The 70,759-nt window shown below is 43.2% G+C and overlaps 4 protein-coding genes across 6 annotated transcripts; 2 read left to right on the top strand and 2 right to left on the bottom strand.

The window, feature by feature from the left end:
* Nucleotides 1–28,889: 28,889 nt before the first annotated feature.
* LOC105899960 (trinucleotide repeat containing adaptor 6A) lies at nucleotides 28,890–50,167 on the top strand. Its single transcript, XM_031566249.2, has 21 exons — nucleotides 28,890–29,301; nucleotides 31,307–31,354; nucleotides 33,185–36,055; nucleotides 36,871–37,089; nucleotides 37,339–37,514; nucleotides 37,670–37,747; nucleotides 38,324–38,372; nucleotides 38,483–38,610; nucleotides 39,095–39,217; nucleotides 39,586–39,720; nucleotides 39,974–40,099; nucleotides 40,277–40,366; nucleotides 40,526–40,973; nucleotides 41,410–41,535; nucleotides 41,843–42,004; nucleotides 42,456–42,596; nucleotides 42,874–42,981; nucleotides 43,191–43,403; nucleotides 44,403–44,470; nucleotides 44,821–44,960; nucleotides 45,352–50,167. The coding sequence occupies exons 2-21, from the start codon at nucleotides 31,309–31,311 to the stop codon at nucleotides 45,734–45,736; spliced, it is 5,832 nt and encodes a 1,943-aa protein (XP_031422109.1). The 5' UTR covers nucleotides 28,890–29,301; nucleotides 31,307–31,308; the 3' UTR covers nucleotides 45,737–50,167.
* A 1,534-nt stretch (nucleotides 50,168–51,701) lies between these two features.
* On the bottom strand, nucleotides 51,702–53,501 carry ndufab1b (NADH:ubiquinone oxidoreductase subunit AB1b). Its single transcript, XM_012827252.3, has 5 exons — nucleotides 53,288–53,501; nucleotides 52,662–52,772; nucleotides 52,238–52,325; nucleotides 52,012–52,104; nucleotides 51,702–51,899 (listed from the first exon to the last, which is right to left on the bottom strand). The coding sequence occupies exons 1-4, from the start codon at nucleotides 53,456–53,458 to the stop codon at nucleotides 52,013–52,015; spliced, it is 462 nt and encodes a 153-aa protein (XP_012682706.1). The 5' UTR covers nucleotides 53,459–53,501; the 3' UTR covers nucleotides 51,702–51,899; nucleotide 52,012.
* Nucleotides 53,502–53,692: 191 nt separating this feature from the next.
* On the top strand, nucleotides 53,693–56,787 carry rpusd1 (RNA pseudouridine synthase domain containing 1). 3 transcript variants are annotated; one of them, XM_031566212.2, is made up of 6 exons: nucleotides 53,693–53,810; nucleotides 54,138–54,337; nucleotides 54,622–54,745; nucleotides 54,848–54,950; nucleotides 55,071–55,172; nucleotides 55,360–56,787. In XM_031566212.2, the coding sequence occupies exons 1-6, from the start codon at nucleotides 53,787–53,789 to the stop codon at nucleotides 55,740–55,742; spliced, it is 936 nt and encodes a 311-aa protein (XP_031422072.1). In that variant the 5' UTR covers nucleotides 53,693–53,786; the 3' UTR covers nucleotides 55,743–56,787. The 3 variants fall into 3 exon arrangements, with proteins under 3 accessions (XP_031422072.1, XP_031422081.1, XP_031422064.1); XM_031566221.2 differs by having other exon boundaries at nucleotides 53,705–53,806; XM_031566204.2 differs by having other exon boundaries at nucleotides 53,723–54,337.
* Nucleotides 56,786–59,614, bottom strand: dctn5 (dynactin 5). The gene is made up of 6 exons (XM_031566231.2): nucleotides 59,431–59,614; nucleotides 58,953–59,021; nucleotides 58,683–58,801; nucleotides 58,402–58,513; nucleotides 58,199–58,301; nucleotides 56,786–57,598 (listed from the first exon to the last, which is right to left on the bottom strand). Exons 1-6 carry the CDS (start codon nucleotides 59,476–59,478, stop codon nucleotides 57,501–57,503), a joined length of 549 nt encoding a protein of 182 aa, XP_031422091.1. The 5' UTR covers nucleotides 59,479–59,614; the 3' UTR covers nucleotides 56,786–57,500.
* Between the last annotated feature and the right edge of the window lie 11,145 nt (nucleotides 59,615–70,759).

The raw sequence follows: 70,759 nt of genomic DNA, 5'->3' as shown, positions 1-70,759 counted from the left end.
TTTCTGTTCCCTGGGTAAGGTTTGTTTATGTACTTGTCTGTGTGTTTCTATGTACTTTATAAAACCCTGTCCTCTTTCAACTCCTCCCCGTTTCCTGGCCAAGTAAATATTTAAACCAAACTGAAGGAAGATCGATTTGAGTGAAAGTTATTAGCATATTTACTTGAGGTCAGCACTAAAGTTTAGTTAAGGCTCTGCATTATAGATTCACATACTGTATGCTGTAAACTGGCTAAAAGGAATGATAACAAATAGCAAAGACAAATTCTCAATGTTTAATATCAATCTGTTTAATATCTCATTGATATCCCTCACATCCTTAGAGGCCTAATATATCACTGAGGTTCGGTCTACATTCTGTACTGTCCAGTGAAGCACAGTGTCAGCATCAGTCACGCCACGCCAGGACAATACCAGTGAAAGGATATGAGCTTGACCTCTGTGGACGAGCACTAATGCCTGACCATTTGGCCAGACCCATGGTTTATGATATTGTCTCAAATCAACGGCGAGAGAAAGCTTGGGCTCGAGACCCGCTGACCTTGGTAACCTGGCAGCCTTCCTTTCAATGGAATGGTACAAAGGCCGAATGTCAGAGGTCATCTCATTAGGGTGGGATCACGTGCAGCATCAGACAGTGAGAGGTCACAACACACAAGACAGATTTAACGAAGCCCCTCGTATTCCAGGCTGTTAACCGACAGCTAACAGTGTTGCCACAACACACATAAACACATTTATCATGGCAGTTTGCTGGTGAAATTAATTTCAGAGGTCCAGGGTTATTCTTGACCATCTTTGAAATTCTGGGTTTCCTCCTCCTGCGTTTTCGATTAAAACAGGTCCGTAAATTTGACACAGACTGATATTTGCTTGACTGGGATCCATGGCCAAAAATGAAGATGAAGCCAGTTGGCCTCAGGTGTTTGATTAACCCCCAGGTCATCCTGGTGGTAACATGGCTAGTCTGTGTCAACGGTTGGTTTGGTTTTAAAAACAATAACACAGGCTTGCCTTGTGGAGCTGCATATGTTTGTCAGACCAACAGAAAATTGCACTGGTGTATTTCACTGATTCAACCACACCATTTCTGTTTGAATAACTAGCGAGTTTGAATAACTTTATGTGCATGCAACCAGTGCAATGATCTTGTCTCTGTTTTTTTTTAGCCAAACTGTGACTGTAGTAGCATGGGTTGAGAAACGCAAGCTGTATTGCAAGGGTGTTGTGAAGGTTATTTCCCTTTCAGATGTCAACATTTGTGACGTTTGTGTCGATACTACAATTTTTTCACGTCTGAGGAAAATATCCGCTGCTGGTAATTGAGTTCAGGAAGTATAACAGGAAAGTTATACTTGTTAGGGTCGCTGTTGGGAGGTCAACCTATGAGCGTGCAGGCATCCATAGCTGTTCCTCAGGGAAATAAATGAAGCCCAAAGGCAAGCAGTTTTCTCAAGGTTGTCATCTCTCTGAAGTGCTAAACGTCATTGCACTGATACAAGCTAGAATCTGGCCAGTACTCTAGTTATAGACAAATTTAGGTTGAATTTGAATTGAAGTTTAATTTCGATTTAAGCTTACATAAAAGCAGAATGTTATGTGGTCAAGCATATGAAAAGGTTAGAATTTGGACACTCACAGCACTCTCTGTTTCTAATTATGGAGAAATGTTTGTTTCATCACGGTTCCTTGGTACTTTCATCAGCACTGCTTTTCGTGGGAAATGGCTTGTGCTGTTGGGTACATATTGATGCATGTCAGGCTTTGTTCTGCTCATGGTTCCTTTGTGTCCTGGAATCACTGCTCTCATCTGGTGCCACTTTGCTTCCAGAAAATGTCCATATTGAATGTGCCTGCACACTCTTCATAGACAGACAGGGCGTGATTTAAATTGAGTGAGTGTATGCTTCCATGTGTGCGTTTGTGTGTGTGTGTGTGTGTGTGTGTGTGTGTGTGTGTGCCTTGGGCTGGGCAGGGGTAAATTAAAATCCAGCACAGACAGCTCGAGCCCGTGGCTGCAGCTGCACTCAGCTATTCTAACCGGGTTACCATAATGAAATGGAATGAACTTGCAAGCGCCTCTAAAGAAACGGGAAAAACACCAGAACGCAGCCTCGGCCGTAGGCTGGCACCAGGGCAGGGCTTATTTTAATTGCCTGTAATGATGCCGAATAATTTCTCTTTCCTCAGTTCATCCCCTTCTCCTCCATGGGCCACTGTACTCGTCGGGGTCTCTGGCCAGAAGATGCAGAGCAGATAGTGCAGCAAGGAAAGAGTGCTGAATCATCCTCTGGAGAGAGAGAGAGAGAGAGAGAGAGAGAGCGAGGATTACGTTGACTGAGGGATGTCCTGAATGAACACAGTCAGCAGTATGATTAGGTTGGGATGCCAGCTCACTTGCTGTGAGTGGAGCACCCTCCACACCTCTCATTTACGACAGTAATGTATTAGGGGGTCAGAAGACAGGCGTGACATGTAAGACGTCTCAACTCCAATTTGTGACTGTGTCATCTATAAGTCATCTACATCTCATTGCAAGTTTCAGTTTCTCTGTTTCATTCTCTGTGTCATCATCCTGCCGTCAGCTTGAGTTCCACAGAGATTCTGTGAATATATTTTTGAATGGGTAATTATAGTCAGCGTTCAGAGGTAGTTACATTTCCACAAGAGAGCTCTTCATTTTTCAATTATTCTTTTAAAATTGCCCCTGCAAGGTATGTTACTGAGGACTAAATTGCCAACGACAAGAAGAGGCTTGTGCTGAGACAGTTAGGATTGCTGCAGAATCACTAATGATTTCTCAATTCCGAGTTTCAATTAAAGTTTTTGTTCCAAAACTCGGTATTTGATTGACATTGTAATACTTTGTGTTTAGAGTAAACTTGTATATCTGATACTGTGCAAAGGCCATTGAAATATAATTCTGTTCCTTCGGTTCAGCTGTGGTGCTATTGTTGAATTAATTATCACAGGGGAGAGTATGGCAGTTAAGTGTCTATGCCACGGCCCTGAAGGGCCTTTTTTTTTTATATCAATGGACTGTTATCATGGAGTTCTGGTCATCAAACACCACCCCGGTCCATACATTACCATCTCAAAGAGAGAAAGGGGCTTGTGACATCCCATTGTGATGGAAATGACTGTAGTTTTACGGCTTCTTTCTTTTCAAAGTGTTCCCCTTCTCCCCTCAGATTCGCAGCGAGCTGTAAAATAGACCAGTCAGCTCATCTGTACTTGCATTGGAAACCTGAATGTTATGTTATAAAGAGTGGTTCATTCTCCTTCTTTTCCCCTTCAAAAGAATAGCTTGACTTTGTGTTTTGGTTTGTTTATTTTGGTTGCTTGGAGACAGTCACAGAAATATGTTGAATTTTCTAAAAAGCACAATGTCTTTGTTGTCTTTCCAGAGAGTAGAAAGCAAAAAAAAAGGAACATCTTTCTTGTTTGTGGCGGCGTGTTTTATAATTTGTGGCATGTATGCCAGATTAACCCGGGCATTTTCCTCACAGTGTCAGTGCAACTCCGCAAGACAGATGGGCTGTGATTGCATTTGAAAGCTTTCTACGCATAACTCCTCCCAGCCCTATCTAAAATTGCTCCTGGTGCTACGTGGAAAAAAGCTATTGTTCTGGTCCTTCCTGGCAACCAGCCTCAAAATGTCACTTAAGTGTTTTATGGTTCGTCATGGCACACTGCCGTGCATGGAAACTGTTCCTGCTTTTTTAAAACAGACAGGCAGTTGACCCGACCAGCCAGTGTGTGCTAATGATGTGTTGAGCCCTTACTGAACAGAGCAGGGCAAAGGAAAAAAAAAAAAGTGTCACTCAACAGGAGCTGGGACTGATAAGACTTCTTCTTAAATTAGGTTCCTTCCCGTGGACAAGTAGGCAAATGGCTGCCAAATGGCCTTTCTGGGGGCAGTGACAAGCGGAGAGGCGCGATGAAGGCAATCTCCCAAATGGTTGGTGGCACCTGACTGAGATGAGAGTCAGCAGGAGAGTGAGCTTGGCAGGCTCGGCTACAGCCCCTCTGATCCGGTCTGCGCTCGGTGTCTTGTCTTGACTTGTCCTCAGAGAGAGCTATGGTCATTTGGCCAAGTTTGATCTCTGGAGGGATTTTTGAACGTTGAATTGTTGCTGCACTTATTGATGCTCTATGACAATGCCTTAGATACGTCTGTCACCATAAAGTCGTCTGTACTCTGATCATTTTGTGTCAATGACACAGTTCAACACAGTTTTATTCAAATTTCAGTGAAAGACTGACAAGCAGTGTTATTTAGAAGAAGGGATCTTGGAGGACAGTACTGTTGTCATCATGAAAAAAAAATTCCCGATGTAATTAAAAATGGCACACTGTTTTGATGAAATGTGGGGGGAAAAATCTCACTGACAGTGGAATGATGAAGCCCTCAGCTCTTATATGTGCAAATAGGCATAATAGATAAAACACATCTGAAAGCGCTTTGAAGCCCAGTCCCTAATTAACCCCCCTCCCCTGCTGGTTCCCCCCCGTACTTTGTCTTATTCAGTCATACACTCCATTGGGGGGGGGGGGGGGGGGGCTCTTATCGAGGGCACCATCTAACTGCACACATAATTAGCCTCAGTATTGTCCTCCCTATTGTCCAGAGTGCGCGTGTGTGCCAGGCTGATGAATGATCTTCTCCCCATAGACAGTGTGGATTAGGGGAAAATATGTGCCAAATTAAAAGCCTGCTGTGCAGTTCCGTATTGTTTTTCCGTGCTTGGCTTTTGACTCTGCCAACCTCAAAAAACTGCAGAATCATACATGACCCGGGCAACAAAGATTTCCTCTTTTTTTTTTTGGAGAATTGTGTTTCATCCTCTATCTATCTTTCTGTCTAGACTGACCTGACAGGCTCTCCAGGGATGGCCGCCCAGGGGGATTCCAAACATTTCCCTCAATTAACTTTGTTTAGAGCGCAGCTAGCTAAATCCAGATAACACATTCAGGCAGGCAGGAAGGCTGGTGGGCTGTGTGGAGCTTGTGCAGCGGTGCACGTTGAAGACGCTGCTTGTGGATGTGGCTGCGTATTTGTTATTAGGGCTTGCAAATGGTGCATATCCATCACAGGCTGCTTGGCTTCACACTACACAGCCTGGGTGTCTGTATCTGTCTCTGTCTCTGTTTCGGCTAGCAACCCTGTGCAACCAAGCAAACACACACACACAGTTTGCACCGAGCGGCAAGCACATGGTCCTGACAGCAGCTAGTGGTGCGGAGTGACAGATCAAGCCACTCCACACACAATTTGAAAACAAAGAGAGGACAGGAGGAAGAGAAAAGGAGGAGAGGAGAGGAGGAAGAGAAAAGGAGGAGAAGAGAGGAGGTAGACAAAAAGAGGAGAGGGATGAAGGAAGCGTCTCATTAGAAGAGGAAGTGCGGCTGACTGGGCCTGCAAATAAGGCTGTTGTCAATATCACTGCTTATTACACCCAACAGGCACTAAATAACATAATGAATTACTCCTATTTGCTGTTAAGTATGACACATCCACAGCATTGTCTTCTGGAGGCTGTGATGAGCCCCTACTTAGCCTTGTTTGAGGTGGATGGGGAAGGGGGTGGGAGGTCGGAGTTTCAGATAATTATTATGTAATGTATGTCACCATTCATGCAGTCACAGTTGATTCCTATTCAATCTCATCCATTCATAATTAGTCAGCCGTGGTACTTCCATGGATGTAATTGAAACGGCAGATTAAGAAACCAAGCACAGAGACCCCTTTAAGATGACACCAACCAGCACACGACACACAGATTGACATTTTAACACACACACACACAGACACTTACCCATACAAATACATTTCAATCAGATTTAAAAACGGAACCACACCTGATGGCACAGCCACACACACACACACACACAGCCTAAGAGCTCATTAGCGCTACTATGGTGAATGAGTAGTGCATGTTTCATCTGCAGAATAGCAAGAACAGTTGTTTGTGACGAGGGAGGACATTTTGTGTCTGAGTCGCTCTCTGGGCTGTGTGGAAACCACAGCTCCGCCACTGAAGACAAAGCCATGTCTCATATTTACTAAAAACAGAGTTAGCCATACACCAGGCTTTTGTTCATTGCCGATGTAGTAGTCAAAATGTTTTGTCTATGATAATTTGCTGTTGTCACCATCAATATTTCTAATGGTATATGCAAAACATTGTGTAGCGCTACAGCAGCTTGGCTTTGTTGTTTCATCAACCAAATGAATTACCTTAAGATGTTCCATCATTCTGGTGAAACCTCCACCTCAACATGAAGTGTGTTTTTCATAAACTAAGAAAGAAAAAATATATATTTCAGTGATGTTCTCATCGAAGTGCAAACAAGACTCCATACTTCAAGACTTCAAATGTGGAGGTGAGATTAAGCACAGATCATGCTGATGTGACACAAGTAGGATTCTGTGTACTTTTTGTGAGAGAGCAGCGTTAATCACAGCAGCTCAGCAGGTGACCTCTTCCTGGTCACCTGCACTCTCCCTCTCTCTCTCTCTCTCTCTCACTCTCCCTCCCTCCCTCCCTCTCTCTTTCTCCCCCTCTCTCTCTCCTCCTCTTCTCACTCTCTCCTTGTCCAAATTGACCTCAACACCGCAGTACTTTGCAGCATATCACAGGCCATGACAGGTAGGCAGGTCAGATGTCAGAAGCGTTGCTCTAAGCGTATTCGGTGGCGCAGACTAGCGCCATATCCAGTATTCTTCAGAGTTGATTTCATTGTTGGCTTGAACACAGCTTTTCTTTCTTTTTTCAGAGAGAGAGAGAGGGAAACAATTGTGCCTCCTCAAAGTGTACAGGAAGGGAAGCGGAGATCTTTATCCACCGGTTGTTGAGTCTTCAACGGGTAAGTCCAGTTGAATGTCACCACGAGCAATTTATCACCTTTTTTGGGCTCTGTATTGTCTGTCTGCATTCTAACCATAGCGCACATAAGTTGTCCAGCTGAAGGCCACAGGTATGTTGCTGGTGGCAAGAATGCTGTTGCACAACAGATGGGTGTTGTTGGTCGGCATGGAACAGATGTTGGCTTGACGAGTGTCACGTCCTCTCTTTGTTTTTGCTTCACAGTTGGTTTAGTAATGTTGCATTATTAAAACCCCTGGCTGTGGCTGAAAACGAGCTTCGGTGCGGCTTGCGGTGTGCGGCTGACGACAAGGTTTGGGGATTGAAATGCTATCCACCAATGTCTCCACATGAATAAGTTATTCCCCTTGTACTGTTGTGTCCCTGGTCCGCTGCTGCAGGCCTTCTAATTGCCTCCCACATGGTCGGGAAAGAAATACACACATACAGACACTCATAGGGTATTGACAACAGAGAGGCACATATACACACATTTTTTTCTGCACACCATAGTGGACATTACAGTGAAAAACCCACGACCTGGACATATATAGTCGATAACTAGCATGATTATTTAATTGAGTGGTGCTTTGAGAAACTCCCTTGTTTGTGGGTAACATTTAAATACGCAAATAGTGAAAAGACACAGTGATCTGAGGTTACAAACCCAATGTGAACAGTTACTCTTATATGATATCTACTAAACAAGACCAGTAAACATTGAAACATGCTTGAGTCATTGCTTGCTCTTGTCATCCTAACTAACCCACAGCTTCCATTAACCAATCTGTTTGCACCACACAGTGTTGCACAGTGCTCATTTGGGTTGGGACACAGTATTCCCAGGTCAGCCTATTCCAATGTGAACGCATTGTGCCTTTGAGTGTAACGAAGGGGGTTGATCATGCTGTAATTAGTAAACATCTGCTGTGACTCAGGCCCATTGTGTGTCTGTCGACCTAAGATTAATCCACATGCTTTCCTCTGTCATTAGCTAGACCAAGCTGTGACCACAGGACAAATACAGTAACAAGGAAAGCGACAGCTCAGAGCAGGTTTAATGGAACCATTAGTGGTCAGAGTTTCCCACAGGTCTGGAATAGACCTTTCACAGATTTAACTCTCCTCTCCATTTACCCACATGAGAATAAAGCACTTTTTAGTGTGTCTAAAGATGGCACTGTTTAGAACTGTGCTGCTTGGTTACTAGCACTGCCTCTACTGCACTGGGGCCTGCTGCTGCTGCCTCTACTGCACTGGGGCCTGCTGCTGCTGCCTCTACTGCACTGGGGCCTGCTGCTGCCGCCTCTACTGCACTGGGGCCTGCTGCTGCTGCATCTCCCTCAGCACTCTCACTACTTGTGCAAGCAGCTGTTTCTACCACACCAGGGCCTGCTGCTGCTGCCTCTACCACACCGGGGCCTGCTGCTGCTGCCTCTCCCTCAGCACTCTCACTACTTGTGCCAGCAGCTCCACTGGTGGGCTGGAGTTCAGAGCTTGAACCAAGTGTGGTCTCTGCATTTAATCTCACTGTTGACTGCATCTGTAATTTCACGTCAAATTAACTGCAAAGTAAACACTGAGGCGTATGCGTTTATTTATTGCCATTTCACGCTAAATGCTAATGTTGGCTAAAGTTAAATGCTAAAGTTACCTGTGGTGCTGTGCATCTCTCTTCCTCATCCTCACGTCATATTCTCTTCAAATATTTTTGAATACTCATCTGCTGAGTAAATGCATGAAAAATTGTCTTACCTTAGCTGAAGTCTATGTCTTTCCAACTGCCCGAAGAGAAAACGAATTATAATCTTTCTTATATTTAGCCAGGACAACTCTGCATGATGAAGTTACTTGTACGGAATACATTCTTGAGTCTTGTAGCTGCCAACACTGCATAGTTGCTGCTTTCTTTCATTGAATTTGAATCTACTACCAAAGTCAGAGAACTATTACAGAGTAAGGAATTAGGAGAATAGGAGTCGCTTTATCTAATCTGTGTTTGTAATATCCATAGTGTCTGTGTCTTCGAACATAATACCAGGACAGATACGTTAAACTAACCCAAGAGACTAATACAGGACTTCATCGGCATAGCACACAGACAAAATGATAACAGTTATATACGCCAACACTGAACACAAAAGGGGAGCACAACCCGAATTATATAACCCGAGGCCTATACATCTACTCTTATGGATTTTCTTAAACTTGGATGGGGAAATATTGATTTGGAATATGAAAAAATGGCTTAAGGCATATACGTTAAATGCATGTGCATGAACTGAAAAACACACTACAGTAAAGAAAGAACATCAACCAGATGCTTGTTTCCTGTGAAGTCTCGCACAACACCCCTTTTTTTCAGGGCATTTTCAGGACATATGAAGGGATTGACACGTCTGTTGAGGTGAACAATAACAACTTGTGAACGACATTCTCTCATCCAAAGCATGCTGGGAAACCCCAGCACGCTACAGTACTTTGTCAATCATATGCCTGGGCAGCCTGCCCAAGTAAAGTCTATGTGTGGGAGACACTGGTGGTTTATGGGGCTTGGAGTCAATCGTAGATTTAGAGTACAATAATAATGCCAAACATCTCTTGGGAATTGTCACACGGAGGATAACAAGTTTTGCTAAGGAATAGCAAAAAATAGGAATGTAAATGTGTATTCATTTGTTTGGTCTTTTTTCTTCCTTTTCAGTGTATTGGCACACATAACATGACATATTTCATTTGTACTTCATCCTTATATCTATGCTGTAATTGTATGAGTCTCAAATGAGAAGTTAGAAGTGAGTTTTCAATCTCAGTGTTTTTTAAACTTGCAGCCAACAGTGCAGCAAGTTCCATACATACCTGAATTGAATCAGTCGTCCGATGGAATGAGTATTTAAATGGCTATTCAGCTGGTGATAAGAAACCGGTCTGAGAACCTGTGAAGCTGTCATGCCAATTTACTCTACGGTGCCCATCACTTCTCACCCACCGCCCCCCCCCCCCCCCCCCCCCACACACACACACACACACCACCACAGACACGTACAGTCCTGCCTCTGCTTCGTTTACCCCTCACACTTCTCAAATGTGAAGAGTGGATTGAGTTTTTCTGGCCAGATATGATCCATTGCATCTTGGGCCTGTTCTGCCGTTGCCCCGGTAACAGCCATCACATTGGCTAGCCCGACCACACACACGTGTTCCGCCGTAATGAGAACTTGGCAAAATGCCAGGCCAAAATCTACCCCCACTACCCCCACCCTCCTGGTGTGTTTCCTCACCATTAGCCTCTCAAGATCCCCCTCTGCATTTGTCCCTTGTTTGGACCCCACCACCCACCTAATGTGCCTGTTACATTTCTCCCTTTTCTGGACCCCACCACCCACCTAATGTGCCTGTTACATTTTTCCATTCGACGTCCTGTAATACATCTCAGTCTTTGTTCTCTGGTGCCAGTGGACTTTTGGTATTTCATTGCACCAAATCATTTAATATAATAAGAATTGTTTTCTCAGAGACTGTCTTGTACACGTTTTGCACATAACTGGACAGTTTAAAATTAAGTGAATCATGAACTCACCAAACTAAGCGATGTATGTTTTGGGAGTCTCCCCTATTTAATTATTCAAAGTGCCTATTGGTACGTAATTCAGTGGCGATAAGATTGGCACTAATGGTACGGAATTCCCTGGCAATAAGATTGGCACTAATGGTACGGAATTTCGTGGCAATAAGATTGGCACTAATGGTACGGAATTCCGCGGCAATAAGATTGGCACTATTGTTACAGATCCATGTCAACAGCCTTAATAGTCCACACTCCCTGATGTTCAAGTGTATTGGGGGTCCAGTGGTCCAGAGGTTAGCATTGCTGCTCTCCAAACAGTTGACCTAGGTTTGATTTAATCAATTTATGAGGTCACAAAGTTACTGACCAAACATACAGTGTCCACTGACATCATGGATGCGCCGAGAGGGGGGCTAGTGGACCGTGTGGGTCGTGAGGTGCGCTCCGTAGGGAATGCGAAGACCAGAGGTGCCGACGCTGAGCAGTGTCCTATTGCCTATGATTTAGCACAACGGGGGAGGCAACTGTTCTTTTGAACCTTTCCACTGACAAACATCCTTGTTCCCTAATGTTACAGAATGGGAATAAACCATACGGAAAGAAACCTACGGAACATTTGTCTGTGGCAACAGTAGCAATCTTTTATACCTTTTCAAACTATTGGTTTGGAATTCCATGGCCATAGCAGGTGTCATTACGGTTGGCTATTCCTCCTTTGTCTCTCCCCTCCATAGTCCACAAAGCCAATTGGAGCTTTAGCCTCATCAAATTTAGTGAACAACATCACGACACCTAGCTAGTATATCAGTTACCCAGTTTGTTGGTGTTGTGGTTTATATAGTATGTTAGTGCTGTGGCAGCAATGAATACATGGAATAGATGGCTGGCAGTGCTGACGTTGACAATCCTTCCTGTTTACTCCAGGCCTCTTTGTCCTGGTCCCCTCAGCTTTTGCCAAGTCTCCATTAGAGCACAGGGAGCTATTTATGCACTTCAAAGGTAAGGCAGGCTCCTCCAAGCTAGTCAGATGATTTGAATAAGATGAATGTTGTTAACGACAGGCCACGTTGTCCCACAGTGGAATCCCAGTAATGTTAAGACTTATTCAGCTGGCAGAGATGATGGGGGAGGGGGTTCCTGTTCCACTGATCAACTCAAAGACCGGCTACTGACTACTTCATTTTTGTATTTTTTTTTACCCTTTGCATCAAACTGCCTTAGAATAGGGTTTTGTACTAAGCGGACGGAAAATGCAGGTATCTTTCAAGGCCTTTGTCGTAGTCTAGAGGCCACCTGACACCAAATTCATGCACCTGGAAGGAAAGAGTCACACACAGTGTAATGCTTTGCTCCGTTAATAAAAGATTTATAGGAGCAACTGCCCAAACACATTATTAAGTATTCATTTATTTTTGAGGTAGTGCAGTCTCCCACAAGGTAGGATGAACCTCTCTAATCAATGGATTGTAGTGAGGATAGCAAATAGGTGAGTAGAAGAAGACAAAACGATTTGGCATGCACGCTCCTATCATTGTTAAGCAATGCAGCTTTATGTCATCCCTTCTTACTCTTTGACAAACATAGACACGCACACACACACACACACAGATACACACATACAGTCATTCACACACACAGACGAACACTCATTCACACACACAGACACACAGACAGATACTTAAAGCTCTCTCATTCTCATTTGCATCATGTGCCCTCCCTCCTCCAGAATTCGGAATGATCGGGTCCGTATGGATTGACCTGCTCATTCCCATCTCCAGCAGCTTGATTGCAGAGACTCTGAGATTTATGCCTATTTTCTGAATAATTGCATATGTATGGAGCCCATGCGCCTTTAATGACTCTAGGGCTGGATGCTGGGAGAAGAGTCGGTCCTGTATCTGTCTCTAGTTCAAGTTTCTACGGAAGGTGCCGGAAGGCACTTGGTTGGTTCATTAGAGCTGGGGGTAAGGGCAGCGGTGGAGGAGCCATTATTAGATTCCCCAAAGAGCCCCACAGATTCGTACTCTCTTCCCTCAGCTCGTCTTCAAATCTCTCTCTCTTGCTCTCTCTCTCTCTCTTACATACCACTCCAAGCAACCACATCACAAACCCTGTGAGTGCCAGACATCCCAAGGTGAAGTGTATGTGGGTGTACAGCGTTGGGGAGTAACTTCTTATATGAAACAGAGCTATGTAGTGTAATCCGTTACAGTTACTGAGAAAAAACATGTAATTAAATTACTGTTCTTGATCAAAGGGGTTACATCCGAATATATTATTTTTGGTAAAAAGCTTTAAAGCTTATTGGGAGAAGATAACATTCATTCTGTTGCGTAGCATCTTTTCGCCCTCTAGACGAGCTCATTCGATTCATTTGGCAGTTCATATGCATTCAAATTTGGAGCGTTGTTTTTTATTGGTTCTCCTGAAAAAAGTTTTCATCTCCCCTCTGAGTTTTACCTCAAAGATTGACCCAAGTAGTGCTGTTGACCACTTTATGTCTCAAAAATACCTAAAGTTGTGCTTGCATTCTGTACACTGAACACTGAACTGCTAATGGGACTCAGATGTCAATCATGTCATGTGTTGGGACAGGAAATACATGGAGGAAAAAGAGCTATGACTTTAGAGGTCAAAGTTTCAATTTACTTTAGTCCTGGGACCACTCCCCTCACACTCCTCCCACTCCTCACACTATTACTGAGTTTCACACTTACACTTGAACTCCTCAAACTCTCCTGTGTGCCTCTCACACAATGACATTCATGCATCCAAAGACACACACACACACACACACATGCCCTTTCATAGAAGAAAGCAATGCCGAGAGCTACCGTGTCTATCCATATAAGTATGGTGCTACACTAAAACTATCACTGAGAATATCATGGAATTGGAATTCATCAAGCGCCGCTGGTGATTCCATCAAACGTTGCACTGTGAATTTCACCGTGGGCCTGGTCTCATTTTCTTCTATAAGCCCCTGCAGTAATGTTTGAGAGCCAGGCCCCATGGAGAACCAACAGCACCCCAGGTACTCAGACTCTGAAATTTACACATACACGTGAATTTAGTCATTTCACTCCAGTTTCAGCCGGGGAGGCCCCGGGGTGCCGTGGGGTGAGAAAGCTTCCTGATGTGAGTGAAGATGCATTCTTTGTGTGGACGGTGAGAGAGGGACGAGGTTGTGAATTATTGAGCCGGAGGAGGGGTTTGCACATGCAAATAAGACTCATCTGCCAAAAAAAAAAGTTTCAGAATGAAAGCGGAGACCATACACAGGGTGCCTGTGTAAAATATGAATTGCATATTTGAATGACAAGAAGATGTTTATAAGGGTGGCCTTGTGACCGTTGATTTGCATAGATGACTGTGGTTGTGGAGTAAGTGAAGACAATTAAGGAACTACTCTGTCGTCTATCTGACATAGCAATGACAACGTAATATAGTTGTTTTACCATATTCATTGAATTGCAGTATTAGTACCCTTTTGAAGTTTAAAATGTAGTGCTACTGTAGGTCTGTGAAATGACTGTAATTTTGCTAACTGCTTAGCAATTTGAGGCTAACCTCAACCTACCTACATCATTTAAATTTCAAGGACACAGCCATAGAAATATAAATCATATGTTTGCATTTGAAGGCCTTGAACAAAGGAACATAAGCGTGGATACATTTGCAAAGCTCTCTATCTGAATAATTACACAAACAAATTACACACATTGGTAAGGTTGTGAAGGACAGCTGAAGGACACCTCTGCATTGTTTGCAGCTCAGAGCCATTAAGTAGAGGCTATGAAGAAAGGTGACTGTTACTCATCCAGTCCATTTAAATCACACAAAGCAAACAAAAATCGTATGCAAAATAATGGGGTAGACGGTGGATGCTGATTGAAAATTCCTTCGAGTGAAGTCGCTGTGCCACATGACGAACATGATTGAGTCTCTCTTTTCCTCCCCTATCCTGATTCTCAAGGGGTTAACAGTTGATGGAGTAGCGGTGTGTGTATTAACATCTGTAAATGACAGAGCCCGGGCCTGTGCGAGAATGATAAATCCCTCGGCGGAGAGCTGCCTTGATAAATAAATGTCTCGGAGGTGCGCATGCTCTGCGGCAATGTACGCCGACCTGTGAAGATGCTCGGACAGGTAATTGGTTGGATGCAGAGTGTAATTCAGCCCCAACAAATCCATTTCACAGCTGGCACCCCATCTGAGGAAGTGGATAGGGGGAAGGGTGAGAGACAGATTGAGATGGAATATAATGATGGTGGGTGGATGGGTGTGTATGTGTGTGTGGGCAGGGGGAAAGGGGGGGCAGGTGGTGCTGTGGGAGAATTGGGCTTGCTGAGAGAAGAAAATGAAAAATGGTGTATTGGGTGAGGGAGAATGGGTTGTGGAGGGGGATGATGTATATTAAGGATTTGGAAAGCTACAGAAATAAGAATGTAGAGGCAATGATGAAAAGGGTAAATACAAATGAAAAGATGAATGTGGGTTAGTGAGATAGAGATATGAAGCATTGTGTTTTCAGAGGCATGTGGAATATATAATCACAGACATGGGGTCCACATCTCCCCTTTGGATGTCAAGTGGCTGAGGGGTCAAGTTGGTTGTCTCACCAATAACAATGACAAAATACCCAGTTTTGCTCACTCTGTTACTTGTTTGAAGGTTCTTTAAAAATCTTTAAAATGTATAAAAGGTTCTTTCCACGATTTCACCATAATTTAGAATTAAAAACCCATCATACCAGCCTCTGTGGGTATATTTTAGGTGAGACAGGCGTGCTTGGAGGCAAGTCTCGTAAAGCTGCCCCAGCCACATATTTGTTATGCAAAGCTGCTCCCCTCCTCTTGCCTTGTCTGCCCAAGCACAATGGGGCAGCCCATTTTCCCAGGGTCCTTAGTCCCTGCAGCCTGGGGGGAGAACAGGCCACTGGCTTGACCATGCTGACCTCTGTCCCACTGCTGCTAATGCATACACACACACACACACACACACACACACACACAGACAGAGAGAGAGAGAGAGAGAGAGAGAGAGATATGCACAGATGCAGCTGCCCCTGCTGAGCCAGTCTCTTCACCAATCATCAATATTCATGCTTCATACAAAATTCATTCACATCACCAAGGTCCACAGCAGAGCTACCACAATCTAATGGGGTGTCCAGTGTCACGTTTTCATTTTGTAGTAACTGAAAGTTCTACCCCATCTTCAACATTTGTTCAGAGAACCTAACCTGCATGTATGACATTTGCTTTTATTTTCCAAAATGGAAAATATAATGAAAAAAGCAGCACAAATTAAATTATTTTATTGTGTACATTGTTTATTGGTGGCCTTTTTTCAAAATGGCAATGGCTTGCCCCTGCACAAGCCTGGCAGCATAACTATTGTACATTCAGGTTTTATGTGTTTCCGCACACACAGTTGTTGGGTGAACAATAACAACTCCACCCCATACCTCTTGCAGCCCAATATGATTGACTCTACTGTGCAAGTTGCATCTCGTTCTTAATAGCCCTGTGTCTTTGGTTGAAATGATATAACAGCAGAGGGCCTCTACATCTTAAATATGTCAGTAATGTATCTCTCCACTGTTCAGGACTTGTATGCACCCAACATAGGAATGTGACTCTTCTAGAACTCTGCATGGACATGCTCAGCTATCTGCTTTGGCTTCTCTTGACTACACTGGACACTAAAACTGTCAGGGCAGTGAAATTCTGCTTGGAAAACAATGTGAGTTACAGCTTCATGAATCTAGGCAGACAGGATGAAATGCAAAATGATTATGTTATGTGAAAGAAGTTAGCACAAAGCCATCGAGAGAAACCTTCTGGTCAAACTAGGTTTCAAACCTACACATATTCAACAATCTAATAATGACCAAATAAATAATGAATAAAAGTGTAATAGACTCAGTTAACCAAAAAGAATGTATCAGATGAAAATGTAACTGGAGTTAATGAAGTCTTTGTGGTACAATCAGGTCAGTGGTCACCGCTGTCAAATGTGTCTGGCAACAGAGGCTGAATGACTGTCTTCAAAAGAGCACCCTAGTTGACAGTGTTGAGCCATTTTCAACTGTGCTGTCGCTTTGTCTGCAGAGTGAAAACGTAGGCAAATTCCAGACCAGTAGCTGGACTGTATTTACATTGTTTCACATTTGTTTGGTTTTTCTCCTCCTGTGGTTGGTTAGTGAGTTTTTTGGTTCAGTTTTTTTTTGTCTTTGGCTTCTATTTAAAGAATAGTTTCTTCAACAATGACATTTGAGCAGTAAACAAACAGGTCATTTGACCTATTCAACAATGTAGAATCAATGGAACATGTACATGTGTATAGCCTGCCCTCAACCTCAAAACTGTCTGCACCTTACTCCTGAGATAAATATTTTCATAAACTAAATATTCAGCACAATAAGGTAATCTGCATTTTTGTTTCCTACATATGTCTGTTGTGTCAAAGTAAGGGGAAAGGCCATATGAAACAAAAACAGTGTTGCTGTGAGACGGTGGTTGACTCAAGCAGCTATAGACCTGACCTAAATTGGAGACAAATTATCCATCATGACCTAGATAACATTACATAGATAACATTTTGATGTTTGAGAGAAGATAGAGATGATATTCTTGCTATTATCATTAATTTTACTGTTGGCAGGGCTATATAATAACATCTTATAGGCCCACAAACAAATACCTAATCTTGGTCTGTGCTTCATTAAATTCAGCAGAAACACCAAAATTGAGTTCCATAACTGGTAGTTTTGTACGGACCCCATGCATGAAATATTAATACGGGCCTATTTCAGAAAAGGGAAAATATTTCTTAGGCTATTGGTATCAGGCTTATTAAAATTAAAGCTCATTCGCACTTCAAAGCAAATGTTACTGAAAGGACATGGGGTTCATCTCTGGAGCATGCCACTCTGAAGATTCAATAATGCAGCATAACAATGTAACCTGGACTATGGTTACAGAAAGATTATGTTGACCACTTTATGGCAATGTTACTTTGTGTCCATGTGCCTTCCAGATGTCATGAAAGACTGGATCAATGCTGCTTACCCACAATTTGTTTTGATATCTGAAGTATTGTAGGACTTTAAATATTCCGCGTCAATTCTCGGAGGCAACCATTTTGAAACAGGCGGAGGAAGTGGTCTTTGAGCTGATCTCATGGTCTTCCTGCGTTATTCTGTAGCTTACTCGGTACAGGGAGGAGGGATATGCTAGCGATTGAAGAAAATGGCGACCGTGCAGGACAAATGTCTCCCCTCCTAGATTCAGCTGCGTTGAATTTCCTCAGCCTTACAACCTGTTTTCATTAATTCTCTGATGCACTTTAATTTTCAAGAGGTACGTTAATATACAGGAATATTTTTGTTTTACCTGGTGTCGTTGATTTCAGGCAACTGCTATCAAAAATAACTTGCCGATGATCTTGAGCTTGGTGTAGTTTGCCCAGTGGTCTCAACGGTAGGCTAGCAACTGTGCTGTCGAAAGTTACCTTTTAGCGAAGTGTTCTCGGAGAAAATGTTCTTTATAAATGCAAGGCAACCTAGTTGGAAGTGTTAAAACAGCTATTTTAAGAATGTCCAATATAAATGTTTTGACTACACAGAATAGGTTACTTGTCGAATGTGTGTCGAAGTGAAATTTTTGACTTGTTTCAGTAGGTCCATACCTAGCAATAGCTAGCTGTTTACATTGCTCACTCCCGAGGGGTAACGTTGATGTTTTCCTAATGCAATTTATGAAATGGTTGGGTCATTACTGTTGTTCAGTACTATTCACGTGTGCACATTTTAAATTAACATTATTTTGCTGTGTAACTTTCTTACTAGGTTACTTCGATTTTCGGTTGACCTAAACGAGTTGCTCGATAGCTTAGCTTTAATAGCTTTTAGCGTTTTCCCTTGAGTGGGGGTTGGTTTGCAGTTGTTGTAGCAAACGCACTTCATACTCATTAACGTTAGCACTTGCTACCGTAATACTGAAATCGGTAGCAAGCAAACTTAATTAAACATTAAGAAGCTTGTTTATGAATCGTGTTTTGCAGTAAGGTTTAAGTCCAGCACATTGGTAAGGTTAAATTGCAACTGGGAAACAAGTGGGATCCTAGCTAATGTTGCCTATGAAAGGCTACCATACGGAATGTTCGAGGGAACCAAGCAGTTTATGGGTGCAGTCTAACGTTAGACACCGCCAATACCTTTTTAATGCTTCTCCAACCCTACTTATTTTAGCTTACGTTGACCAGTTATGCATGTCTGCATGCGGCAGTTCACAATAGCGAGCTAGCCGTAGCCCTTGAGGTAATTGATATCACTCGCTATGTTGTACATTTGCATGCTTAATGTCACTTTAATAACTTTTCTAAAATGTACGGCATGTTTCTCTGTCTCCTGCACGACGCTGGTTTGATTGCAGTTGCAGACATTTGCTTAAGCAAGCTGTGTCGCACCTATTTCGGTTCGCACAGAATAGAAGAATGCATGAAATGTACCTTTGAAAACAGCGAAGGTCAACTGTTTAGCTCTGAGCTCATAAGTTGGCTGACTTTTTAATGTAGCTAACGGATGCATTAATTGACTGGCGTCCCCAGTTATTAGCCATTTTATGAGTTATTCCTGAATTATTCCATACATTCGATGGTAGCGAGTACTTTTAATACAGCTATTCTATAGTTAATGTCGGGATATGACTCCTAGTTTGTCCAGTGTAGCTCGCGGGCTGACTAGCTAGCGAAATACGCAGCGCCGGTGTTGCGCAGTACGGCCCATTCACACGTACGCGTTTCAGGCTTCAACGGAGACGCTTCTCATTTACTTTGAATGCGGTGACGTCATGCGTTGCCGAACTGAATAGTGTGCAAGTGACACTGGTCATTTTGTATGCTGTGGATTAGCATTTTTGCAAGTTCCGGTTGTTAAAAAAATCACTGAGAGAATGAATGGGGTTTTGGAAAATCGACAAAATAACGACTGTGGTAGTTAAGTAACTGCTTGCTACTCCACATTCGATTGTTTAATACAATGTGTGTGTGAATCCTCTCCGTATAGACTTTAAACCCATTATATGCAAATATTGCTGAGAGCTCCCTCAAGCAACTGGGGAAAAATAAACAAGTATAGCAGATCAAACTGGTTTTATATATAAATGTAATTTGAAGGGCTTTTTTTGCTTGAAGAGAAATTGATACTGTACAATCTACCTTTCTATTGCAACCAAAAATATGTCCAAGGTGATTTGCAAGGCATCTGTTAGCACTTTATCTTGCAATAGCAAGCCAACTACCCGCATAGTAGTTAAACAGCGACCTTAAACGACACCCCTTTCCTCTATGGTAGACATAGGGTGCTAAAGTAATCATTATTGTGTGAAATCTAATGTTTTTAGCTAGCTACAGGCATTTTGTTAGCGCTTCAGCCCTTGGTTGTATATTGTGGCGCTGATTGTTTTCAGTTCAGGCTAGCAAGCATCAACACGTTACAAAAATGTTTCTGATCATTAACATTAACTGGGTCATGTATGGCAGTCAAATTATTTTCCCTAAGGAATTAAGCATGTTTATGTACAAACAATTACGTGTTAATAACATTCCTCAGCCAGCTAAAATGTCCACATTCACAAAATCGTTTTGTTCGGATAAGCTAACCATAGTTAGTCGAAGAAGGCAATTTTGCCACTAGAATTTGTTGTTTGATTTAAATACATACTGTTGCCTCAGACATGTAACTGACGCATGATATCCTAAATTCAGTAGAGTGATTACGGTTAACTGAGGTGGTTGGTACATGTCAGGTAGCCAACTCCAAGCTTTGTTCATCCAACAAAGTCACTGCTTTGAGTTAAAAATACAAGTAGTGCTGCAGTGGATTGAGACAATCTAATATAGCAACATTTTGCATGAGTTTAACTGTAAGTAAAGCTCTTCGCTCATATGCCTGACTGTTTGTCTTGTTCTTATGCTTTGTCAATGTCAGTTTTGTTTTTAATAACGATTTCTTTGTTTTTAGTGAATTGGATGCTTTTGCCACCAAAGACACTGAAGAGAAACATTACAGGTCAGTACCTTTCACATAAAGCAGAGCAATATGATGATAATGATTGCTAATCTCGAGCAGATGCTATGTGGTCAGTGTTGTCTTTTCAAAAGTGTGTGCCCTTCTAGTTTATTCTTTTTTCTGCCTGTGCTGGACTCCAATCACTAGTCTAAAGCTGTGTCAAAGCAGCAGCAGCAGCTGCTGGTGTAAGCACATGTAGTTCCGTTTGAATTAAAGGGGGTGCAAACTGCTGAGTAAGCGTAACCATTTTAAAATGCAGAATGTAAACGGTGTTTGTATAGCTCATTGTACCTATACAGTATAGAGGTCAGAGAGGTAACAAAAGCCTTGCCTCACCCCCACATTTGTACTTTGAAATTGAGTTCAAAAACCTTTTTCTCATTCACTTAGGAGAGAAATCAGTATATAGGCCCCTGTCTCTTATTGTTCTTCATTATTTTTCTCTTAAATGAGTGAATTAACTGGAGAGGCCAGGATCAATATAATTGTGTAAAATATCTAAGTGAGGAACACAATTATTTGAAATGCATTGAAAATGGAAACAAACCTCAAAATAGACTGTTGTGGATCTTTTAATTAGTCCTTTCAAAATTGACACTTTAATGCACACCCATTTTTGTGATTCATTTGAAATATAACAATATATGCCTTTCAAGCTGCCATTTTGATGGCCTTGATGGTTTTATTTGAAATCTGTGGTTCACAGGAGTTTAAGTTAGAGATGCTATTAAACAATAGTATTTTAATTTAAATAGGCTATACTTCCTTTGTGTTGATTCTTCATAAATTCTGTGATTTAACATTTAAATGTCCATTATTACAAGCTTCAGTCCTTAGAAGAAAAAATAGATCAATCGCATTTAATCACAGGAAATTGTGAGATTAATCAGTGCATTATTTTTCAATTGATTTTAGTTTTAATGTGGAGTCAAACAATTCCTATAATATTTAATTTTAAGTCTCCTGCTGTTGAATTTCTGAATCTGTTCTCCTTAAAATGCTTATGAAGTACACTATGACTAAGACAAGAGATACTATTCTCTTATCGGAGATATGAACATTGCCCTTGTTGACGATGTGTTCCGCCCACACATAGAAAAAAAAAGAAACATTCCATAAACATCACAGAAGCATTATTGGTTCATGTGTTTAAACATAAGATAAAAGGAAGATAGGATGACAGCCATTCAAGGTCTGCTACTATGCAATGGATGTGCTCACCATCCACCAGCAAGGCTTGTTAACACGTGACATGGGTCCTAACATATCCAGTGCCCTTTCTTGACTTGCATAGTCGCTTTGTGTGGTGTGGTTCAGATAGGAATTCCTTTCATCTCATAAAACATACAAAAACGAACGCATCCTCACATTGATTGCTTGTCTAAGAGTGACTTGTGGGTCTGCATCCACCTCCCTTAAAGAAGTTGATTTGGCTAAACCTAAACATTGAGCTTGTCCAACGTCAATGCCAGAACGAAACAACTGATTAGGATTTTGGTGATCAATTTTTACTAAGCTCAGACTCCCCAGCTTTGCTTATTTATAGCGAATTCATAAAGACGCTGTCAACTCGGCAATGTTAAAATTCACTCTGCATTCTGGTATTAAGAAATATTGTTAAAGCTATGTCTTCCACTTTAATCAGAATCACATTTATTGGCCAAGTAAGTTTGCACAAACAAGGAATTTGACTCCTGGTTCAGTGGCTCTCGGTGTACTTACACAAAATATACAATACAACATAATACAACACAAGTCTTAAGAAATCAAAAAAGTATATACAGAGAAACAGACACTACATTCTGATAATCCCACTATTGTTACCAAAAAATACATCAGAGGCGAATTTCGAGGTGTCTGCCAGCCAGCTATCTTGCGTTGCCTTGTGTTAGCAAGCTAACCACCCACAAAGTAGACCGCTTACTAGTGAAGTTAAACAGTGGCCAGCAACCCATAGCGGCATGATTGGTTGTTGACCTGTCAATTTTACTCTAACATCCGGCATAAGGCATTATCAACACCCCAACAATTATGAATTCTCAAATTCCCTGAAAACCCAAAAGTCAACCAGTTGCATTCCTGTAAATAGCTAGTGAGCTCCACACTCATGCGACTACACTACTCCAGTAAAAAAAAAAAAAATCACTCAGAAGGCTATGCATCTGCTGCTCATTCAGAACTTTGTCTCTTTCCGAGAGCTCCAGTTTCCCTTTGTGATTGAGGTAGAAAACGGCGAAGACTAAAATAAAAGTTTAAACTGTTAAGTCATTAAAGTTTTGGAGGAACACGCAAACTCTGCAACCCATTCTGAATGATGATCCCCGCCAGGTCAGAAACACCATAATAGGAAATACGTTTGGTGTTCTTTTGATAATTCTTGATCAGAACATTCATGGGTCTGAAGTGTCAGTTACATTGGAGAGTTTCTAAAAGATCACTCTAAGGTGACATGGGGTCTTGCTCTTTTTGATTTTGACTAATGATCCTCTCAGCTGTGATTGTTCCTCGTTCATAAACAGATGCCCCTCTCTTTGTGTGTGTGTGTGAGAGATAGAGAGAGAGCGAGAGATATATAGAGAGAGAGAGAGAGAGGCTCCTGTTGTGGAGCTGGCCATCTGGTTAAACACTTATGGGACAAAGAGGCTTGGCTGGGGGAGGGGGAGTGGGGTGGTTTGAGGCTCCAAGGAAAGTACATTCTCTGCCCTCAGTTTCTGGAGGTGACGTGTGTGTGTGTGTGTGTGTGTGTGTGTGTGTGTGTGTGTGTGTGTGTGTGTGCGTGCGCGCGCGCGCGTGTGCTTTATAAGAGAAGAGCAAATGCTGCATTGCAGAACAGAAGACTTCAAGGACTTGCAAAAACATTGTCTAAAATTGAAAAAAGAGAAAATCTATAATCTTGACCTTGATTACCAGATGTCAACGCAGTGGGCCAAGTCTGTGTTTAGTCTGGGGAGCCTGAAATACCATAGTATAATTATCTGGAATTTATGTGATTGGATATTTCTTGTTACTACTTCACTCCCAGAATTAATAAACTTGATGTCAAAACAAAAGGGTATTTCAGTGGGAAGTTAGTTCCATGGTTTCTGGAACCATGTGTAGGATTTGTTGTCTTGGAGAGTTGCACCAGTGCAGTGTGATCAGGCAAGCTCATGCGAAGGAGACCATGGTTCATGTCTAAAACTTTTATCATGTGAATGGTTGACCTAACACACACAGAGAGCTACAGCTCCAGTAACATTTGTAGCATTTTTGATTTATGTTTTATCTTTGAAATGAGAGCTGTTGTCAAGTTGTTTCCCCGGCACAACTTGCGGACGAGAGAACACTTGGCTCTGGTGGCATGATTGGCTTAATTCCATTCACCACTGTGTGATGCCCTCTTCTGTGGTTTTATGTGTTTAGTAAAGTGGGCAAGATCCTTGGCAAAAATCAGCTTTGGGAAATACATGCGAAAAAGCTGAGTGCTACTTGCATTGGACATGGCCTCTAGTGCAAAAGCAGTCTGTTGGTTTTGTGTGAAGCAGTAGCCTTGAATGAATTGTCATGCTGATTTGGTAGCAGTATTGGTACAGTATTGTAGCAGTATTGACCAATTGTGCAAATGGTTTTAGATATGAGTAGAAAATATCCCCTTCGTCAGGCTTATTGAATTATTTCTAATTAGTGATCATTTTAATGCATTTGTAGTGGGACCACTTGGATAGGTGGCACTGGGAGAACTAATGGATAAGGGTCTGACCCACAGAATCAGTTAGCTGTTTATAGAGTAGCAATTTACCAGTTAAATCCCTTAAGGAGATTAGGTGGAGCTTTCTCCTGTTTTTCTAATTGCATTAGTGCATCATTTGTTTGGTTGTGCTAAAAGGAACCAACCGAAGGTGAAGGGGCTCTAGGTTGCCTTTGTAAAAATCGTGTGAGGAAAAATGGGGCCTGTTTGGATAAATAGATAAACAAGTGTCTTATTAACCGTGTGACCTTTCCCCTTTCCAGGGAAATCACACAGTTACAAGGACAGGAAAAGCAGTCAATGGAAGAGCGTCTACAGTGGAGCGACGAGCAGTGAGAAGAGACTGACGTGAAGGTAGGTTTGTTTACACGGTCACTACTCAGTCATTTGCATGTTGTCTTTTAAAGCTACCTTTTATTTCTGAACTGGAATGTTCCATGAACACATTAATCAGTCTTTTGCATGTTTCCGAAGTTTAGATGTTCCTGTGCAATTAAGGCAACGTTATGTGCTTTTTATTTTGTCTAGTTCACAATTCCGCTTGTCTGTTATTGCTCCATTGGATTATACTCCTGTTCTGATTTTGTTCGTGGCTTTCAAATGGACTAAACTCAGGGATGTATAGAAGCTCAGGTAGCGTCTGGTGAGCAATCAGTATTAATAGTGGTGGTGGTTGCATTTTTATATTTTTTTCCGCTGGCGGGGGCCGAAATGCTGATAGCGTTCCCTTTATCTCTGACCTTGTCTTCACTGTGCCTTCGGTGGCTTAGGCCCAGAGCCAGTGGTGTGACTGACGCGCAAACTGAGCAGTCGGTCAAAGCCAGTTGTAGTGACATGCCAGCAATAGGATTACAGGCACAAGGAAACTTATGTTATTTTTCCATCTGTGTGACGTTTATAAAAACAAAACCATACTGTCATTGTTGGAGACGGTCGGCATAGAAACCGAAAACCTAGTTACTAAGTCATCTCAATGACTTTTCTTTTTTTGAGACATTGAGAGTCAAAACTCTCTTTTTTTTTTCATATTTCTGCATGTATCTTGTAGCTCTCATAGTCTATATTCCATACCTGTGCATTGGTGGCAAATGGGTAAGCTATGAATTGTTTTGTTGGGGAGGGAACTCTAAAACGGTAGAATCAGGTTTCGAGTCTTAGTGACACCTTCTTGGCCCCTGCCACCCCCTCCCCTTGTGACTGTGCTTATCTCCAGTCACAGACGTCTCGGTGGCCTCCTCGTGATGTTAAATTAATTAATCAGGGTGGAAATACTGTTTCCAAATGGATCTAATCATCGGGTTTCACGTAGAAATCGTGCATCTGCCGCTCCTGTGCAAACATACGTCATGAGTCCCAACGCTTGCTTGAGCACAAGCTGTTATGCTGAAAGCATTGGTACTTTGCTAAGATATTTTTCCTGAGAAACTTTTGAAAAGACTTGTTGGACATATGTTTTAAAACCCTGGTTATAAGACACCTGGTGGATCCGCTCTCGAGTGTCTGCATAGTTTCGGGCTTTTGTCATGTCGTACGGATCTGACCACACAGACATTGTTTTGAATACCAACCATCAGTCTTTAGCCGTAAGACTGCCAAAAGCAAGTGTTCAAATGCGAGTCATGTGGAAAAGTTTCTCTACTTTTCTTTTTATCTATTTTCTATTATTATTATTGACTGGGTGTCAGACTTGTGCAGTGTCTGTGCGGATGGAATGGAAAGCTTTACTCGGATGATTTGTGGAGTCGGTGATGATCAGTGAAAGCTTGGGTTTGTTGACTAAATCCTGTGGCCGTTGCTTAGCGATGACTGCTCGCTCTGAGCCCTCATAGCATAGAGGGAAGTAGAAGACCTGTGATGATGGCTCACTCCCTTTGACAGGGACGTCTAAACATAAAGCCCTTCTGTAGTGGACAGACTTCTTGAGTTCATTGTAAGAGACCTTTCCTGATGTCTAGCCCCTTAAAGTTAAATAGAACGACCAGTGGGTGGGGAACACGAAGAATAACAGTCGAATTTTAAGGCTTTTATCCAAAAAAAACTAGATTGTCACCTTTTTTTCAAACCACTTATTACAACAGACCAGATTACAGCAAGCTGAGATAAATGAGACATTTTGGAAAGCTGGTGAACTGCAACGTTAGTGGGAAATATTTGACTGTGATGTCTGCGGTGAGACAGTGTCAAGAGTTGCACTGACATGGCCGCTCAACTTCCTGGCAGTTATCCTTTTTGCCTCGGCTCACTGCACGATGCCTCTGAAAACAGGAAGTGGCAATCAAGAAATACGCGAAACATCGTCATAGCAGCAGCAGCCCCCACAGCACACCTTCATTCTCCCCGGAAAAGGGTGCTGGTCTTGGGGTTTAGCAGCAGTCACAGCCAACAGTTGCCTTCGATTTCTCAGTTTTCTGAAACTTCTCTATGCTACATACAGATTGGCTTGAGACTCCACCCCCAGTACCTTTCTCCACCTAAACCCAAGTAGCCTCCACCTCCCCAGAGGCTTTCTGAAACGCTGCTCTTTCGCTCGTTCTCGCGGTCTCACTCTGTCAGCTCCCACCCCCCACCGCCCCCACCTCAGTACATGTAGCAGGAGGAGCTGGCAGCTCTCACTCGCTACTGCAACCGTAAAATGACACCGAGCCCTCTGCACTTTTTTTTCTTTCCATTGAAATGTAGTGAGAAGGAAGGAACAAAGCTTGGATACAGAGCGTTCGTCTCTGTGGGTCTTAGGTAAACTGGCTGCAGGAGAAGGAGACAGGAAGTGCTCCCCACAGCCTTCTGACTCAAAGGTAGAAGTTGCATTTCAGTGCTCATTTCTAGGTTTGCATGTTGGGACTTTGCATGGCCTCTTTAGGGTAGAGCCCGGGCTGCACGTAACTCGATTAGATTTCCGTAGCCTGCTTGACTGCGGTTTTAGAACCTTTGCTTGTTCAACTTCGGTGGAAAAGCAGTTTGAACTTTTTTCAAACTGACCTGTGTTTGATGGGAGGGCTGTTGATGTGTGCTATGTAAATGACCTGCTATTTTGGCTAATGTTTATAAATAGATTCCCCGGTGCCGAAAGCCAACGAGAGAGCGGAATAGTTCTTGTAAAAGGTCAGGACCGTCTTTTGCTGAGGAATTTGTAGCACTCCGTGGCCTTTCCTGCTTTCTCTCTTGCTTTCTCTCCTCCCTCCCGCCCTTTCTTTTTTTGTTTTAATATGCCACTGAATTGCTGCACAGTGAGATCACTGTTAAGAGGAACCCCCCCCCACCCCCCACCCCTTTCGCAAATCAAAACAAGATCTGCTGGGAAACACTGAGGAACACGCACAGTAAATTCATTGGTGGCCCCTGATTGGGGGGGGGGGGAAGCAGCAAGTGAGATGGATCACCTTCTTTGAGTTGGCCTCAGTCTGGTTAACTGGCTGTGCAGTTTGCACACTCCCTCACATATGTAACATTAGACCCCAGTATACCCCCCCCCCCTCCAGTTAAAATACTGGAAGGAAATGATGTCTGACTCATATGCCGTCCGCTCCCTTGTCGTACATACCAGTGAGAACATTCTGATCTCAATATACAAGATGGTTCCCTGAGGTCGAACTGGTGGAGAAGAATGAGACGTGAAAAGCTTGACATGTCTTTCTTTTGTTGCCTGATGGAAAAACTGACCTAGAGCTAAATGCACCTCGTATTGCTTTGCTTTTGGAAACATGTCAGTCAAGCAGGTTCTTTTTGTTTTGTGGAACAAAATTGCTTGTAAATGGGCGTGCATAAGGTTGGATCAAGCTGATGAACTTCAGCAACTTGTCTAAACTCAAGGTCTTCTGATATCCATTTCAATTAATTTTTCTTCTAAATTGCTCAAAGTAGTTCACCCCTACTTAAGAGCGTGTTGTCCGGGCCTGTGCCTGACGGTCTCTCCTTTTCTGTGTGTGGCTCTCTCTCTCCCTCCCTCCCTCCCTCCCTCCTAAGAGGTTTTGTTGCTATGAAAAGCTCTCGGTCAAAGCCTGTTGTGTAACCAGATACAAGGGTTTTCTTGCTTCTAAGTCCACAGGCACGTCAAGCTAAGAGTACATTTTGCAACTGTATACCCATTGTGTCCGATTAGAAAATGCTGTTGTGGTGCACAATTTAATTGTCAGAGTATGAAGGGGGGGGGGGGGCATAATCACAGTTATGTGTAAAATAACATTTCCAGAATTGTTTTATTTATTTTTTTATTTATATACTTTTTGAGAACACTTCAGAGCATTGTGAAATGATTTCTGTGTAGATCTTGCCAGAGTTAAAAATGACTGGGATGAAATGTTCCTATTCCATACACACATATGAACGCATGCATCAATCATAATGGCTAATTCATTACAGGAAAGTGAGTGTTTTCTGCACATGTATTTTTTCATGATTAATATTACAATATTTACTTCTAGATTTGAGTAATGCTAATATTTTGTTATCGACATGAAAGCAGAGCAGGATTTGTAGCAGCTGCAAATAGTGGTCTCAAGTTACACTGATGACCTTGTTGGACATTTTGAAAAGAATATTACCGTTCATCTGATGCTGACTCAAGGTTGCTAACAAAACAACTTGTTTTTTTTTTTGTTTCTGTGTTCCTCTGTCATCCCACAGTGCCAGAACATATCAAGTCCAGTTTAACAGCCAGCCTCAAAGTCTGCCAACGCCCTTTCCCCTTCCTCGCCTCCCCGTCCCACTCCTACGAAGCGGCGGCGGCAGCAGCAGCAGCAGCACCCCTGCACCCAGCGCCATCAGCAATGCCAACAGGGCCTGAGTGCTCAGTCTCAGCCCGCCCCACACCCTGCCTCGCTCATCGTTACGTCTTTGGCAAGTTTGGCCAGGCCTCGGTCAGCAGCAGCAGCAGCAGCAGCAATAGCCTCCGCCACCGCTGTTGAAGCACCAAGGGGGGAAGGGGGGCAGCCTCGTCGCGTTCCTCATCACCTCGCTGCCACCCTGGGAACTCAAGTGCAGCTCACCTCCATCCGCCCAGGGGTAGTGCTCACTAGTGAGGGGGCACCACTGAATCACCACGCTGCCAACAGCCACCTCTCAGGTAACTATATACACACACACACACACACACACACACGCGCCAACTATCCTTCACTGCCAAAGGGAGGAATAAGTGACACTTGACAACACGCTTGAAATGCAAAAGGGATTTTGTCCCCTTAAAGCTCGATGTTCGCTTTTCACGATGACTTCGTTCAGACCCTTTCTTTAGTGTAACTGGTAGGCATGGTGCCGGTCTCTTTGTAAGGTTAATACAGTAGGACTGAAAATGTAGTTGCATGTTGTGGAACTCTAGCATATACACAGGTTTTAGCCAGATGACTAAATACAGTTGCCAGAGTGATATCGGTCAGAACAGCTGTGTTTTATGTGATTTTTGTATATATTTATTATGTTACATTTAACTAACTTGAAAACAAGGTGCATGTCATCAATACTTTAAAACTGTTATCAGCCTGTGGGGCTTAGTTTGGTGGTGGAAACTTGGCAAAAACGGCCTTTTCTGCCTGGTTGGGTTGTTTTAAACTGGTGATTTTAAATGAAAGGTTTGCCTTTTCTGCCTGGTTGGGTTGTTTTAAACTGGTCATTTAAATGAAAAGTTTTGCCGCGGTGTGCATTTTGGATAGAGGAGTGGCAACATGTTCTTCTCTGACAGGAAAAATGTGCATGTGCCAATGACAAACCAGCACTGTCCAATTCTGATTTATCTATCTGGCAAATTAATTTCACCTTTATTGGAAGAGTGGCACATTATGCTGAAGCCAACATATTTCTCTTTTGGCAAGGAAGCAAGAGCGAACTTGGGTTGTGTGGATTAATGCATTCAATCTATATCGGATATCCTTGAGGTTAACATGTCCTGGCAGGCTTTCAAAAAGAGCAAAATGTTAGTTTTTAAACCCCTTTAAAGACTCAAACATCTGGGAAGAGGCAGTCAAATTTCAGGATTCAGTTCAATTGCCCCGTCAGCAGTAAACAAATGTCTTCCAATAATGACTTTTCCTGTTATGTCTCTTCATATATTGTAGAATTAGACTACAGCAGAAGAAAAAAGGCTTTGTCACCACAAAAGGTCTCTCTTTTTGGCATGGCCGAAACAGAATGCAGAAAAAGATTTCTATTTAGGTTGGTCCAAGTTTTCAAATATATCAACATAGACAAAGCTGACAATCTCCCCATTCAGTTAGGCTAATGGTCACCGCTGTTCTTGAGTCTATAGAGTCTTTACAAGCCTGGGCACTGAGCCTGAGGTGTCTGTATTCATGTGTAGATATACGGTCACCAGTAGCATCGCGTTATGCAAATGAATACATGTGTATGTCGACTCACTACCGATGACCGGAGTTCTAAATGCAGCAATAGTGGTCAGATGCTGCGTCAAATATGTCAATTGCTATAGTTACCTGCTGACGCTTCGGACCTTTTTGTTTGCATCGCCACACTATTTTGACTCTCAAACTATGGCCCTCTGTCTTAAAAGGTGATTTATGTTTTCACACCCATAGACTGTGGGAGTCTTTTTGGTAATGGCGCAACAACTCATTATGTGGTTTGCCTTGAGCCTATATGAATAGGATTTTGTGTTTTTTGGCTAGTGGTGAAACCACCAAATGATGGGTTAAGATAAGTAGACTTTTATACACAGACAATTAGACTTTTCAGACAAGAAAAAACTTGGAACTTCTCATTGGCCTCAATAATTGTGTGTGTGCTTAGTTGTGCAAAATGAGCAGTTTTTGATCAGAAATACAACTAGATGAAGTTGACTGGGTGACCTGATGTTTCAGTATGTGTGAAGATTTTTTTGTCATGCAAAAGTGCTTATAAAATACCAATTGCCCTGCAGACTGGTTGTGATGATGACACATTTAGTTTTTCTTGTCTTTTGTTATTTCAGTTCATGTCATTTATATTTTTGTAGGTCTGAGCTCCATACCTTCTATAGAGAGGAGAGACCAACTGTCTCTGTCTTGCAGTCAGGTCACCCCAGTCCAGATCCGGCCCTTCGTAAGGTCTCTCATGGTGTTACTCTTCTGTTTTCGTAGGCATGGCTCCCATTCGGGACTCGGTCAGCCACTCCCCTAACCAAACAGGTGACTCAATCTTCTCCTCACCTGCTCACTGGCTCCTTTGGTGTGCCCCTTGTGCATTGTGGGATTTGTAGTTTCCTGGGCTTTGTTGCGTGTACAATGTATGCCAGGTGATGGGTGGGGTACTCACCTTGCCTGTGCCTCATAGAATGTTGGTGTGTCTCCATCAAACAGCTCTGGTGTGTCCATTCACTAACATGTGCTGACACGCTTGAAATACTTCTGGATGTTTCCCTGTCGCAATCTTCTGTGCTTGATTGTTAGCACCTTGTGCAACCTTTCTTGTGTGATCTAAGGAGTCATTTGATACTTTTTCAGTTAATTAGAAATTTGATGTTAACTTTATATGAAATGAAGGGTTTTCCATGTGCTTGAAGCTTGTATCATTTATAAAGTATTTATTTTGGTAGCACCGAAAGCAACCCTCAGTCTAAGTATCATTGTTTTCCCTGGTAGTGTTTAAGTGAATATTTTTAATTCCGCTCCACTGTCCCTCCCTGTTATGTTTTGTGCCCTGCAAAGTGAGGGCAGAGGGGGAACCAGCTGCAGCTGACTGCGCAGTAGTTGCAAAGATCACGAATGCTGGATAAAAACGTGGCATTTTAAATACGTCTGCTCCGTTTCGGTGCAGTAGAGCAATGCACGTATCTCATTACATCCCCTGTTAAAATGTGCAGGGTACTTTTTTTATTTTTTTTAAACAATTTACTTATTGGCCTTTTGAAATATAAAATGTGTTGCGTCGTCCTTCAAACTTTTGAATTCAGCAGCTTGATCGAAGTTGCAGTTTTGTTGCGTTGCGTTAGCTCTCAGCAACTGTGAGCTGAGTTTCATCTAATTAAATTCTCCAGATTTCAGGAGTAAAAATAAAAAAAAATAAAGAACTCTTTCAGGAAGGTCTGCGCTCCTTTGTGTCATGGCACGTCTGATTCAGACAGTGCTCAGACTTGGCAAGAGGACTGCTCTCTGGGGAGCTTGGCAGCCATCTTGGAGTGTGATTCGAAAGAGCAAGAGCAGACTAGCAGAAATAAGGGGGGGAAAAAATGTCCCCCCTCGAACAAGAGCATGAGATGGTTTGCAAGAAAAATAGAGAAGTTGGCTCTACTGTGAAGGGACTCTTGCGCTAGGACGGGTGTGGGAGGTGAGTGCCGGGGTGTGTAACCTTGGCATTGAAGTTTGGTGGGAAACCCGATGGTCAAAACAAAAGAGCAAACAACCTCCCCCCCCTTTCCCCCTGCTTCTCTTTCGGCATAGCTTTCTAGCCTTGCTCCAGTCGCTTCCCTTTTCCTAGCTTTTGGCATGCAGCAGGATCATGCTGCTGCTACAAAATGGTGGCAGCTGCGCCTGTGTTTGAGCCAGGCTAGGGAGAGACGGTGCTCGGCAGGGACGCAGGCAGAGTTCGGTGGTCAGCCGAGCTGTTAATGTGCACTAATCCGCAAACAAATAGGAGCCCCCTAAACAAAACAAAGGAATGTGCGTAACGCTCGACCAGGGCTGTATTTTGGTGATTCCATACCCATGTCATTTCATTGGTCAGACTTTGTGTGTGTGTGTCTCATCAGAAATAGTTTGTTTTGTGCATTTCCATGTAGTCAGTCGCACAATGATTGATTGAATTGTATGTGGTGTTAGTATGATTATGTGATCTGTGCCTCGCCGGGAGCACATCAACAGCCTACTTTAGTTATTTTGTTGACGTTATATTTTTTATGTTGAGTGCAGAATCCATTTCTCTTCAGTTTGTTTACGTCTTGAGGTTTCATTGGTATATGTGATGGAAGAGATGTTGACATTTATTTTCTTGTTTCCTCATTTCCCCCCTCCTATCTGCAGGTTTGGATCACACCGGTCTGGATTCTCAGTATGAAAATTCTCCCTGGAGTTCTGGCAGCGACTCAAACAGCAATTGGGGCAAAGTCATTGTAGACAGTTGTGACAAGGGACCGTGGCCCTCCATCACTGGCAGTGACCCAGAGTTAGCCTCAGAATGTATGGATGCTGACTCTGCCTCAAGCTCGGGGTCAGAAAAAAACCTTAGTATAATGGCTTCTGGGAACACTGGCGGCGACAGCAACGGCAATAGACAAGGCAGCAACGGTCAGAGCTCCCCATTTATGGTTGCAAATGGCAGCAATAATGTTGGAAATGGGAGTGTCAAGGGGCCTTGGGGCGTTTCCAATGGTCCGATGCTAAGCACATGCCAAGGCTCAGGAGAGAACCCTGGTGGCAAAATGGCTGAAAGCGGCCATGGCAAATTAAATGCATGGGGTACCCAAGGTCCCTCAACCAATGGAGGTATAAATCCAAGCACTTTGAACCCAAATGCCAACCATGGTGCCTGGCCTGTTCTGCAGAACACTGGGCCTAACTCCCTTGGGAATGGTGGCACCAACACTCAACGAAGCACCGTAGGTCAAATGCCCAGCCTTCAGAGTAGTATTAACTCTAAGATGGCCTGGGGAACCCTGCAGGACAGCATGGCCGAGTCCGACGTCAGCGGTACAAACAAGCTTCCAAGTGGGCAGCCTCAAAACCTTAACACTGAAATGAATGGACCAAATAACACTACTAACACGTTGACCTCTAGTTTACCAAACTCTACAGGTTCAGTGCAGATGAGCGAGCAGTCCGCAGGGCACAGAGCCTGGCCTGTGAGCTCAGGGGGCTCCCCTCAGCTACCCATCCCCTCTCCGCTCTCCAACGGCACTTCCATTTCTCAGCAGCAGCAGCATGGCAACAGCAGTGAGGGAACGAATGGCGGGTCGTACGGTACAGCATGGGGAGCTCCGACCGGCACTACTTACTCTGGAGACAAATGCCCCACACCCAAAGGCCCAGCCGCGGGCGACACTGTGAACGCAACTCTAATGCAGTCAGGGCCCAATGGCTCGGCCTCTGCTAACACCAATGCTCCTTTCAAGAATAATATCGGTGGTGGCGGCAGCAGCAGCAATGGGGTAGCCAGCCACGGAGGAGGCTGGGATTCGGCCCCCACGGCCCCGCAAGATCGCTCCCCCTGGCCTACAGGCAACGGCAACGGCATGGGCCCCGCCAGCATCCCCCGGCCCTGGGGCAGCGTTTCCTCGTCCTCATCCTCTTCCTCCTCCTCCTCTTCTTCAAACACTGGCACTAAGGTCTCCAACGGGGAGTGGAACCCACTACCCGGCAACAATCAGCATTCCAATGACGGCACAAACGGGAGCAGGAAGGGAACAAATGGCTGGAAGTCCCTGGAGGTTGACGCCCTGGGGCTGGGGGGCAGTGGCGGCAGCAGTGGCCAGGCCTCTCAGGGCAGCACATGGAACAAGTCCACAGGTAGCGAGGGCAGCGGGGATAGCTCCAGTGGCCGTGGCGAGAGAGATGGACAGTCGCGAAGTGGCGCGGGCCGCAGCAGGAGGGGTACCCCGCCAGGGCCCACCGCGCCGGGAGTGTCCCGGGCGGACGTGGACCCCCGCGTCATTTCCAACACTGGCTGGGGGCAGACGCCAGTCCGCCAGAACACAACTTGGGATGTCTCCAGCATCGAGAAGAAGCCGGCCACTGACACATCCGGCTGGGGCACCGCTCCCGCACAGCCGGCCAGCACCGGTGGTGGATGGGGAGATGGACCGGGCGGAGGCAACAACAACAACAACACCACCAACACCAACACCAGCGATGGATCCTCGATGTCAGGGTGGGGCGACCCAAAGCCCTCTTCTGGATGGGGCGATGCCAAAGGCCCAACTGCACAGGCCGGAGGCTCCGGAGGCTGGGAGGATGGCATGAACAAGCGCAATAGCCCGTGGGGTGGCAGCAAGGACAAGCCCTCTTCCTCATCAACCTGGAGCAGCGCCCCTAAGACCAAACAGGGCTGGGGTGCCCCCTCTGGTGGAGAAGGCTGGGGTGGTGAATCATCACGTGGCGAATCATCGCGTGGAAACCATTGGAGTGAACCCCAGAAATCCACCTCTGGAGGCTGGGACAGGGAGAGGGACAGGGAGAGGGACAGGGAGAGGGACAACGACAGTGACCGCTCTGGCTCGACCTGGAATGACCCGGGCCGCTGCAACACCAGCAACACCTGGGGTGGAAGCGGAGAAGCCAACACCCCCCAACAGAATGGCCCGGCCAGCGGCTGGGGAGAACCCCAGAAACCCAGCCATCAAAACCAGGGCTGGGGAGAACCCCAGAAACCCAGCCACAGCGCCCCGGGCTGGGGCGAGCCAGTCAAACCCAACAACCCCTCAGAATGGGGTAAGCCACAGGATGCCAACAGCGGCTCTTTCAGGGGCGCCCCCAATCCCCAGCCTGGTGGCCCAGGTTCAAACAAGGCCCCTGGTTGGCAGGGAGGCCCAATTCCTCAAAAGGAGGAGGATTCCACTGGCTGGGAGGAGCCGTCCCCCGAGTCCATCAGGCGCAGGATGGAGATTGACGACGGCACCTCAGCGTGGGGAGACCCCAAGAAATATAAGTGTGGCAACGTGAACATGTGGAATAAGAACAGCGGAGCAGATCAGGCCATGGAGGGACCCCCGCCACCGCAGCCCCAGCCACCTCAGGGCCCAACCAACATGGCCCCCAACATGGCCCCCAACATGGCCCCCAACATGGCCCCCAACATGGCTCCCAACATGGCTCCCAACATGGCTCCCAACATGGCCCCCAACATGGCCCCCAACATGGCCCCCAACATGGCCCCAAAGGAGAAGACCTGCAGCTCAGGTGAGTTTGGGTGTGGGGAAGCAGTGTCTTTGGTCATGCTCATATCCTTTTCCAACAGGTAGTTAGTTGCTGGTATAACAACCTGAAAATTGAAAACCATTTAAAATTGGTCTGACCCCTGCCAAGTTTTGCTCTTTTCTTTCCCGAACTTTGAATTTCCCGCACATTTAAGACTCCCTTCTGACATATCATAACCCCATTACATGAGGATGTGTCAACATGGGTATTTTTTTGCTACTTGTTCTTGGTCAAGAGATGTCCCTGGGTCAGTGTGACTTTGGCATCAGATGAGCTGTGCGCACTGGAAAAAAAACACTAGGCTAGGGTTACATGGCCGCTGATGCTGCAGTCATATGGTAGCAACTTGATCAGCGGGGACACACATGAACAAGGCTATTTTTAAAGGAAGAATCCAGAGCATGTGTCGATTGGTGAAAGTGCAAAATGCCCTGTGGTCAGATTTAAGGAGGCGTATGGGTACAACGTCAAAGTAAACAAAACTTACATAAGACCTTTTTAAGCTGGGCTAGAGAACGGTGCATCACATAGCACTTGAAGAATGTAATGTTTTAAATATATTTTCTTATTTTTGTCCAGTGTTTGCATTGAATAACTTCAAGTATTTTCTTCTAAACAAGTCAACATACTTCATATAATATAATCAACATGATGATTATATGAATAGGTCCCTTTGTTTTGTCCAATGTTCCTGGGTAAAGTTTACAAACAACTATCGCGTGTTACTCTATTCGTCATTTCTTAAGATGCGTGTACAGAAATGCAGTGAAATGACGTCGCTAATTCTGCCTCCTCAGGATGGGGAGAGACGTACAGCGCCCCGCAGAAGATGGAGACGTCCACTTGGGGTGAGCCGGCGGGACCCCCAGTTTCTGTGGACAATGGCACCTCGGCCTGGGGCAAACCCATGGACACCAGCGGATCCACCTGGGAGAACCCTGGTGGTCACCAAGAGAGCTCCGGAACCGGTGGCTGGGGGAACTCCTCCATGGGCCAGCAGCCAACACACAAGACTGGTGAGTCTTGTGTTCATTGTTCCTTCCTCATGGACAGCATAAGGGAAGCACAGCCTTTTTTTGCACTGGACTTCAAATCTCCTGTTGGCCTCAGAGCTTAACCAATTTTAGAGACTCTTATCAACTCCACAGGAAATTATAACCCATTCATAGTTATTCTTTATAGGTGATGGGAAGTATATAGGACTGTCACCCATGTTTCTGATGTATTCTTTGTCTCATCTGAATATATTTTTGTTGTGGTTACAGGACCCAAACCTATGCAAGACAACTGGTGTGGAGAAGAGATGCCCATGCCTGGCAACTGCCACTCTAACTGGGAGGAAGAGGAGGAGGTGGAGATCGGTATGTGGAACAACAACACCTCCTCACAGGAGGCCAATCAATCTGGAAACTGGTCCTACATGAAGAAGATGCCTCCAAAGGTAAGAAACACGATTGCTGGGATTCTTCTTTTTTTTTCCCCTGATAAATACACATTTTGTTCAAGATTTATATGTATAATTTATATAGTCTTGAAGAGGGTTAGTTTTGAACAAGTCCGTGTTTTAATTTACTTTTTCTTCACAATTCTGTATAGATGAATAAACCAGTCAGTAAGCAAGAAGATCCATGGATGAATCAGTTTGTGAAGCAATTCAACAATATGAATTACTCTGTAAGTATTGTTGCCCCTTCCAGTTATTTTCAAGGCCCTACATGTTCTGTGAAATTGAGACTGAGGCTACAGTCGAATAATCCAATTGCATCTCATGTCCTTTTCCATGACCTCGATGGGAAAATGTCATGAGGTTAAGATGAATTCATAAGGACAACCCCAGTGCTTAGAAAATCCGACTGCACTTACACTAGGCTACTTAATTATGCAACGGCGGATGTTATTGACGTGGGTCATGTTGATAGTTTGTTATTGGTGCTGCAAGGAATTGTGGGATGGCATTATCTCTCTTCCTTTGGTGAAGGATGGTTCAGTGTACCCTGTGCTAAAGGAGATAAGAAAGAAAGTACTGAAGCACCTTTCATGCAGCATTTGGAGAATTCAACCGTCTCTCATCATGGCTGCCACTTAGATACTTCTGGGTCTGTTTTACTCAGTTAGGAACCTTACCAAGCCAAAATGACTGTTGTACCGCAGCCTGCAGGTTGCATGTAGAGTGAGTGAGGGGAGGGGGGGTGGGAACGACAAGGGAGACGGCTAAATGAACTGACTTTGCTTTGTCTGTTTTCCCTATAGAGAGAACCTGAGGAATCTCTCAAGAGCAATAAGATGGAAATGTCTAGTGGTGAGTCATGGTCTTTATTCAGTATTTTAATAGCCAGAATCAGATGGTTCTTGATGCCATTGGTCAGTTGAGTGACCGTGTTATTAACCCTTTGTGATTCTGCTGTGCAGGAATGATGTCTGACAAGAGAATGGACGTAGACAAGCATGGTCTCAACATGGGCGACTATGGCAAGAATGCAGCCTCTCGCCACCAGATCCACAAAGACTCCATGGACCGCAGTAACTACTTCGATAAGGTCAGTGGTGCTGCATGGTGAATCACCATCACTTTCCCTGGGTCTGCAGTCCTCCCCCGGCTCTGCTGAATGCTCAGGCTCCCTCTGGTGGACTGAATGTGTCAGTCCTGTGTGTTTTTCTAGCACTTTCTCCCTGACTGGTGCATTGCCATTGTGAAATGGTGGAGCGCCCGGTCAGGGTGAAAGACAACTGCATGCGGTGATGTGAGTGCCTCAGTGCTGTTCTGGGTGCTACCATGGCCTTTTTGTTTTGTCCTCTGCTTTTAGCTAAGCTGTAGCAGTCCAAGCTGTGGCATACGCTAACTTAGCCTTTCTCCCCCCTCCACCTCCTTTCTGTCTCGCTCCCTTCCTCTCTGTCTGTCTCTTCTCTCTGATTATTTTTATCCTCTGGCTTCTTCGGGTCTTTTCCTCTGTTGGGCGACTGCTGCTGCTGCTGCTCCTCCTGCTCCTCTCCTCTCTGCTTGCTCTGTGGCTGACTGAACAGCAGAACTCGCTTTCCATGTCCTCTTATGATGCCTCTGGGTCAGAAGAGCCCCCAAACGATCCCAATCAGAACCACAATTATTCCTCGCCAAACGGCCAGATTAACCCTGGTTCTGGTAGGCAGGTGAGTCAGTGCTGGCTGCGCCCTGGGTCTGTCCGTTCTTCCATCCATGTGTCCTTGTGACTATTTGGTTCCATGTCAGTCCTTCACTAGAAATGAGTCCTTTGGCTCCACCCATGAACCCATATCATACCAAACCTGTGTAGCAGTTTTGTGGCAGCCATGTTACCCATCATGCATTTTGCAGATGGGGCACATTCAGGCCACCATCAAGACAGAAAGCCATTTTGGCGTGTGTGTGTGTGTGAATGCTCTGGTCTGGGTCCCTTTGAACATTGCCTCTATCGTTCCACCCTTTTCTGTAAATTTGCCCGCTCTGAGTCTACGTGTTCTGTGTCTAACCCCCCGCACTCCTCTGTCCCCTGAAGCAGAATGTAAACCCCATGTATGGTGGTAGCAATGCAGCAGCACAAGGCCGGAACCCACAGCAGCCTTCAGCACAACCTCTGAACTCTGCGCAGCCCAATCACCGTACTCAAGTGCCTCCACCTCTACTGCCCTCTCAGGTTGGCCTCCATACCCCTCCAAGCTGTCACTCAGGGCTTGAAATGTGTTTTGTATCGAGGGTTAACCCCCTGAATTTACAAATGAATACAAGTAATTTACATGTACTCATGTGCATACTGTGGTGTATCGCTGGCCACTGGCTCTTCTTCAAAGACCGTTTGGTTCCACTGACATTAATCTCCAGTTCCAGTCTTATATTTTGTGTTTGTCTATTCCTAAATTCATTTGTTCACTCTTGTTCCCTCTCTGCAGGTCCCTCCATCATTGAAGTACCCTCCCAATAATGGAAGTCTGAATCCCTTGTTCAACCCTCAGCAGGTTGCCATGCTTAACCAGTTGTCCCAGCTGTCTCAACTCTCCCAGATCAACCAGTTGCAGGTATGTGGTGCATCAGGGCTCTCCTCAAAGAGGGAAACAAGTGGTTTGAAGATTGAATGATGCGGTGCCTTTTGGAAATTAGGGTCCAGAAGGAAACAGACAGGTCTGGGGTTTATGTATTTTTTTTTTTTGGTCCAGAAGTAAATGTTTTTTTTTTCTTTTTTTTCCCCCCGTCAGCGCCTCCTTCTCCAGCAGCAGCAGCAGCAGCAGCAGCAGAAGATGAATCCCAGGCAAATGCCCGTCGGTGGCCGTCAACAGGAGCAGCAGGTAAGGGGCACTGAACCTTTTTCCTATTTAATCCCCCCCCCCCCTTCTGCTCAGCCTTGTCTGTTTTTACCGCTGCAAGATTGTACCCTTGCATTGTTCATCAAATTCCCTGCACCGACTTCTCTCTCTGACCCACCTCCACTTCTTCTCCTTCCTCAGGGTCGTCCCCTGGGTCCCTCACAGCAGATGATCCAGCCGCCGCGCCACCTGGACCCCTCCATGCTGAAGCAGCAGACCTCTCCTCAGCCTCCTTCCCTGCACCAGCCAGGCCTCAAGTCCTACCTGGACAGCCTCATTTCCCAAAACGCGGTTGACATGCAGAAAGAGCAGGCCATGAACCAGTTCACTAATTTCCCTTTAAGTGGGTGTCCTCCCCATCCCCATTCCCGTCCCACCCTAAGCCAGGCTGAGTTGATGCACCAACAAGCTGCCAAGCCCAACATGATGCCCAACATGTATGCCTCTGAGATGGCAGGCTGTGCCCCCACTGGCAACAGCCACGCCCATAACCTCCTCAGCCCCGCCATGAGCAACGGGCACGTGGGGCCAGGCTCGCCCCTCCCATCCCGGTCTGCGAGGTCCTTCGCCTGTCCCGAAAACAACAGAGGTGAATAAGATCCCCCCCCCCCCTTTTTTTTTTTTTTTTTTAATAAACACACACACACTCATCTGTTCTTGGTGATCACAAGGATCTCAATTAGATTTGTATTCTGCTTGAAAAGAACTGAATGGATGGGCGATGAATCGAAACCGCTTTAGTCGTTTAGGCCTCGTTCTGATTTAGCCCTCATCTATCAACCCATTTAAAAAGTCCTTAATAATTTTCTGTTAATTTCGTAGTTATGGTAACGGTGCTTGTTTTAATGCTTAGATAACTTCACAGAATTGTGTTTTTGTTAAATTTGTGTAAAAAAAAGATATTTGAGTTACATTCCAACATTTTGTCTGATACTAGTGTTTCATTTCTTACTGATTAGTTCATTTAAATTTCGTAAATTATTACTTACAGACTTGCTGTTTCTCCTACTTTCTTTTCTCTATAGGTTTGACTTCGAATGTAAGCAATCTAGACATCGGTAGTGTTGGTTACAAGGAGCCCCAGTCCCGTCTGAAGAAGTGGACCATGGACATTTCCAACTCGCCACTTGATCAAAACCCCAGCAAACCTGGTGAGTTGAAGATCTAGAGGGAACGAACAAAAAAAAAAAAAAAGCTGTTGCATTGTAGAAATTGGAAAGCATGTTGCCTTGACTTACACGCTTTAGACTGTCTGAGTAGTTTCCACTATGAAGTAGCCTGTGTAGATACTGGCTTTTGGAAGTCTAAGAACTGAGGATGTTTCTGCTCACCTTAGCTTAAGACGCTTACATATGTGAATGAACGATGCATTCTGTGGTAAGGTGTGTGTGTGTGTGTGTGTGTGTGTGTGTGTGTGTGAGAGAAAGCAAGCTCAAGTGTGGTATGTCCTTTGTGCAGGTGCTATGTCCTCTGTACTGAGGCTGGAGGACTCCCCCTTTGGTCCGTATGACTTCATGAACGCCGGCAGCTCCCCCCTGAGTCCTCCGGGGTCCGTGGGGGACGGCTGGCCCAACCGTGCCAAATCACCTCATAGTTCCAGCAACGTCAACTGGCCACCAGGTGATTACCCAGTCACACACACACACACACACACACACACACACACACACACACACACACACACACAAACACAGGTCATAAATATTATTTATTTAGGTGATTGGCCCATTCAACAGTGTCCTAAGCGTATAGGTAGTCAACATTTTTTTGTTTTAAATGTGTTCTTCCATGCGTCATAGTTGAATGATTTCATCCTCACAGTGAGTAGGTATACATTTGGCCAGCTTTTGTGAGGATAAATTTAGCAGTGGGATGCTGTTACCACATTGAACTACTGAAAGATAGTTAAATGTGTTAAACTGTGTGTTCAGAATACCTTGATATCAACCTCCTTTTGTATGTCAGAACTCCCTTGCTGTATTTGGACCCTGAGATGTTGTTATTTATGGTGGAACACTGGCCATATCTTGCCTCAGCAAGTTTTAACAAGTGTTCCATTCTCCTTGGTCAGAATTCCGCCCTGGTGAGCCCTGGAAAGGATATCCAAACATTGACCCTGAAACTGACCCCTTCGTCACTCCTGGCAGTGTGATCAATAATCTCTCCATTAATACAGTGCGGGATGTTGATCACCTCAGGGACAGGAACAATGGTAGGCTGTGTTTCCTTTTTCTTTTCTTTTTTCTGTCTTTATACAAGTCGGACAAGAGCTTTTGTAAATCCTCACTGAGCTCTGGATCAAGGCTCTGCTTGTGTGCTCTCTCTCCCTCAATGAATGAAGAAATTCTAAGACATTAAGTTGCATATGGTTGCGCATAGTTATTGCATGCAAGTGCACAGTCCATTGTCTAGTTATGTCCTTGGTGCTGTGATCATCTTGGACACTGAATCATGGGTTGATTTTGTTTGACTTTGTTTTGATCCTTCAGGGCCATCCTCATCACTTAACACCACGCTGCCTTCAAATAGTGCCTGGTCATCCATTCGTGCCTCCAACCACAGTGGTTCCCTCAGCAGTACAGCACAAAGCACTTCAGGTTTGTGCCACTACCTACAGCAGCCCTCACTCTAAACGCATACATACATACTTTTATTCATTCAGTAGACTAATTTATCCCACAAGGATAACCGAGGAAAACCCTGAACAGCTGCTTTTTATCAGTACTTATTCTCCCTCGTTGTAAATGATCCCCTCAAGGAATGTTTGTCTGCTCTTTAACAAGGCCTGTTTATCTCTTCTCCGCAGCCAGAAACAGTGACTCCAAATGGTCCCCTGGTACGGTCACCAACACCTCTCTGGCTCATGAGCTGTGGAAGGTTCCTCTCCCCCATAAAGGCCTCTCTGCTCCGTCCCGCCCTCCCCCCGGCCTCACCGGCCAGAAGCCGCCGCCCTCGTCCTGGGACAACGGTCCCCTTCGGCTGGCGGGCTGGTCTGGTTCTGAATCCAGATTCACTCCTGGTCAGTATCTGGGGAGTGTGTGTGTGTGTGTGAAACACCAGTAGTTTCCTGCTGCTTTTGAATATACATGTAATTGAAGTCCAGCCTATGTGGAAAAACCTGATTTGGAACCACTACAAAGTATTTCAAGACAACCCAGACAGGTTATAAATGCATTCAGGTTATTGCTGGATTAACATGAACATAGTGCTGACATGATTGTGTCTTTGATCAACGCTTTGACATGGTTGAGATTTGGTGTAGTCATGCTATATTTTTTTTTGTATGATATAGAGCAGTGGTTCCCAAACTTTTTACAGTCCCGTACCCCTTCAGACATTTAATCTCCAGCTGCGTACCCCCCCCCCCCCCCTGTTGAAGAAGAAAAAAAGTTTTCCTTTTCACCTATTACTTTAATTCCGTTTTAATCCGTTTCGGCTCATTTTGTTCACCCAGAGGTAGATTGATGGCTTAAAATGAGTGAATAATATGTGCCACAAGTGACCCAAACCTTCTAAGGTTGTTGTTTGCCAGCCATCAACAGAACAGAAGACTTAAAAAAAACATTATTTGCAGGCGATTGGGAAGATGAGCTAATTCATTTGACAGGCTACGGAGGTCTGTGTTGAATAGGGGGGCGTGGCCGGAGCGGAGTTCAGCACAGACGTGACATGTTCTCAGTGGTTTTGTTTTCTAATTAATGCTTGTTCATCGTTGCGATCGTTGTTGTGTTTATAAGAAAGGAATACAGCCTTGCAGGACAAAATACAGGGGAATTTGGGCGATTTTGATGCACAAAATGATGTTTCCGTCTGAAAGTTGCAATTCTGTTTCAAACGGTACATTCTGCGAATTCCGTCCGTTTTCTGTTATCGCGGAAATTTTCTCCCCGCGTACCCCCTGAACCACTTTGCGTACCCCAGTTTGGGAACCGATGATATAGAGAATTTAGTGAAATATTTTCATAGGAATTCTTAATTTGATTGTAATCATTTTTTTTCCCCTCTAATCTCTCCTCAGGTTCCAGTTGGGGTGATAGCAGCTCAGGGAGAACTAATTGGCTCGTTCTCAAAAATCTTACACCTCAGGTAAGAAGCTTAGGCTATTAACAAAAACCCTTCCTTGAGTATGAAATGAAAGGCGTGTATGTTACTCAAGTGCTGTTGGTGCCTTGCCAGCTTCAGTCAATGATTCTGGGGATTTCAGAAGTGTAATTTCAATGTAATTTCTTTCATGCACCTGTATAATTGGCAAGGCAAATCATCATTCTAACATATCTGCCAGCTGTCATTTTAGGTGACAAAATGGTTATATAAGGGACGTAGACAAGACGTAGGCCACGCTTTTCACCCTTTTGGTTATATAAAATATGGAAGCTCAATCTGAAGGGTTAAATCAGCACCTATAAGTGTCCTTTGCTCCCTCCCCCACCCTGCAGATCGACGGATCCACCCTGCGCACTCTGTGCATGCAGCACGGCCCACTGATTACATTCCACCTGAACCTGCCCCATGGCAACGCTGTGGTCTGCTACAGCTCCAAGGAGGAGGCAGCCAAAGCTCAGAAGTCTCTGCACATGTAAGTACAGGCCTGGCTTCACCTGAGGAAGGGGACAGGGGACTGAAGGAAGCTGAGGCTGCAGGGTTTCTAGAGAGTTTAGTTTGATTGAGTATGTTTTAGTCAAACAGCTTTTTCACTTAATGTAAAATTTCTATTTGATTTGTCATCTTTTCCACCTTGATTTAGCGTAAAGAAAGATGACTCCACCAGTATTTCTTATAAGTATTCCTGTTCTCTAGAGTAGTAATCAAGCTCCAAGATTTAAATGGAAGGCTGACCTTAACGAAGGTCAATGTCTCCTTTAGGCTCCTTCAGTCGGGACTCAGTGTCCTACAACCCTCCCCCCAGTTCTCCCCACCCTTCCATCTGGTCCCCCCCCTCATCTCCCCCTCTTCTCTCCTCCCCTCAGGTGCGTTTTAGGGAACACTACTATTCTCGCCGAGTTTGCTAGCGAAGAGGAAATCAACCGTTTCTTTGCACAAGGTCAGTCCATGACTGCCTCTTCCGGCTGGCAGACGTCGATGGGCTCGTCCCAGAGCCGCTTGGGCCCCAGCTCCGTGGAGAGCTCGGCCCATCCTTTCCCACCCACCCGCACTGATCCAAATCACTGGAACGGCAGTGGCCTGGCGGGGACTGGCGGCGGAGACCTCCACGCCTCCTCACTGTGGGGGGGCCCCAACTATTCCACTAGCCTGTGGGGCAGCCCCAGCGATGGGGCCCGAATCAGCAGCCCCTCCCCCATCAGCTCCTTCCTTCCTGTTGATCACCTCTCAGGAAGTGGGGAGGCCATGTAGTAGTACGTTTCACCTTATGACTTAGAGAGAGTTAAAAAAAAAAAAAAACAAGACAAAAAAAAAAAGCATACAAACAACCTAAATGAATAAATAACCGTGACCTCAGAGTTGGAGTAGTAAAAAGAAAAATCATTATCATATGATCAACAGACGGGGGAAAAAAAAGAGAAAAAAATCAAACGGCACTAGTTGGAGAAGACTTCACTTACAAAAAAAATATATGGCGGGGTCGCCCTGTGGAAATAAGTTACGTTTTTTTCTTCTCTGCACATATGTCCACTTTGTTTTAGCCCAAAACATATCAGTTTGAATACTTGAATCATGCAGGCCAATACTATAATGTGAAAGGATGTATTTACACTTCCAGGTAGTGCTCTTCATACAGAAAAAAAGCTTCAATTGAGCTCGTGTTTTATTCATCATGTTTATTTGAATTCCAATTCTTTTTATTTTTATTATTTGCATTTGTTTGCTGACAATGTTGGAGTATGAGCTTTTTTTTAAACTTTGCACTGAATGTGGTTTTTCTCCGTATAATCTGCAATATCGAGGGAGCCGGCAGATCCAGTGTAGTTGTTTACTCAAGGATGTTCTTAAAGTGTGCGCTCTACTATGCCTTGATGTACGCCTACCTTATTGTGGTATTGTGGAGTTCAAGATCAAGATATAAATGCTGACTTAGGATTATTTGATGATATTACAGAATTAAGTATTGCACCAATTTTGTGTTTTAAAACTAAAGAATTTAGCTCTGCAGTGTGTAAAAACTGTAGCCACAGCTGTGACTTGCAAACCCGACCTGCAAGCCAGGGGGAACAGCACTTTCAAATAGGCTTTCAATTTTGTTTTGGAGGTGCCACATTGCGCCCTCTTGTTTACAGACTTTTGAGGGGGAAAGTATGCTCATTCTTCCTTCATTTTAAAATAATAAAAAAAAAAATCAAAGAAAAAAATGCCTAAAAATTTTAAAAAACTTGGAAAAAAAATACAAAATAAAAAAAACAATTAAAAAAAATTGAACTAAAAATTATATCGAGGATGAAGACGAAGCTTTCTATCTCTGGGAATACTGATCAGTGTTTGGCCATGTTGTTGGTTATTTTACCTATTCCTCTTGTCTGCTAAATAACCAGCATGGTTCTCAGGAAATATAGCCAGTTTTCCCCTGTAGAAAATTTGTAGGAAAATCCAACTTCTAGCACTGAAAGTACTTATAGCTCTGTAAGTTTTTCTCTGCCAAATAACTGCTTTAAGCTGGAGATGTTCTACATACTGCTTTCAAAAAATATGCTGTCTTTTTAATAATGGGTGGATATGGTTTGCTGAATCACTATATTGTCCTATTTTCCTTCCCTCTACCTATTGAGTGGCTCAATGTTCTCCTGCTCTGTGACCGTCAATGTAACTGTCAGACTTCAAAAGAAAAAGCAGAAATCTGTAACTATGCATACTGTAGCCCTTGACACGGCCTACAGAATTGCTTTTTCTTTTGTCCGAAGAATTTTTGTATATTCTCAGTAATAGCAAATACTTTGTTTCCAATCTTTCTCATTGCCAGAGATGGTGTTAAAGTTTTTTTTTCTTTTTTTTCCTTTTTTCTTTTTTTTTGTTGGGGGGGGGAGGGGGGGATTTTTAACAGTGCAAAAGTCGTCCACATTTCATTGCCTTGATTCAAATTGTGTCCGAAGATGCAACAAGTCAAGTGGCTTTTAACTGTTTACAAATAGAATATGATTGTAACGTGTACAGTTTGGTTGTGTTAATCTGAAGTTCCTTACAATATTAATAAATCAACATTTTTGGCTGCTCACATAATACCTGTATTCTTTTCCTCTCCAGAGCTGGTTTTGTCATTGAAAATGGCTTGCCTCTGTAACAGAAGCCATGGAAGGCTAAAGCAGAGGTGAATGTAAACTATTGCTGGTAGTTGAATACAAGAAAAGATGTACATAGATTTACGGACGATATACATTACTGATTGTTTAGTCGAAGATGCACAGTATATGAAAAGCTTCAAAGAGGAGAGGAAGAGATTGAGTTTGAGAAAGAGAGATGTCAGCATTAGGCTAAGCCATGGACCTTAATATTTGTTTAAGCTGTTTTGGTTTATTTTTTCTTCTCCATTCTAGTTTTATTTGAATAGTAGAACTTGCTCACTGTGTTTAAATTATCTGTATTTAATGACTCAAAAAGCGTAGTACAAAAACCCTTCGAGTATTACCCTGACTTGACGGTGGTGTGCCAGTATTGAACCATATTAAGTAACTGCTTTACCAAATATACTTCAATCAGAAGATTTGTTTACTTAATTCCAGATCTTGCTTCTCATTTTGTTTAACAAATATTAAGAGAAACATTGGAACCAGGTTTTATCATGTTGTTTTTTTAGAGGGGAGTACAAGAGTAAACATAATGACACATTGAAATGAAAAGCCTTGGATTTGCACTTGGTGTACATATTAAGAAAAAGAAAAAAGAAAAAGAAAAAGAAACTGATTAGGTTGTACTGTATTTGTTTTTCCTGGAGGAGAGTATAGCTTTCTGTGGCTTGCCTGGCTTGATTGGAGAAGAGTGCGGTGTGTCTGTCTTTTGGATTGTTAAATGCACAATGGCTTATCTCTAAGGGTGCGAGGCAGTTTTACTTTCTGTTGGTTCTCCAAACTTGGCCTGCTCTCTTCCTTGCTCTGAAGGAAACCGCTGTGTATTTGAGCTGGTGTTCGTAAAAAGCGGAGCCTGTATTGGGCGCTCACGCAGGTCTCTGGCACTAGATTGCTGTGATTTATTTTTATTTTTTTTATATTATTATTGTTCATTTATTCTTATTTTATTATGACTGTGCATGGGAGGTCAGCTGCTCCAGGCCTTGTGCTCGGGAGTGACCTTCCTCTGTGTCCAGGGTAGTGGTGTTGAAGTACTGAGGGTTGGCGCTGTGCATGGCTTTAACTAATGGTTCTGAATAGGATCTTTCTAACTGTTGGGAGAGATGGCTTTTTGTATTATTGTCTCCCTAAACTTTGTGGCTTTTGTTTAATGGAGTGAATTAATAGCATAGGGAAAAGCCATTTGGCACCCAATTAATTTCCACTTTTCTTTTCTTTTTCTTTTTTTTTTTAAACTTTTTTTTTTAGTTTTTGTCTTCTGTCTCTGTCATCTTAAAGAAATGTCTTCATGTATGTACAGCTGTTTGGTGTTGGACAAAGTTGTCCCTCCGAGACATGAAAATTTCACTGTCATGCCAAAATTTCAGAGGGGGAGAGGGAGGAAAGGGATTTGTTGTTTTGTAAAAGCTGGACAATGTATACGCTTAAAATGCCACTTGCAAATGGATGTTTTGAGGAAATTCATGAGCAATGTACAATCCCCATTTTGTATGGCCAGGTGAAAGTAGAGGAAAACATGGCTTGGCCTGACATTCTACTTTTGTATGAGAAAATGTCATTCTTTTCTGAAACTATCCTGTGAGCAAAATATACCCATGTCTTTTAAATGGTTCCTACTGTTGAACAATGTGCTACGGCAATTGACTTAAACTGTGAGTATTTCTGTCTTGTCATAAAAAAAAAAACCTTAAAGCTTTAGTAATACCAGCACAAAGAAATGGATGGATGAATGAATGAGAGGTTGAATCTTAACTTCCACTTTGGAGAATACTAAGAAAGTCTATGCAGTGAGAAATGAGGCTTCAATGTCTTTTTTTTGTTTGTTTTTGTTTGTTTTCCTCTCAGTATAATCTTACACAGTAGTGACAGGATAACAAAAAAAAACACATCCTGAAACATGTGCCATGATTGAAATTTCTTGTTTTTCCTTTTCAAATAATTGGCCAGTTGTAGCAGATGGAGCATTACACTGGGAAACTTCCCTTTTTCTCACTTGTTCCTCGATCACAAAATATGGGGAACTGAGAAAAGGTGGAGTTTTCAATGCAACCTCTTATATTGACATATTTCAGACACCATTCTTTGCTCCCTCATAAACCTATATGCACACTGCTTTTGGTTGACTGTTTAAGGGATGTGTAGAAATCAACATCAATAAACTTACCAACTTCAATGAGCAGGAAGTACTCTTCACTGTCTTCCTGGGGTCATCGTAGAATTTTCACTTGGGGAACTGCACTTTTTGAAGGACAATCCTTATTTGTATTGGTTCAAATTTGACAGGAATTAGTCTAATAACACAAGGTAGAAAACTCGTGTTTAGTGATGAATGTTTCCTCTGATGCTGTTGTGTTTTATTTTACTCTTTGTTGCTTGGTTTTCAATTTTAGTGCTCTTAAGTGAATATATACTAAGGTTGTAGAGTAGATATTAGGTCTTATGTTGGCTGTACTCGTAGACTGATAACTGTTTGTAAAATTCTGGCCCTGATGTCAGAATACAAAGCTGTATAACTTGGGTACAACCCTCAATAAAAAAGCCTAACATTCAATCCAAGGTGTCGCATATGTTTCATTCAAGGTGTCGCATATGTTTCAAGATATCATTCAATGGTCATCATGCACCATTAAGTTTTCTTTCATCAATTGCCATTCTGAAATCTACACTGCTGACCGGGTGTCAGTTCAACGAACACCTCTGGGAAATTCTAGTCAGTTTAATCAAGGATTGGGCTTATTTGTCTAATTTGAAATAGTACGTCTTGTACTGGGAATGTTAAGTCATTCATGTGTTCTTAAATAACGCCAAGTTCTTTGCTACATTTACACATGCTAGGCCTTTTCCAATAAAGCAATGTTTTTTTTTTTTTAATGACAGGCAGAGTGCCCCTTATTTTTTTACGGTGGACATTTACACTTATCAGGTATTTGCTATTATATCTTAGTTTGTCCCACCCCTGCAACCAACCATTTGCCATGTTCATGATTTTGCTGTGCAACGGCCTCATACATCAACACGAACAGCTCCTCTTGGCTGTTTTGTCATATTAAACCAGCCAAGGTGAAATAACACAGCAATGATGTGTGTAGCTTAAGTACTACAATACAAGTTTGTGATCATGCTCACTAAAATCTTAAATATGAACATAAATTTAAGGTTCAGATTAAGTAGCTGTTAAAGCATGCTACATATGGCTTAATAGTGTATCATGTCAAACTAATACTGATACCAGTAATGGAATCGCTGTAGAGACAACAAACTTTAGACAAAGGACCACGAGGTGAATCAAAGATTTCTGGAGGTGTATTTCAAGGTAATCTTGCAGGGAGTCAATTCCAACATCAAGTAGAGGCAGGCAAAAGACTAAAGGGCATCACAGTGTTGCAGGTTAAATACTAGTCAGTCATGGGAGGTTACAGTGGGGTCAAGGGTCAACATTGGGGATGTTTTTACAGGTCAAGGTTGGGAAGGGGGCATGTGAGTGGGAGGGGAGGTGACCTTCCTACGGAAGGTTCCGGAACACACACACAAAGGCAAGATGGTGGATAGATGATGTGTATCCCCCCCACCTAGGGCAGGCAGGATGTCTGCTAGGGTGTGAAGAGCAGACATTCATGAGGCCTACTTAGCATAGGCCATGGTTGTGGCTTCCCAAGGGTGCCCAGACTGTCAATACACATGGCACACACACACACACGAGAACATACTTTCAATGCGATGGTAAGTATATAAATTATATGTTGCTGTACTGCTTCACAGAGTACACATCTCAACCCTTTAAAAGTTCCTCTGGCAATTATTAGTTAAAACAGAGTGTCGTTTAAATATTAAAGATGCAGTCTGCCATTCTAATCCGATAGATTTCAGCAGATTGCTGCTCAGGGTCCTCTATCTGTTCATTGTGTGTGTGCGCTCAAAATACCTGGTGTTCATACACAGTCCTTTTGCCATAATCACAGACCTCACCTTTAAAGTATATTTGATCATATTTTGGCCATTTATGCCAGGTCATGGATTCTAGGGTTAGTACCGCTGATGTACCACAAGGTGGAGCTGTGCAAGAGCAAACATTACAACAAGGAGTATTCTCTTTAGGTCTTGTTTATTATTTTCTTCAAAGAAATAACTCATATTTTATTACATACAGTGGTACATACGGCAAGGCAGTGGACTTTGATAGCCACAGATTGGGAAGGTGAGCAAGTGGATACAAAAACAAAAAAACACTGCCCAGTGACATCTGCAGTTTATTCAACAGGATTACAAGGTCACCCCCGCCGCACCTAGACGTGGAGTAAAACAAAAGCAAAAAATGACAGTTAGGTCAGCTGACAACAGAGGAGACACTCAAAAGTGATGAATCAGTGGGAGCTGATAGTTAACTGATCAGATTACCTCATTCATAAACATCTTTCTTGTCAGCGATGAACTGCACGATCTCCTCAGGAGTCATCAGTTTCTCTGCTGCTGCATCTGGGATCTCAAATCCTGTGGATATGAACATGCACGCACGTACAGAGAGAGAGAGAGAGAGAGTCTCTGTTATAGGAGCCTTCATGCTGGAAATATTAGGCTCTATGGTCGAAATTTGAATTTTTTTTTAAATAAAAACTGAATTTACCAAACTCATCCTCCATTGCCATTATAATTTCCACCTGGTCCAAACTATCCAACCCCAAATCCTTCATGAAGTGAGAAGTTCCTTTAAGCTGGAAAAAAAAAACAATGTCATTGTACTCCAACATTACATTTTATTTACGGAATAACATAGCATAACTACATTAAACTGATTAAGATGACAATATGTGAGATACCCCACTGGTGGTAGGTATAATAAGGAGTTGAGCATGTGTAGGAACTTGTTGCATTGACAACCAATTATGAGTACAGCTCTAGGCACTGAAACTGAGATTCCTTCACAGGTTCATATTAGTCTTTCACGACATAAGCACTGGAAGATGAGACTCAAATCACTATTTACGAGTAAACAGAGGACAGGATACAGGAATCTGCTAGTCACATGACAGATAAATCTGTACACTTACTTTCTCTGGATTGATCTTGTCATACAGCTTCAAGACGTACATAACACGATCTGAGATTGCCTCTAAGGTAAGAGGAGGCAGACCTCCATACTGTCGACTCAGCTGTGAAACCTTGAAAGGAAAAAAACATCCATTCACACACAATTCAGTGTTATTTAAAAGCATCAAAGATCTTCTTGCACGCACCCAAAGGATGTATGTAACAGTGACTGATGGTCACAAATTACCCATACACGTGTACTATTCAAATTTAGCTCAATGTTAGCTCAAAATTAGATAACTTCGTCTAGTAAGCTAGTGGACTGTTGGAATCACCCTCAAGTAACCGTCAATTTGTCGTGACAAGTTAACAGGTTGGTAGGTCAGCAGCTAACTACCATTAACTGTTAGCTAGCTAGCTACAATGACAACATTTACGAAATGCAGAGAATAATGGTTGGACTCCAAGCCTAAACATACGATGTTAAATGCGTGTTGGTCTGGAGGTTTAAACCATCAACTCAGTTTTTAGCTGACAATCAAGACGCGTCTGGATTTGCAGTAAAGACACTGGTAGGTCACTGCACCATCCTACACAGCTAGGCCAAAGCTGCTACTCAGAGTGTTCAATGTTATTTAACTCTTACCCGTGACTGCTCGATCCTCCGCGTTCTCTGGGAACAACTAATCGCAGAAAATGATCGGTCATTGGAAATAAGCAGCGCACTACTTGATCTAGCGATCACAGATCCTTGATATAACCTTGTCGAGGACCGGGTAAGCGAGCGAACACACAGAGCAAGCGCACGGGTCGCCATGTCTATGGAATCCTGTCAAACCCCAGAATGCACCAGGATCAAGAAAGGCACCCAATTTGCACATGCGCATTCTTACAAACCAGTAAACATTGAAATCTTCCTAGTTGTTCAGCAGTTTTTACTTTAAATATATATATATATATCAAAGCTATTTTGTGATTGAATGATAAATAGCACAATTATATATTTTACGTTTAGTGTCCACTTAGAGGACTGGTCCGTCTCACGATTTGACTCTTGACCCGGATACGGAAACAATCGACATGTGTTTTGAAACATGACTTAATTATTTATCAACCTGGTTATCTCGGCATTATGTACATGTTTCATGGTTAAACATCGTTTAAGGCAGGTACATTAATAGCACAATTTGTCCTTGTTATAGGATGACTAACAATAAAAGATCTAAGGTCAGGTATGGTGATGGCATGCCTAACTTTACAGGTGTCAATGAATGGACTCTAACGGACGCACTTAGCATATCCGTAGTCTCGTCTCTGTTTATGACTTAACATTTTGTCTTAATCTTTTAGACAGACAACGGGTCATATAGTTTAGCTGTGGGATTATACTGCGTGCATCTCTCTGTCGTTCTTGTCCAATGAACTGTTGCTCGCCTCCGTATCCCTTACATTCCCCATGTAGGAATGATACAACTTATGATGTTCTATTGTTGCAGGATATAGAGATGACCGACATGGAGCCTGCAAGTTTGGAGAACTTGTGTGTCTTGTATCACAGTGCAAATTATATTGTTGTCAATAAGCACTGGGACATACGTATCGACAGCAAAATGTGGTATGAAAAACAGACCGTCCAGAGTCAGCTGAAGCTTCGCTTCCCAGATCTGGTCGACCCTGGGACGTACTATGGTTTCAGGTCTCGGCTCTTTCTTTTTGTCACTTGAAATATGGTTAAAATGAAACTATAGAGCAAGATGTATCTCAACCCCCATGGTATACATCAAATAAATAAATAAACGAAATTAATAATAAGTTATTGGTGTTGACATACAGATGTCAATTGTCCACTTTATTATTTAAGTACACTTGGATATTTTTAATCATAATTTTGTTATCCTAAATATCTAAAGTGTCAGTTATGAAGACGTACTGCATGGTAGTCCACAATGGTTTGCTTAAGGTTATGGTTCATGTTTTCAGATTCTGCCACCAGTTGGATTTCTCCACTAGTGGGGCATTGTGTGTTGCCCTGAGTAAAGCAGCAGCTGGGAATGCATACAGATGTTTCAAAGACCGGCTTGTAACAAAGGCATACCTTGCACTGGTAACCAAATCTGTCATGTTTCAGACACAGCATTATCAGTCAGTTTATTAACAAAAGAATGACAACTGTCTTGAAGAATTGACAACTTGTTTTGTCTTAAAGCTCAGAGGAACAGTCGAAAAGGAAACAATGACACTGAACTTTGCTATTGGCAAAAACATTGCAGAGGGCAAGACCCACATGATGTGTATTGATGGTACAGAAGGTGAGACGTTATGTGTTCGCATTTATCCACTTTTACAAGCAGTACCATTATTTGTTTGAATTCAAATTAATGCTGAGTACCTAATTGTGTTTACATTAATTACCACGCCCTCTGTCTCAGACTGTGAGAATCCTAAGCCCAGTCAAACAGAGCTCAAAGTCCTTGAATATGGAACATATGATGGAGAGCCAGTCACCAAAGTTCTACTTCAGCCTCTTACAGGTATAACGTAATATTGGCTGTGTGTATATATATATGTATCATGTAGATTTGATGCTTGGTAAAATGTGTGGCTGTGGTTAAGACAGTTAACTCAGTGGTTTGTTAACTGTTGTATTTGTTGTATTTATGTATATATATATTTGATATGCCAACAATCAAATTGTTTGATTGCCAATTACTTTTTCAGGACGCACTCACCAACTGAGAGTACACTGTAGCGCTGTTGGCCACCCCATTGTGGGCGACTATACCTACAGCTTGGGAAAGGACAATAGCCCTTACCGGATGATGCTACATGCCTATAACTTACGTATTCCCCTGCCCAAGGAGCCCATCCATGTGACAGCCCCTGACCCCTTCCTGCCGCACATAGACACGAAATGGGTTCCAGAGAGACTCATGAAAACACTAGAGGGCGCACTAGAGCATCTGCTTGACTGGTGCAAAGAGGAGGAGAGCAAACCCCCGGATGAAACATCACTAGTGGACGAGAAAATAAGCAGTCCAGAAGAGACTGAGGAGCAGAGGGCCCAGTGTCAGCAGTGGCTGAGTGAGTGGTCTTTGGACTGAAACCCTATAACTTACCTGTATGTTCCTTCACAGCCCCTTTAGCTGTTAGCATTCCTGTTAACCTTGCAGTGTTGATGTGCACCCACTTGCAGAGGCAGGTTTGTCCAAACACACTGTGATGTAAGATGATGGATAGGTTCAGAGGGAGTAATATAATGGATTAATGGACACAACTCTATTCATTATATTACCTGATGTTGGAGATTTTCATATACCAATTACAGTTTAGATGCCTTCACATAGCCCTAAAGAGGTTTTACGAAATACGAACAATTGAATTAGAGAGAGCATCCTCTAAGTGACATATGTTTGTCCATTACTGATGCAGAACCATACTAGCATCTTAACTTACTATCACCATTTAGTGTCCTGCTGCTGTTCAGTATCACAGTGTGTACCAGCAAAACCTTACCTCTTAAACACACACACACGCAATGAAGTATGCCATGCGTACAAGATTTTGAAATGAAACTCTTCATTGTATGAATGAGCTGTTGTATGAGCTTACTGCTCTTTTAAGTATTGTTTGTACTTGTACTGTATGTGTTTTACTAATATTTGCAGTTATGCACTTTTTAAGTATGTCAAAGGATGGCCTCTCATTGAATTTGTTTCATGGAAATGTCTACATTTTACATTTTAATTTTATGTTAACTAAACTTATACACAGGTGACATGCAGATGCATGCTGTATTTTATCTTGAAAGGCAGCAGCTCAACAGAATGTTTACGTGTCCTTTTCTGGAAACTTTGTGGGATTCTGTAGTTATCTAAAATGTGCTGTTGCTTTAGCCACATGACCCATTGCATAAAATGACTATTGTCTCTCTCTTGTGTTAATGTTGCATTCACTACGCATAATAAAAGTAAGGATCATAAAAATGCAATCAGAATAGTTGTATGTAGGCCAGTATGCTGGTTGGATGGATATTAATTCATCTTGAATGCTGATGATGGCACGTATTTTAGCTGTTGCAGAAGGCTGTAATTAAACATGCACCAGACTTCTCAAAATCCTGAATAAAACACTGAAACACTAACAGTTTTGAGACAATCAAAAATAAATTTATTAGCAACCATGTGAAGCTGAAAATGCTGCTCACAAGCAGTATTTTAGTGTTGCATGTGCTGAACAGTTTAACATCACAATAAATACTAGGCCCGGAAAGCAAAATAAACTGGTCATGTTCTTTTTCATGTGACATGGCTTCTGTCTTGTGATCGGCTTCCACCACCCAAGGGTGAAATACCCGAGACAGCTCCCGCCACACTAACCTCAACTATCAGATGAGGCACAGGCACGAAAGAATAAATTGCCATGGAACAATGATACCACATACAGAGAGGATTCAAACTGAAAGCCGTCCTTGACAATGGAAAGTCCTACTCCTGATCAATGGAAATGCACTAAAAAGCTTCTGATGCTGCACACATATTTTGATGAGTACTGACAAGGTATTCAAGGCATTTACATAGTTACATTTACATAGTTTTCTTGGTGAAGGAGCATTTACAGTTTATGATGAGCAGGTGGCTTAAGGTCTACACCACTTTGAGAGATGCCTTTCTAGTCCTATTAAATGTTTGGACGCATAGTCATAAAGATCCTCCATGTGTCCATTTCCTCAGTCTGCTTCCATTTGAACTAGAGCTCAAAACTGATCCTGCATCTGGACCCTCCTACTCGGAGAACCTTTGTGAAGATGGAGGCCCCTCAGTCCTTTCTGTTTTGGTCCATGGGAGATTGACGTGACAGCATTAGATCTGACTGAGAGGGAGGAACTTCTGGTAGTAGCTCTTGGTGACATCAATCATCAGCTCTTGTGTGCACTCTGGCAGCTCGCTTGAAAACAGACCTGCAGGAGAGGGACGCAGAAATGGAGTGGATCATGTCAACGCTTTACAACCGCATCCTCAACGCAACACATTTTCTGTACAAGCACGAGATTTGCACACAGGGTTCCCACCCATATTCATTGACAACAAACTTGCATACTTGCGAACTATTCAATGAAAATTAAAGAACAACCTTTCCCATTTCCTTTACTAACGGGCTAGTTAGGCTATGTTAATTCAAGTGGAAACTGTATCACACTGCAGAATTATGCACAAAGCAACATTATCCATGGAAGAGTACAATAACTTAATTTCATTAGACCTCCATCTGACATCACATTTCATGATTTTTCCAGGCCTGGAAAAAGAATATATATGAACTATATTATAATTGTAATTTTATATAAATAAATATGTATTGCCGTGTTGAATACAATGTCAGAATCTCCCAATACGTCATTGCACCGACGGAATATATTCTCGTCTATCCTCATGATTAAACTGCACTTTTGTGGATCTGCACCAACACATAAACATCAGCTCTTGCCCAGTAAGGTCAAAAGTCTGACAATGGATGGGTGCACGTGTTAAAGAGACTTCTATGTATGGACACCACGTACCTGGGCAACCAGCGAACACTGTGAAGGGAGGAACCACTGTCTCAGGGGGCAGGACTGTGTTATCCAGAATTTTACAGCAATCCTTCAGAACACAGCGACGACCCTGAAAATGGCATGCACATTTAAGTAGGCCAAGTGTCCCACTCCTTCCTCAAAGTTGCTCACAGGCATAAGATCACAGTACGCAGTAAGTGTGTACTCACAATGACACAGTTCTTCCCAATGTGGACATAGGATCCTATCTGAGCTGCGTTGACTACACAGTCCTCCTCTATGAATACATGGTCCCCAATGTGCAATGGGAAGAATGCCACCCTAAGCACAAATGAAAAGAAAAGCACAATGCACAGAATCAATATTAGGGCAAACTGGCATCAGATCTGCATGAAAACCTGCCACACCCATGATATCACAGTTAGCTTTACTTTTGAAAAAGTACTGTCAGTCGTCTGCTTTTCTCAAGGGAGATCAGAATATCACTTACCCCTTGCTGAACTTTTTAAATGGGGGACGAATCACACTCCGACTCTTTATGACACAGTGTCTTCCAACCCTGACATTAGCAAGATCGCCTCTGATGATGCAGTCGTTCATTACAATGGTCTAAGGGCAAGGCACATCATCAAGCTTCGTTTCAGTGAGTAGACTATATCTAGTTGCCCCCATCATAAATAGCCTACACCCCAAGTCTTAAATACATGTAATGTTAACATTGGTTGACTTGGCATTCGTCACAGTAACAGTTAATACTCACTTTCCCATTGAGCACGATGTTCTGACTCCCACAAAGTACCGACTGCCTACTGACCTTATTACCAGACGCCTGCAGATTGATGAGAAATTAACCACCGTTTATTATAGACTTATTACATTATTAACAAAGTAACATCTACAAAGCAACGTTAGCTAGCTTCGTTTACTGACTAATAGCTACCCGCATCTAACTAGCTAACTTTGCTATATCCAATGTTAGAGTAATTCGTCAAATATTTGTGTGTGTGTGAAATCATCATAAGCTACACAGTTGATGACACCACAGCATAATTTCTCAAAAATAACATGAAATAGTTTATTGTGTGGCTAATCTGCTAAATTAGTTTTAAAAGCTGGGATAAGGCTAACGCTGGCAATGGCTCGTATGTACATGGAGCACTAGGTCGCTAGCTAGCTTGCCTGCTAATGTGGAGTACAGGGAAACATGCCAGATGTACAACTGCACCTGAGTTACTTACCGTCTCTATATATTCAGCCTTGTTATACAGTATTTCACACAGCTCCATTATGAAGTAGAAATGTGGATTTACTAGCCAATCTCCCTATGATTACCACAAAATAGCTGGGTAACTAGCTAGCTTGATTTGGCTGTCAACCGCTCCCCTTGTTTCCGCTGTGTTGTTGGTTAATAGACATTGCCTGTCGAGACACTGACGTAATCGGTCAGAATTGATTAGTAATGTCTGTTGGAAAAATAGTCAGTTCAATGGAAAGCCTCTAGGTGGCTCTGTGGCCATTAAAAATAGTTGGCACATTGAATCTGCAAAGGAATACTACTTGTCTTTCTTATCTACCTTTTCACTCACATCCCACCCTTTCTTCACAGCATTTTATAAATAGTTGGCCATTTTGGATAAGCCTATGCATATTTTAGCTAATCATGCTGCTGGTGTAGGTCTTCAAAAGAACACACTGTTTCTACAATCTTGCACATATTGTATTGCACAGTTCTTGCATTGTTGCAGTATGAAACAATATTTATCTTTTTTTCTCACATCTCTCTCTCTCACTATTTGGGTTTTTTATGTAGTGCTGTTTCTATATAATTGTGTAGTCAGAGTAATGTTAACAGGGTCACTGATAAAAGATAAATATGCTCTCTTTGTTACATAACAGTGTATTTTAATTTTAATTTTTGTGTTGATGGTCTTCATTTCAGTGCATCGACAAAAGAGGGTACTGTTGGGCAGACAAGCATGCTCATACAAACTCAACAGAGCACTTGGGATTGCGGTGGTGTTAATTGGTTTGTGCCCGGGTGTGCTGAGTGTGGGCCAATCACAGGCACCATTGCCCAAGTGTGGGACTCCTGGCAGCCTGGCAGGGACATACAGGTAGCTAAGGATGTGGTGGAAAGATGGATCTAGTAGTAGGTCTAGGTAGCAGGCACTGCCTTTGACTGAGAGGATTGTTTATAAATGTGTGGTATTTTGAGCTGAGCATGCAGATGTTTGTGTGTCTCTCTCTCTCGCTCTCTCTCTCTCTCTCTCTCTCTCTCTGTGTGTGTGTGTGTGTGTTTGTGTGTGTGTGTGTGTGTGTGTGTCTGTGTTTTATTATCCGCATCCATCTCACCTGTGGCCAGATTGAGGGACAGTGAGCCTTGGAGTCATTCTGTTGTGCAAGGTTATCCTGTAATCCTCTGAAGGGGCACATCTGTCAGGTTGAATTTTTGATGTTGAAATTGCACAAGAGAACCCATAGGACCACAATGTCATCTGAGAGGTCACTCAAGCCTTTGTATTGACCGATGGACAATAGTCAATAGTTTCCATGGGGTGTATTGATTGTCTTTCTCTTCACGGGTTATGGTTATGGTACTGGCGCAAATCCATTCAAGTTTACAGTAAGAGCTGCCCCACAAACTGATAATGAGTCAGTGTTTCCCTCTCTCTCTTACACGCTCTCTCTCTCTCTCTCACTCTGTTTTCAGAAAGAAAGTGAAGAAAGCTATATTCTCATGTGCATATGCAATTCACACCGTCTTCTGTAATTACATGGTGTGTTGTTTCCATTCACAGGTATCCCCTGTAGCGAAAAGAGAAAGCTGTCACTACTTTCGGTGTAATAATAATAATGAATAACTCCATTGCATCGCTTAGACAGATGGGCAAGCATGTCTTGCTGTGCTGGGATACCCAGCTTGTCTGATTCTAAGAGCTAGTTCATAGAGAATTAACAGTGGATTCATTTTAGAATAAGAACAATATGAATTAGCCTGAAGACTCTGCCTTGACACCCCGCATAGTCTGGCATCAGTTCCACACTTCAGACCAGCTGTCACTGTCCAGCCCCCTGCTGGAAGTGCCCGGCGACAATGACCTTCACTGAAACACCTCGAAAAGATGTGTCTGAACTGTGACTGCGTGATTACAGTCTACGATGACTGGATTAACACTGGGCACCTATTCTTTGCAATGTTTCCAAAGCCAAATATGGTGCTGTTTTCATCCACTCTCGTGGAGGGATCCGTGCAGACAGTGTGTAGTCACACAGACAGAAAGGAAAGTGAGTACTCTGCTAGGGTCAAGGATTTTTCAAAAACAGATCAAGATTAAAAGAGAAAGGAGAGTAGAATGTCTGGATTACGCTTCAAAGCTTTGTTTGGGCAGACCTGCTATTTGACCCATCCCTGTTTAAGTAGGTGTCAAGCAATTGCTTTAAAAATAAATCCTCTTTGCTTTTAAGCGCGAACAATAACCTCTTTTTGAAGTCCTTCCCCATTTTAAACGCATAAAAAAAAATTCAAACAGCTGTCCAAACCCTTCCAGGGATTCTCATACAATACAGGGAGTGTGCACAACTTGACAAGTCAATATTTGCCAAGGGATGTGCACTGCCGAATGTCAAGTTAAATATCCTTGTTTGGGCAACGGATTATCAAAAACTGCGAAATGCGCTGGACTCTGGATTAATATGTGCCTCTCCTCTAATCAAAATGTCTGTCCATAATCTCAGCAATTAAAATGGCCTTCATCCATCTGCATCAACGGATGGCATTGGTAGGATTCACGCACAGCGAGTGGCTCGGCTCATTACATATCGACGTGTGAGCGGCCATCTGACAATATTTGACACTCACAGTGTTTGTTTATGCGCTGTTTACCCATTGTTTTTTTTGTGTGCATGCAATTGGCACCCCTCGCGGGCTCCATGTCTAATATCTCTTTATTTGTAGAGTCCACTGCAGGCTCTCAAGAGTCTCTCATCGATTTTCATTGTGCCGGGCAGCAGCGCAGGAGAAGCAAGGGCCATTTTCAAATGGCAGTAAACAGGTGGCGCGCTGAATTTAATTACTGTCTCCCCCACATCCTCTCCAGGTTCCCGTCTGAAAGAGAAGGTAATTTCATTTACATCACTTCCCTTACACGGACTGTATGCCGTCACAACACGTTTTTGTTTAGTTTTTTTGCTTTTTACCTCTCACCCGCTCTCACCCAAGCACCTGCAGAGCAGAGAAGGCTGCCAACTAACCTATATACAGCACTTAATCCCCAGGCGTTGTTTGTGGTGTTTTAATTACATTTTCCTACTTGTGTGAGTCATAATCAGTTGGCCCCACCTTCCACCTGCATAAACCCACACGAACACACATCGCCAGATCTCCATAACGACAGCATAGGCTACCATAGCACTCACTCTAATGTTAATGTAATTATTTTTTTACAGTTTTAAATCAAAGTGACTTACAGCTAAGCATACATTTATATGACCCTTTTCTAGGACCTTCACTGATCCCTGGGAATTGAATCCATGACCTCAGATGTCCAATGTCGCCTTAGCAACAGCAGGTGCCAAACTGCATCACTGGGACTTGGAGCCTCAACAGATATACCTGGCATCATCAGTGAGTCTGAAACAATAGGTTTACTCTTGGTGTTCATCTCCACACTCAGGCAGTGTTGTGAGGCTGCCCGTTGTGTTATCTGCCCGCACAATGTACGTGTGGAAGGGGGGCCTCTGGCTGAACTCAGAACTATTTTCACTTATTCCCTGGGCTGAGTCGTGCCTGACTCCTGTTCAAATTTCCAGGCCATCCCACACTGTTCAAAGGGGAGGCTGGAGGGAGGATAACCAGCTCCGAAAGAGTGCTTTTTTTAAGGGTGCTACATCCAAGAGCTTTCGCCCGGTGGAATGTGTATGTTCTGTTATCCCCCCCCCCCCCCCCCCCCCTCTCTCTCTCTCTCTCTCTCTCTCTATCTATCTCTCTGGGTTGGGCCCAGGGGAGTGAACAGGGCTCTATTCTCGAGGGTTTTATATAACGCAGCCAGCCCCCATGGCTGTGGGCGACGGACACGCCATCCTTTCAGAGAAGGAGCGAAGTGAGACGGAGTCATCTCTGCGTCTAGTGCCGGTTTGTCGAGATGATTAGTTCTGCCTGTTCCGAGAAAAACAAAAGCTGGCTGCAGTGAATACACATTCTCTTTCTCTCTTTTCTTCTTCAACTCTCATCTCTCTTGCCTATTTTCTCCCCTGTTTCTATCTCTTTCTCTTTGACTCTCTCAATCACTGTCTATCTCACCATCTTTCCATCCATAGTCGAATTCGAAACCCACTTTCCTGAGGCTATTAGTAGGTAGGGTTGTGTGAGTGCAGGGAGCTGATGTCTTATATAATCAATTCTTCTCTATTTTAAGCAAGCACAAACTAACACTACTCCTCTGCGAGGTCCTGTGGAGGTGTTTCACACCGCTGCCTGTGCTTAAGACCAGCGTAGAATTAATACTAAAACATATCGTACGCACAAAGCTGAAAAACCTACGCACAAAAAAAAATCAGATGATCTGCGCGTGCAAGATTCCATACACCTTTTCTTGCTCTAACAACAAATTGAGCAAATATGCATGAGCATCTCCCCTCAATCAATTACCCGTACAAATACACTAGTCCCATATTCAGATTGGACTTGATGGCAAAAGCAAGCAGGAAATCAACCAAAAAGGAGATTTCTGCGAATGCAAGGTGGAAGTTAACTTATCCGATATAAGGGCAAGAAAATGATTTTTATTTGGCAATTTGTTATCTGGCATTAATAACAAAAGAAAACAGTTGGAGTGGCCGAGTGTGGCAGTGGTTATAAATGCGGTGGGGTCAGAGAACCGCACAATATAATCTGGGGGTTGGTGAGGGGGGTTTAACAGCGACCTCTTTGACCGGGCAGTTGAACATTTATATCAAAATAAAATGAAAATCTGAAAAATGTTATTAGTCTAATTGTGTCCCAAAAGGCCGTTGTTATTGACAGAATGTAGAGGGTAACAATGAATCCTATTATAAATCCTATATTTACTAGAGCAGCTTGTTTTCGCTTGATCGTTGGAACTACACTTTCGAGAAACCCAAATTGCTGAATGGTTGTAAAGATCCAGATTGTGGCAGTGGTTACAATGACAATGACACTTTCCAGAAACCCACCCCTGACCGGTCAGCCAGTTCCCTCTGGAATGGCCCTGTTGCCAAGACGCCCGGTGTAGTAAGCACTTGTAAGGGTACAGGCAGATGCATGACTCCTTGCAGCGTCCCACTCTAAAGCTGGACCCAATCCAGCACAGGGTTCCAAGAGTATGGGTTTCTGAAACGGCTGAGAAGACAGTACACTAAATACACGCTCCCTTTTAATTCTTCCATTGGCAATATCCTCTTTTAAGGCTAAAGCTGACATTATTATGACCACTTCTGCATGTAGGCAAGCGGTCATATAGTATTTATCAAAGTTTTCTTCTTCTTCTTCTTCTTCTTCTTCTTCTTTTCTCATTCATATTTGGTCCGATGTATCATATTGGCCTACTAACTTCACCAATCCACAAGGAACTTGATATGGTTATCACATCTCCTAAAGTTCCATTTGCCTTGCTCAACAAAATGTACCAATGGCCAATGACAGTTCAGCAGCAAGTACATGCCTGTGTGATTGGCTAATCTTAATGCAATTTTGTAGGCTCATTCATTCATGGTATATAGAAGCTATTTACTCGATTTCAAACAGATTAGCCACAGGATGTCTCTACAGCAAACTACAACATCCTCTGTTCCTCTGACATGGTTAGGTCTATCTCCAAAGCTCATTTTGTCTTTAACTCCTTACGTAGCATTACCAAAATACAAATTGTCCTATTTCACCTGTTCACTGAAGCATCATCATTCAACCTTTCACTACTCACTACTACTCAGTTTGCACATTCTGCTTGGACCCCCATGATCGCTGCTTGTGGCTATATTTAAGCGTATTATTATGATAGTGTATACCCCCGTCCTGGTATAAATGTTGGTACTTGTACACCTCTATATAGCATTTACTGTACATGTATTGTATTCAAACATATTCTTGCCTTTAAAGAATAACCCTACATTTTATACATACATGCATATTTTTCAAAACTTTGCAAATCAATGGTAAGTACAGTTATACAATGAAGCTCAAATTGTTGCTGATGTATACGTTTTAAATTCTAAAAATGCTCAGATTTAGCTCTGTTGATCTGTTATAAAGTCACACTCATCCTCATATTCACTAGACGTGTCTCAAAACAGAAGGCAGAACGTAACTCACAGGGACTGCTTCACACCATATCAGTGTACAGCCGCCACGTCCACAAACTACAGATCCTTACATTTTCACTTCAGAATTAGATATACAACATACGTTTTAATCTATTGTAGCCAGAAACATAATCAGTCAAGATAACACACTTTTCTTGGAACAGAAACATTGAATTTTTCACTCCATTCTTGCTCAATCTTTCACTTTACAGGGCGGTCATATTATGTAGCGCTATTAGGTACGTCTAGTTAGACTTTGTATGGCATAGCATTTACGCATACTTACATGTCCACATATTTAACTGCATACTCCTTGATGTGTTGTTATTTCCAAAGGTCCATGTGTCAATACTGTGTAAATAATTCACACATGGGCCCACAGACCAGTACATGAACTTGTAATTAGTAGTTGTTCTGCATAACCTCTGAATATTGCCAACTGACTAAAACCATTCGAAATATGTATATACCAGACATGAAGTTGGCATGGAGGAAAGCACTGTCTCACATTTGACTGTGAGCATTTGTATTGATTAGGAGCATCTTGAAGGCAGTTGTTAACTTGAAGTGGAATTGGTGGAAGCAAAATGTAATAACATGGAAGTAAACATGTTGTAAATGTTAAAAATATTTAAAAAAAGCAATATAGTTTACTTGAAAATTTGAATCTAAAGAAACCAAACAAACAAGTGAGTGGTGCTAGCATAGTGCATAGCGTAGTGTTAGCATAGTGATGACCAGTCTGGACTTGGCAGATGTCGAGCTGGCACAACGATGCAGCAGGGAACTGATTCTGATCAGTGCGCCATCCTAAGAAAGACAGTGTATACATACCCAAACATTCACAATATAATTAAAGTTCTACTAAATATGCCTGTTTCAGCGGGAATGTCATAGCTGCTTGAGACGTTTAGACATACCTTAGGAAGAGTATGACAGAGACACAATGGACTGTATATTCATCATTGCTATGAGAAGGCATTGGTTGCTGTTGCGCAGCAGATGTCAAAAAGGAGGACATTCAACAGCAGGCCAGACAGAGGGCTGGAAAACCGGACAGTCCGGATGAAATCCGTAAGAGTGGTCACTCTAGTTATATAATAGGCTAAGCTAATGTTCCAACCAACCGATTTCTTTTCAAACGTCGTTTGTCGCACAGTGCAGTCAACATTCAGACTAAATTCAAATTCAATTGTTGGTGCCGAACCAAGTTCAGAGAACAACTTTCTACATCTATTTTCTAAATTGCAACAAATTCTACAACCCATGTCTATGCATGCCCACATGGATGACATTCGAAATCATTTGAATGATAGTTGAATAATAGATGGTTTCTCTACGTTTACTGAAAATGATCTGCTGCCACTTGTAGCCTAGGCACAACTCACTTGACTGTGGGTACCGTGAACGAGAACCCTGTGGGCGCTCCTGAGTGGATTTATGACAACCCCTTATGGCAGACTGTCACACACAACAGCAAACTCCTCTGCAAGAAGCGTGCGCATTGGCCCCAGGTGTACAAAACACATCAGCCACTTTTAGTTTGCCTGTTCATCTCAATCCCCGAAGGACCAACAGAGTAAGTTGTTTGCTGTGTAAAGTAAAGGTATTGTTTTGTTTTTAGATAATACCTTCTTAGACCTAATATCTGTCTATCTATCTGGCCCCTCTATCTATCTATCTATCTATCTATCTATCTATCTATCTATCTATCTATCTATCTATCTATCTATCTATATCTGGCTCTGGCTCCTCTGTCTATACAAACAAATATATAAATTATATATATTACCTTTATATTTTCATATTTATATGCATGCAGTATATTTGGTATTAGGAGGCCATATATGGATATTCAAGACAATAACACTAAGATATTTGTGAAATAGGTAAAGAATAAGAGCAACTCTTATGGTGTTTCCTGTGGGTGGATCTCGGTTGGAGCTCTCATTACTGAGAGGCCTCATAGATTCTCTCTCTCTCCTGGGTAAAGGCCTCATGACTGCATGTCTGACTCCGTTTCTCATCTTGACTTCTCCCACCGTGCTCTGCACATGTTAATCTGGACGTGTTTGCTGCAATTTGTCTTATATTTCTGTCCCCTTATTCGTCTTGTTTGTGTTTCATTTAGAATGAGGGGAGGCAGGTAGCAGAGACTGGACCCGCTCCAGGGAGGCCATCCATCAAAGCTGCGTGAGCAGTAATTGGGCTCTTTGCAGGTCTGGAGTTATCCTTCCATTCTTCAGCTCTTTGCCAATACTCAAACTGTATTTTACACCCTGGGGGTGAAATCTTCTCGCCTGTCGAGTCAGCCGTATTTTTTGGTTGGGGTAGAGTGTTGTGCTCTGCGTGGCTGTTATGCACCCAGTGATAAATCACATATTAGATCAGCGCAAAGAACCTTTCTAGACGTATTAGGCAAGCTGCTGGCTCTCGTTAATTCCAATGTTTGGGAGGCAGATGCAACAGCGGCTCTTCAATGTACCCCGCAGCTGTGGATAGGAACATTTGCCCGTTTCCCTGGACAGAATTGCATAACATTTGAACGAGGTCCATCTCTACCTCGGTTACTGCCCTCCCCCGGAGCCACTCTTTCACGATTTCAGTCAGCAATCACGCTGGGGTAATACCTTAAGCAGGCTTAGTGACGAAAGATGCTACTATTCTTTGTGTTTACTTTTTGATTGGCATCTGTCTTCCTCCCCCTGTGGTTGCGTGGTGTCTGATTTGCTTCGCCACAGTATTCGCAGCGACTCACTCCATCGTCCGGTATCATCTGAGGGCAGAACCCGATTTGCTGACATCTGTCACCGTGTTACGTTTACCAGCAAAGGGGGTTTCAGCACCAGGTGTATCTGGGCACAGAGGGCATAGGGTGAGGCAGAGCTGGTGTTGCCACAGCAGAGGCAGCCAGTCCTTTTCTCAGAGGCAAAGCAGGTTGGTGGCGATCAGTGTTCGTGGAGGCAGCCGGGAGGCAAAGCTGGGGTAAGTCTTTCCGGAGCTTTCCACAGCCCAGCCGACACGCACCTGGAACCATGCAGGGGTCATTCCTGCAGGCACGCTGCGATGAGCCTCTGATGACCACTGACTGGGGCATCCCCCTCTTCATCGCCTTAGTGGTGCTGGGGCTGATCTACGCCTTCCTCTACCTGCCGGCCATCACGCACCGCGCCCTTCTCGAGGAGGCCATGAAAAACCAGTCCACACAAATGGGCCTATTGCCCAACAACGACGATTGATTGAACAGGAGCACATTGTTGAATGGAGCAGGTTCTTTTTTTCTTCTTTTTTTTCCTTCCTCATCTATGGGAATAGTACGCCATTTGTTGGTCCATCATCCATGGTGTAGGTGACGCACATTTTCATCAGGCTGACTATCGATCTCTGTGATGGTTGGATTGTGAGGGAATGACAGAGAGCTACTGTTGTGGTTAGTGACCTGACATGCTGCTGTGTCATGCTCTCTTGGCACGAAGACGGCAGGATCCCCAGCAAGCTGACATGGGTGACTGCTGCACCACCCTTAAGAAGACGGGGCTCCCCCTTTCGTTTCCGCACCCCTCACCATGCCCGGGTGAGAAGAATTGCTTAGCCAGCAACCTATCACTGCGGCTTATCCAATCAAGCTCTTCCTTGATATTGGAATGTGTAAATACATGGCCGCAAACAAATGACAGTATTAATCTTTTCACACAAATGAAAACAGGTGGGTGCCTCTGTAGTGATTTATATTCAGAGAGGATGTGCTGGGTGTGAATAATTCAAATGGCTTTTTGGTAGACAAACAAATTAATGAATTGCTAATATATCGCACAGGATGATTTTCAGCATATTTAAGTGTAGATTTTATTTAATGTTTTGAAACGTTCTAAGCTGTACTTACCCCATACCTTGTATGAACCTATCTTGTATAATCTTTGTTATCATCCTTAAATTTGGAGCATTTCTGAAGGGAGAGCACTTTTAAAATCACCTCAAAATACTCCTTAAAATAGAATTTCCCAAATGGAATTGTTTTGACAGTGAAACTTCCATGTCATTATTTCTGACCTTCAGTTGACATAAGCTGCAATGTAGTAATTTCCATGTATCGTATTCTCACAGGGCTTACTTATTTTCCATTTATTAAATTGAATATAAAAGGGATTTTTTTTATAATGATAAGTTGCAACTGTGCAATATTGTCACAAGAGTGAATGTAATTATAGTTGGATAGTTGGTCGTTTACCTGAAACTATCTGAACTGTATGTACAAAATCTCATTGGAATTGTCTTTATGTATGTAATGTTAATGATTGGATATAATCTATGCACATTCGAACCACGGATATTACATCCCTGGACTGTATTAAAGCTATATTTGACCACTGTAATTGTGCTCAGTTGTTCTGGATATTCTTGGAAGGCAGATTTGGGATTCACAGAAACCCTGGTATGATCACTCTGTGTGTGTGTATGTGTGTGACACTGTGTAACACTGTGTGTGTGTGTGTGTGAGAGAGAGAGAGAGAGAGAGAGAGAGAGAGAGAGAGAGAGAGAGAGAGAGAGAGAGAGAGAGAATGACAGAGAGCAAGAGGGAGGGAGGAAGCAATGTCGCCTGGAGGCCTGACATCTTATCATTGGATCAGCATGAGAATTTCTCCTCGATATGTATTGAATAAGGGAGAAAGTCCTTTAACATGGGTATTATACCACCCTGAAATGAGAGAATAGTTAATCATCCAATCACAATGGTCTACTTACAAGGACATTTTTTAATGTGCTGAAGCAGAGCTTCTCAGCTGTACGCTCAAAAGCTTTATGCCATGCCATGAATTAACAACCTCTTAATGGTAGTCTACGCAGCTGACCACAACCCACACACACACACACACACACACACACACACACACACACAGCTGACTGGAATAGCAGAAGTTTAACAACAGTGACTTAATAGGTTTCAAATGATTTAACTAACAGATGGGGCAGCAATTTGTTGAATGGATGTGAATGGTTAAGCTTCTTAGGGAATGGACCGCAGAACTAGTATGATATTTGGCCATACCCTTTGATGCTTAAGACATTACAGGAGAAAGGCTTCAGTGGATTGCTGGGATCATAGTGCTTCTGTTGTTCCGTAGAATAAGCTGATTTAATCAAACGTGAGTCCCTAAAAAAATGAGAGAGAGAGAGAGAGAGAGGTAGAAAATAGATTTAATTGTAGTTCATTTTCAGCAAGTGCCACATCACCAGATTAGGGGTTAATCC

Source organism: Clupea harengus, chromosome 1 (genome assembly GCF_900700415.2).
Source record: "Clupea harengus chromosome 1, Ch_v2.0.2, whole genome shotgun sequence".
In the NCBI taxonomy this organism is placed as follows: Eukaryota; Metazoa; Chordata; class Actinopteri; order Clupeiformes; family Clupeidae; genus Clupea; species Clupea harengus.
Note: the sequence above shows the minus strand (reverse complement) of the source record. Positions and strands in the feature narration are given on the sequence as shown.

Coding starts and splice junctions, on each gene's coding strand:
- LOC105899960 (XM_031566249.2), top strand. CDS start 31,309: ATGGCTCCCATTCGGGACTCGGTCAGCCACTCCCCTAACCAAACAG. Junction 31,355..33,184: donor CCACTCCCCTAACCAAACAG/GTGACTCAATCT, acceptor TCCTATCTGCAG/GTTTGGATCACACCGGTCTG. Junction 39,218..39,585: donor ACCCTGGTTCTGGTAGGCAG/GTGAGTCAGTGC, acceptor CCCCTGAAGCAG/AATGTAAACCCCATGTATGG.
- ndufab1b (XM_012827252.3), bottom strand. CDS start 53,458: ATGGCGACCCGTGCGCTTGCTCTGTGTGTTCGCTCGCTTACCCGGTCC. Junction 52,326..52,661: donor ACAAGATCAATCCAGAGAAA/GTAAGTGTACAG, acceptor TTTTTTTTCCAG/CTTAAAGGAACTTCTCACTT. Junction 52,105..52,237: donor GGCAATGGAGGATGAGTTTG/GTAAATTCAGTT, acceptor TCATATCCACAG/GATTTGAGATCCCAGATGCA.
- rpusd1 (XM_031566204.2), top strand. CDS start 54,060: ATGAACTGTTGCTCGCCTCCGTATCCCTTACATTCCCCATGTAGGAAT. Junction 54,951..55,070: donor GTGTATTGATGGTACAGAAG/GTGAGACGTTAT, acceptor CCTCTGTCTCAG/ACTGTGAGAATCCTAAGCCC. Junction 55,173..55,359: donor TCTACTTCAGCCTCTTACAG/GTATAACGTAAT, acceptor TTACTTTTTCAG/GACGCACTCACCAACTGAGA.
- dctn5 (XM_031566231.2), bottom strand. CDS start 59,478: ATGGAGCTGTGTGAAATACTGTATAACAAGGCTGAATATATAGAGACG. Junction 59,022..59,430: donor AGGCTGAATATATAGAGACG/GTAAGTAACTCA, acceptor ATCAATCTGCAG/GCGTCTGGTAATAAGGTCAG. Junction 58,302..58,401: donor TTGGGAAGAACTGTGTCATT/GTGAGTACACAC, acceptor TGCCATTTTCAG/GGTCGTCGCTGTGTTCTGAA.